Here is a 71802-nt window from a genome sequence, read left to right on the forward strand (position 1 = left end):
GTAGCATGGCTCTTGATTTCCGAGGAATAGAATCAGCACTTTGATACAATACATGACTCATAAAAGAACAGTTTTGGGTCCCAACTGTAGGACAACGGTGACAGCAAGAGCAGCAGCTGATGACTCTGCAGCACCCCTTCTAAATTGTTCTGGTGCAATTTCCATAAAACTATCAGATCAGCTTGTGGCTGAGGTGACACATTAGATCACGACAAGCTTTGCTCTGCTAATTATTTCATGGGACTCACATATGAACAAGCAGGAATGTCTCTTTAATGGTTAAACACAAGATGAGAAACATGTGGGATTCTAGGATGAGGTGCTAAGAAAGCAGTACTCAGCTGAGATCTTGATCCTCTGGAAAGAAATACCATGAATTTTATTCAAAGAGAATTTTTCAGACATTAAGACTCATGTTGACACAAAGAGTACACTGAAGGTCTCATGAGGACTCTAGATTGCCTGCTGTCTTTCAAGGGTAGTGCTACTGGTCCAAGTCTTCATCCAAACACTGCATATTGTACAGATAAGTCCATCTCTAAGAAACATGCTTTCCTGATTTTAGTTTTAAGCCTAGTTCAGTAACCACTTCCCATGTTAAGTCTCGTGTAATTGCCAAGGCTTTCTCTTAATATTACAAACACTGAATGGATCACCAAACCCCTTTTAGTCTCCAGCTCTCCTGAATGGTGCCCAACCCTAGCCTCACCTCAAGCTGTCCTGACTGGGACTTAAACATCCATTGGCCCTCCCTTTGAACCAGCTCTTATTCTTGCCCTGTAGGCAAGGCAGGACAGGACAATAAATCTTAGTCCCAGCCCAAATCCTGGCCTCAGCTCTGGTTGCAAGACACCAAGCAGTTCTGTTTAGGGTGCCGTTGCCTGTGCTGAACTTCAGCCCTATTACTGTACTCTCACTAAAAGATAGAGGTAAGAATAAAGTTTCTCAACACTAAGTTGTGTTCACAGACACATCCCAAAGGGTAGTCATCAGCAACGTCCTAGGAACTACCATTGCTTTGAGAGCATTGGTCCTTAGCAGACAACAGTTTAAACTAGCATTAGGAAGTAGTAATAAACAGCTTTTACTACAACAGCAGAAGCCTTGCAGACATGATGAGGCTGTTGTGGCAAAGCCCTGGTGACTCCTGCTGAGCTTGCAGGGAGGCCTATTTGAGTGCTAAGTGAACTCCAGTGTTCAGATTGGATTTATACTTCTTTTTCCAAAATATAAGCATCAAAGTGTTTCAGTCTGTCTCTTACATGTAGGTTTCCAAAAGTAAGCTGTGAATGCATGCCAGAAAGCTCCTCCAAGCCATGATTACTTTCAGGGACACAGTGCCTCAGCAATCTTTTATTAAAGTTAGGATTATGGATAGGAACTAACTAGGAGCTCCTTCTTTTGATGAATCCCAGAAATTTGCATAAGTGGACAAGAACAGTTGCAGCTATGGTTCCAGGGTTTGTGCTTAAATAAAAGCACAAAAATAGTGGCTGGGCCTGCAACATCAAACTTTCTTGAACACTGGAGGTATAGCTGGGGTTGGGCTTTGCTTTTGGAAAAGTGGTGAGGTCCATGACCAGTTCTTTTGATGCCCTCGAGGCTTGCACAAGTAGAACAAGAAAACAGCAGCATTCAAGGTACCAGCAGTTACGATGCAGCATCAAAGTTTGCAAGAAAAATGAAGAGAATATGAGCTGGTTTTACATATTAAAAGACTTCCGTGGATGTCAAGAGGATGGGATCAGACTCCTTTCAGTGGTGCCCAGTGCCAGGATGAGGGGCAATAGGCATAGACTGAAACATAGGAGGTTCCATGTGAATATGAGGAGAAACTACTTTAAGGGTGACAGAGCACTGGAACAGGCTGCCCAGAGAGGTTGTGGAGTCTCCTTTTCTGGAGACATTCAAGATCTGCGTGGACACATTCCTGTGCAATCTGCCCGAGGTGTACCTGCTTTAGCAGGTGGGTTTGACTAGATGATCTCCAGAGGTCACTTCCAACCCCAACCATTCTTTGACAGTTTGAAGAGGTACATTCAGTAGCATCCTATAGCTTGTAGTTATTTCATTGACATTGTGCTGTGACAAAGCCTGGGCCAAGGCAGGAATCAGACTGAACTTTTGTCTCCCCTGACCAGGTAACAAAGTACTGGCAGAAGGCTGACCACAGCTGCTGGTTATTCTGGGCACAGTCCTGAAGCACTGCAGGACCACAGGTGCTGAGATCACAGTCAAAGGTTATTTTAGGACCTTGTATCCAACTGGCACCAGAATGCTCTATTTTTACTGCCTGGACCTAATCCAAAGAATACCTTGACCTTCTCAAGCCATTTCACCCCAAACTACAACATTGTTTCTTTTTCCAGTGTTACAGTTCTTTAGAATTCAGCAGTAAAACCTGTTCTTCAATCTATCCCATTCCCAAAGCTAACCCTAAATTTAGCCACATGTTAATAAGAATTTCCAGTACTGGAATTTTTCCTAAACTAGAACCTTCTCTCATGGCTACTCATCCTTCATTCTGAACTCATTTCATTCCCATGAAAAAGAAGCTACTGAAGCCACAGAATTCCATCAACACCAGCCTCCATTCATTCCCAAGGACTGGGCAAACTCCATCATCAGTGTTACTTGCCTCAACCCTCACTGCACTTGTAACTAGCTCCACACAAACTCATAAAAAAAAAAAAAATATATATATATATATATATATATATAAGTTTATTAGACTTTGCTTTTTTCATTCATCACTGTACACTGTGCTCTGCAAAAACTTCCTGCCCAAATTCTGGATAACCCTAAACCTGACACAGCATGCCAGGCTGCTCTCCTCAGCACCTCAGCATGTCTCACAGCAACAGTGTTATCTGGTCAGGCTTAGGCTAAATGACACAAATACACTCCCCCTGCGCAGTGCCTAACAAGATTACTAAGACATTCTCTGCTTCTGTCACCAGTCAGTTCATTATAAACAGGTGAGCTTTACAGTTTTAACAAGCTTTTATTTGTCCTTGCATGGATCCTAGCCATAATCTTTTTTTTCCAGTGAGGCAGGTTTTGCTTTACTGATGAAATCTGACAACAGCAGCCGTAAGCACAACAAGACTTCCAGGATCCTGAAACGTGCCAAACTCTCAAACTGGCTGGTCCTGGGCTCTTATGCTTATGTGAAACACCTCTACATATTATAAACCAATTATGTTCCTCAACTGTAGTTCTCTCCCTGCAAACAACAGCTAGTTTCAATGCTAAATTCTAGCATGACCACACACAGAGAAGGACAGGCAGGCAGAGATTGCCACGTTAAGGAAAGAGCTGGGACTGCATTTACATGGCACCTAACTGCTGGCAGTGCTGCAAAGTTCTTACAAGGTCTTGATGGCACTAACAGGAGCACACGACAAAAGTTCTTTTAGTTGGTGGGCACAAAGGATTGAGTGGGAAGCAGTTATGCTATAGATGTCACCATTGAGACAGGAGCTAGCTGACTGCCCTTTTCTACCAAGCTGATCTCAGGGTAGAGACAAGAGACTGCTTCCTCCTCTACTTCTGCTTCACCCTTCTCTCTTTGCTATTGGAGCACAGGAGTCCTGAGCATGGCTTCTGATGAATTAGAGAGGAGAGAGATGATCTCATTACCATTTTGCTGCCTATTAAAGAGTGAGACAATCCAGCTGTGGTAAAAAATAAATAGCTGTAATGTAATTATGAGAATCGCCAGACATCTCATTTTATGTCAGGCAAGACTATTGCCTAATAGGAAGACAATGTAATCCTGCTGTTGCCTTGCTCAGATGAGATGGCCTTCAGCTAATTAGCTCCCACTATAGCCAGGCATGAAATCGTGAACTTACGATAGCCATCTGATCGGTGATGTGCCCTCTGCATCTTCTCATCACATCAAAGCTGGTGTAACCAGCTTCTTCACTACTCTGACAAAGCGCAAGCTCCTCACTAATGACCACTGGGATATTGAGGGAAATTTAAGAGAAAACGAGAGGGTTCCCAAATCCCAGACACACCTCTGCTCTAAAGCCTTGACTCCTGCTAGGATGTCTTTTCACTTTTGCTCACAGCTCACCAGCGTGAGGGGATACTTTGCAACCAAGAGCCTGCAACCCAGAGTATTTTGACGCCAAACTTTCCGTCAAGTTTTGGTACTTTACCAGCCAAAGCAGGAGCTGCTGGGGACTTCAGGAAAAGCCAGCAGGCATGAGAAAGAACATTCAACCCAGGGTGTTACAGGAGGCAGAAGATTGTTTTCATAACATCTGTGGTGAGATTGTATAAAGCAACAGACAGACTGCCAATACTTGGAAGTACTCAAAAGGCAACTCTGGCAACCTAGTAGATTGTTTTATAAACAATTGGTTTCAAACTGATCCTGAAACTAATGGGAAAGGCAGCACAGTCGCTTAAGGATAAAGGTGCTATGGTTTCTGGATTTGCTGCTGACTACTTGCAGCCATGCACTGAAGCACTACCTTGTCTACCCCTCTCACACTGCTGGTGAGAACTGTCACGACAAACCTCAACAGATGAAACACAGCTGCCTGCCATCCTGCCTGGGCACAGATTCCTTAGAGCAGCTCTTCAGAGAAGTCTGCCTCCTATGTCCCTTCCGGGGCTGACTGCAGCTCGTCCCGCTGCTCTTCATGGCCAGACCTCAGCTTGGCATTTCCTCAGCAAACCAACCTGCCTGGCCATGCCAGCTGGCTCCTGGGGCAGTATGTGACTCGTGGGCACTGCTGTGTGGGATCAATTCCTCAGGATCCTCCAATTACACCTCCCTCACAAGTGGGACCTGCCCCTGCACCCTGATCCCACCACATCTATGGCAACTTGCAGAACAGGGAAGTGAGGCCTTGGCATGGCCATGCTTGTCCTTCGCATGGCCATGCTTGTCCTTGGCAGCCTCCAAGGCTCCCGGACACACTGGCTTCTCCACCAGACAACTCCTGCTGAGCTGAGAGCAGGCCCTGAGACGGGGGTTTTGCCATTGCCATACACACTGCCCTGGGGCAAAAACTAGGTTTCCAGAAAGAACATGAATTACAGTTAAGTCCCTTTCTAAATAGTCATTCAGATTTGCTCGGGCAAATGGCTACAGCTAAACACCTGGAAACGGATCCCTACCACCTTCCCACCCAGCCTGCCCTCTGCTCTGGCTCCCTCTTGTCAGGGCAAAGCCAACGTGGCCTCCACCTGGTCTGACACTGCCATGGCTTCCAGGCCGTGTGCCAGGGGCTTCCCTTCCTTCCCAGCCCCTGTCCCTCACCTTCCAGAGACTTCCACGCTGCCCCAGCCCAGCTTCCTCACCACCTCGCTCCCACAGGCTCAGACAGACCTGCCACTGGTGCATTCCCACTTAAAACCAGAAAAAAAACAAACACCACCACAAACAAAAACACACAAAAAACCCAAACCCTGGGAATACTTTTGTCAGCATGTCGGACATACAAGTTGCTGGGATGTTGCCTTCCAAAGTCATTAAAGTACAGTTGTGCTGTTGGCTCACAATTACAGTTGTACCCTTTACTGATTTTACACACTGCTTGAACAAGTTACTTCTAAGGGCATAAATAAATGAATAAATAAATATTAATAAAACAGTAGCAACGGGATGCTGTGATTTTTCTCCATTTAAATTTGCACCATAATATTGACGTATCACCTCTTCTAGGTTTGATTTTATCTGGAGTTCCCTTTCCTCTCCCCTTCTGCAGCTGAGCAAACATCCAGTTAAACATTTGTGGTAGGAACAACGTGTGGCACACAGATAAACAGTGCTACAGGCAGTTGGCATTACCTCAGGTGGAATTTCATGTCCAGTCCAGATCTCACTTCAAGCTGGGATTTCCCAGCTATCTCCATGGCTTTAAAACTTGAACACTGCTTTCTTCCAAACTTCATGCACAGGCTAAATAGTGTACCATTTCAAAAATAACTTCCCCAACCAGCAGTTGCATCTGCCTGTTTATTTTATAGCCCTCAATGTTTTTTACCCATGATTTTGTCCAATTCCTCTTTGAACATACATGACATTAGTAGGGGCAGCAGTTTTTCATGGTGTCTCCACCAACCTCTCCACAGCCTCACAGGACACAAGAAGGCATGTTAGCTTTCCACCAGGCAGCAACTCGAAATTGGTGACACACCTGCTGCCATGCAGGCACTGAAGTTGAAGGTCCTGCAAAACCATACTCTTGTTCCCAGGTGACTACGTAGAGTTTTGAGGAAAGGACACCCACTGATTTCTCCAGGCAGCTTCTCTCATATGCCATGTGGAGCTCACCTCACCGCTGCTTTGCCCTGCTTAAGCCCAGCTGAGTTCTGCAGCTCTGAAGAATTGCCCACAGGGGTCTAGAGGAGCTGCACCAAAATACAAAGTTCTTAGGTGTCAGTTCTCTTTTCCTAAGTAACAAGCAATAGGACAAGAGGAAATGGCCTCAAGTTGCGTCAGGAGAGGCTGAGATTGGATATTAGAAAAAAAATATTCACCAAAAGGGTTGTCAAGCACTGGAACAGGCTACTTGGAGAAGCAACTGAGCCACCACACCTGGAAGTGTTTAGAAGTTGTGTACATGTGGCACTTAGGGACATGGTTTAGTGGGGAACTTGGCAGTGTTAGGCTTAGGGTTGAACCTGATGATCTTGAAGGTCTTTTCCAACCTAAATGATTCTAAAGAGTGAGTCAAAAGCAGGCCTGGTTTGCACATTTGTTACAGACTTCTTTGCTTGAAGGGGAAGTAGCAGGAGACCCCACTCTAATTCTACCCAGCCTAGGGACAACAGTGGTATCTTGGATAGTTTATTCTTTTTGGTTGGTTTAGTTTGCTTCACCCTCCCACTTCTTTTTTCTTCAACCCTCAGATCTTCAGAAATGCAAATTTAAAGGCAAAAAATTTACTTCTTCCTCTCAGATGCAGCCAATGCTTTTGACTATTCACAAGGGAAGAAAAAAAAGTACCCTTCTCTCCTATCTATCCCACCTCAGAAGACAAATACAACCTCTGTCGTGTGGTCACATTTAGATTATGGTTTTACAGTCCTATTTTGTCCAATTCCAGGTCTTTTACACAATGTTTACTATGAGGCAACCACTAATAAAGGAGAAGAGAGAAGAAATCCCTCCATCAGAAGTTATCCAACTATTTTCATTCCTGTTTAAGCAGAAAGAAAAAAACCCTATAAACAAAACACACTCTGTTTTATAGGAACCTACGTCCTCTAGGGAAAAACTGCTTTGCCAAAAGAATTCCCAACCAGTGCTAACCAGAGTTAATTACAACATGGCATTAAAAGGACAACTTCTTTTCAAATACTTAAGAGCATTATGAAACAACCTCTGCCAAAATCAAAGGTCTGCTCTCTGCTGGGTTATTGTTCCAGGCTGTCTACAGACATCACTGCAGGAGTTATACTATTCTGACATCATTTTGCAAGTTCAGCGCCCAAAGCACATGCCTGTACTATAACATGGTCTTGACAGGACCTCACATTTCCACCCTAGTAAATCCTAAATAGTTTCCAGAAGTGCTGTGTAGAAAATACCCAAGAAGCATGCTGGGTAAGCAATTCAGATGATCACATGCTCTGGGATTCTTGCTGTCTCTGAAGGACTTCCATATGTCCAGTCCCTAACTGTAAGCAGGGCAAAAGGAAGAAAAAGTCTGATGCACAATTCTCTGATCTCCAGCATTGTCACAATTGTTGTTTTGGAGTTAATTACTTGATGCCAGGGCACCTAGATCCAGAAATAACAGTAGAATGAGAACTTCCAGGGAAATTGCTTGGACAAGATGAGACAACACGGAGAAGGCTTGAGGTTCCAAACAGCAGATAATGCTGGCAAGAGTCACACAATGGCCAAGGCCTGCCACTACATTGATATATTGAGGATCTGGGACCCTGGGGGAGGTCTAGATCTAACAGAGGTCTGGAGCAGCAGCATGATGGCCTCACGCAGGTGTAAACCAATAGTTCCTAACCTGGTAAACACTCACACAAAAAAGAGCACTATCGAGATAACCCCTAAGCTGCTGCCATTGCTCAAAGCAACATTGTGAAGGAATGGGAGTTACTAACATCTGGAGCCTGTAGGAGAGAAGGGAAATGCTCTCTGGTTTCCTGGAGATGGGACCTGTTGTGGTTACAGAAATAGGTTTCTATATTTTCTGCTTAACTCTGCATTGTTGTGGACAGACATGTCACCTCATGATGCTGTTCCTTAGTGAGAGAGGTATAGGAAAGAAGACATCAGAGAGAAATTTAATACAAGTGTGTGCAGATACCATCCTTGCAGGCTAAAGCAGGATTTTCCCCACTGAGATCCCATGCCTCTTAGAGCATCCTTGGAGCCTTATCCTTCTTTTAAACCTCTGTTTTAAATGGGCGTAATATTTTGCCTGGAGAACTGAGAATACCTTTTCTCCAGATAAAGAGATTTCAAAATTTCCTTAATCCCTCTCCACAAAAGCCAAACAGCACACACACATCCACCAGCCAATTGTATTATTAGGAGTTTAGAAAGGAGAAATCAGAAAATTCATACCTATGAGAAGTAAGAATGCATGGCTAGGGTTACACAATCTACTTAGAAAGAAATTTCTCATGTTTGGCAGAAGAGATTCTTGCCACAAGGCAAGAAATTGCATGCACTCTACCAGCACATGCTTGCTAGAAACTGTTTATAATGGCTAAAGCACACTTCATAGCTTTATTAGCAACATTTTACTCATAGCTTTGGTTCACTAATGGCACAGCTTTTGTTAGGGGCCTTTTGCCAGCTTGCTATTATTTGAAGACTTTCATGTTAGTAGATTTTACACTGACACAATTTTAGTGTTAACCTGGCTTTAGATGTCATTCAGAAATCCTGCCTGCTAACTGAGGTTTATTCTTTGTAATAAAAGGCCAAGGCTAGAGCCAAGAGTCTCAGAGGCTAATGGGTTAGAGCCAGACCATGAATAATTGAGGGTATGTTCTCCATTTATTGCACGGAGTGGCAGCAACTGGCTGTGAATACACATTTGTGGGACTCCCAGGGTTCTCAGGCTTTTCAGCAGTGAGCCCCTGTGGCGGCTGTTCCTCACCTTCCTCAACCAAGTCACAGAGTCTGATACTATCACTTGCAGTCTATCCTTCAGCAGCCACAAATCAGACTTTTTCTGAAGTCTACCCAATTCAGCCTCAATTCCTGAGCAAAGCTGGCAGGGACCAGCCACACCACCACATGTGGGAAAGTTACAGAGAAAAGAACAGCTGCCACATGTTACATTTGAGTATGTGCCATGCAGAAACCATCACAAGAAACAAGACGTATTGTGACCTATAGGCTTACCCATACCCACTCTAACTAATGCAATTCCTGTTCCCTTTCCAGGAGAAAAAAACACCTCATGGGAAGAATTACAGCAGCTTCTGAGTTGCTCATGACCACACAGAATGAGGAATGTCACCAGTTCATTACTAGGGGCTTTGCCTGAAGCCACAGGGGGGTCACAATTATACTCTTGCAATATTAATTATTGGCCTGGGACAGCTATATAGCAGCTTATTGGTTATGTAAAAAAATGCTTCCATGTGCTGAGCTACTGCAGGGGCTGGTGCTGTGGGTTTTGTTAAAGAAACACTGCAGCTCCCAAGCAGTCCAAGTGCTGTTCTGATTTCTGGCTCCAGCAGCGAACTTTTACCTCTGGAGATGAGCTGGGAGCCTTGCCCAAAGAGCAGCAGCAGGTGTCTTGCTCACGAAACATCTGAGGACTTTCTTCCTGGAATCCTTTTTTAGATTAGCTTAATAAGCATCAAATGGCCCCTCATTCCTCCCATACTGACAACACGAAGGAACTGAGGATGGAGAGAAACAGGAAAAAGATGGGCACAGCAAAAGAAGCAGAAGGAGAAGCTCCTTGTGCTATCTTCAACTTCCAGAACTACTTAGGGCAGAAACCTGGGAAGCAAGCATAACCCACATACAGTAGTGGAAGACATGCAACAACATATCCAACTGTGTGCTGTTCAAAGAAATGGAAGGGAAAATTATCTCTAAAAATGCCAAGCATGCAGCACAAATCATTTACGAGGAGCATACATTTGTAATTACAAGTTATTTTAGCTATCCTGCTGCCAGGGGCAACTAGGAGCAGAAGGAAGCGATCAGTGTCATCATCTCATCCCCCAGGGACCAGCCGAGGCTGCTGATCCTGTAGTATTCGGGGCTGAGTTTCCTTGGTGGAACACCTCCCTCCAGTGGCCAAAGGCAAGTGGTTTCTATAGAGCTCGGGGAGCTCTGGGCAGTGGGAACCCAAGCTGGGGACAAGCAGCAGTCCTTACCTTCCCTCTTTTCTATTTCCACTTCCATATCAGGCTGAAGGAGAACCAGCAGTGCTCTTCCCTACCGAGCAGCCATCTGGTCAGGTTTAGCAGCTTTGCCATGAAGTGTAGCCCTCTAAATTGTGAGGCTCTGTGAAAGCACTGCCACCTGATTAAAGCAGGGTGCTCTGGGAAACCAACCAGAAAGAGGGGAGATCCCACATGGCCAAGAACCAAGACCTCCTCAAGCACAGCCTAAAGGAACAAGGTGTAGTCACGGATCAGACAGATCATAGCACCTTACTGTGGGTCCAGGATGCACTTTAAGCACCTCTTGCTCCACACTTTGCTGGTCAGGGTGACTGAAGTCTTGATTTCGGACCAGCTGCCCCCAGTGTTTGCAGGTAGTACTCCAGCTCCTTCTTCTCTACAAACTTCACTCTGTTTCTCAAATGTGTATGAGGACTTAGGTCATGCTTACCACTTCCTAAAGCAACAGCTCCAGACTCCATTAGCACACTAAAGTAGGTCCTCCTAAGGACAGTCATTTTAAATGGTCAGAAGCACTAACATGGAGCAGGACCTGTAGGACTTTTGGGATCCAGCTCATTTCTACTTCTCAACTGTTTAGCTGTGAGAGGCAAGAAGATTCATACCATTGCTCTATGTAGCTTAAGAGCTTTTCAAACAGTCAAGCCCCGTTTTGTGGTGGCATAACCTACAAAGAATGGCTACCTCAGCTTTCTTCTTCCTCACAGTGGCAGGACAGGGGCTGAGAAATCTTCTTTTAAAACAGCAGCCTGGGAGGCAACAGCCTACTGAAGGTGAGTAGGAACACGAAAAAAAATGACAAAGCTAAGCTAGCAAGAGCTGTATGCACTGTGGGCATAGCAGCAAGCTTACGCTTTCTTAGAGTTAGTCCCCGAAGCTTATGACTTCATACAGTACAGACTGTACAGATTTGAAGCAACATCTTCAAATACAGAGATCACTTAGCTTAGGAGATAGCAGGTAAATCAAAGGAAGTACCACTCAGCTCACCCTAGGACAGACATACATCATATAACAAGGCAAAGTTTACTCTAGAATATAGCCTAGGAAAATTGTCACCTCCTACAGGGCAGTATCTTCACAGTCCACATTGATCTCACATGTAGGCCTGAGAGCAGCTTTTGACAGGCCCTTTGCTACCCCGAACAAACAAGGTGTCAGTGATTCGCATGTAAGCAGAAGGGGGTGGAGAGGAAGGAAGTGCAAACCACTGCAATGCACAAGTCATAGGCAGAGATTTTTTTTTTAGCAAAGTCTTTATTACAGAAATATTCACCCTCTAGACTTTTATATCTGTACATGCATTTCTTCCAGTAGGAAGATGTTGCTAAAAACAGACAAAAAACAAAAAGGAAACCCAGAATGGGTTCTTTTTTACTTGCTGCTCAGCATTGGCATGTGTAACTGAACAAGAATCTTACAAATAAGAACACATTAGAGAACAGACTTTGTGCTAAAAAAGCTAGCAAGCTTTACTGCTAAGAAGGGTGCCTTCTGCTATAGCAAAGGTCAGCTTCAAGGATCTGTGCAGGAGGGGGCAAGTGTCTCAAAAAAGCAAAGTCTTGTCAGATCTCCACGAAACACAGTTGCCCAGTTGCATCTACTCTCCCAAATCACTGCTGTGTCTAGAGATAAGGACAGAGCAGGGACCCACTGCTGGAGCCCTGATCCCATGCACGAGCCTTTCTTCCCAGAAGGAAAACTAAGTAGGTAGCAAAGCCACCCTTTGAACTGCTACTAGGGTTATTCCTACCAGACCACCCCAACAAGAGACAGTCCTGGGACCACCGCTGTAAGGCAAAGGCTCTCTCACCAAGTACCTTGTATGGGGTCTTGGCCAAGGACCATCCACTTCTCTCTCATACAGTTTCCTGCTCTCATGGTGATTACAGGCATGTGCAACTGTAGGAAACCTGTTGTGCCCAAGCCACCTCTAAAACCAAGGATTTGCATCCAGCTCCCTTTTCTAAGAAGCTGAGGCAGTTTTTCATATATTTCCTACTTCTGCTCTACATCACTCCTTGCTGCTGGTCATTGGCTGAATAGAGCAAACAGCCTGGCCATTAAATACAGAAACCATCCAGCCTGCACGACTGCAGAACCAGCTACTTATCTGCTGCAGTGCTTACACTCAAGACAGCTCAGGATGCAGCCATGGTTCCTAGCCACAGTGGAGTCAGAAGATTGGACAACTGAAATAAAAGCAACTTATCCTCGCATCCAAACTACAGAACCTAAACTGGGCACTGGTAGGAGTGATATCTTCAATACACAGCATCAGCAATCCAGTGAGATCCCTCCATGTTCATAGTTAAAAAACACAGCTAAAAAAATTTATGTTCATAAAGGGGGCAGGGGAAGAATCAAGTTAATCATAACCTCTATAAAAGTTGGCAACCCACAAATACAACCAGTGAAGCCAGCCTGTTTCTGAAGTGCCTCCAAGCTGACAGGAGCCAGCAAAGCAGTGCTGGGAGGGAGAAGAAGAAGTAAAGAGGCAAGTGGAAGAAACATGTAAGTGTCAAGTCCAGGACCCAAGGGATACATTCCAGAAGCAGCTGAGCACCACCACCACAATCTGTCAGGCCACACTTGGAACAGGCAGGCTTGGCTCCCTACTGGTGGCTTCTCATCACACTTGAAGAGCTCTGCTGAAGGCAAGGCATAGCTGATTCCAGAAGCAGAAGCAAATATGACAGTAGCGCTCAATGCTTCATACAAGAGCCTAGGCTGGAAGATGCACAGTAGGAGCTGAATCAGGCTAACTGCAAGGGAGGAGAAGGCCTATAAAGCACGACTAGTTACCACAAGTCACTGAAGTAGGTGAAGCTACTAAAGCACTGGAATCTGAACAGCAATCCTGGCTTGTGGGACAAAGAGATAGGACTTCTGGAGGAAGGGGAAAAGATATGTGGGAGGATAATGAGGGGGTAGAGGAGTATGTTAGGCCCAGTGGGTTTTAGAATGGAGATATGAATAGTATTGTTTAACATGAAGCAGGCAGTAAAAGCATTGTCCCCTCAGGTTAATCGGTGTCTCATGTGATATGAGACAGTTAAGTTCAGCTTCTTGAAGTAGAAGTAATCCAGAGGCAGGATGCAGGTGGCCTAAGGGCCCTATTGCCAGAAGATCAGGCTGTATTGCAGCTCTAACAGTTCTTAGCAGAGTGGTATCAGAAATGAGATGTCACAGGAATAATGGTCAATGGTTGGATAGTCTGGGTATGAGGCAGGAATGTTCTGTTTGCTCCTTTCTCTGTGGTGCTGTAGCTCTGGATTCTGTCAACTCAAGACTTGGGCACTTTGGTGTAGTCTTCGCTGTGTATGTTCTTGCAGAGTGAAATGGACAGTATCATCCCCAGCAGCTGGAATAAATAAGGAAGAATGGGAACAAAATCAGCAACCAGACAGATAATAATGTGAGAAGAAAGGGTGGTGCAGGCGAGCATAATACACTGGTCTCCTTTTAATCGCACCATACAAGTGAGCAGAGGTGATCCCCAATGCAAGGAAAATGCAATAATCAGGATGACAAAAAATTTTGCTGCAAAAAGATGTGCCTTCATCTGCAATCTATGTTATGGCCTTTTTAAGGCACAAAAGGCACCTCACTAGTGTGATGTTGCTTTTCTCATTCTTCCTGGTTACAGATACAGTGAATAGCCAAGTGTGAGACACAGTGGCAGGAAACACAAGTAGACAGGGCTTCAACCAATTTTGAATCCAGCCAATCAAAGCAGCAGTTCAGAGCTCCAGGTAGACACAACCAAGAGCTAGATCTGAACTGCCATTAAACCAGGTGCCTATTACTTGTACAAATAGTTTTACCTTTAAAAGAGTCTGCATGTGAAGAAAGTACCAGTTCACATCAGAGAGTGACTTACCTCTATAACAGCAACACCGGTGCAGACCCCAAGAATGACACCAAGGTTGTCCTTCAACCACTCCTCTACGCCATCCATACATCCCTATTGAGGAAACAAGGTCACAAGGGAAAGAAGGAAAATTCTAAATGTCTCAACACTGAAAATCCAGAACACATTTCCTTGTGCATACAGAGATTATCCCAATTACTTGCTATACCAAGTTTCACAGTAGCTTTAGCAGAAAAGGGCAGGATCCCTGTCCCTCCTTTCCCCTTTTCCACCAGTACTTCAAGCAATGCTGACAAGAAAACAGTGCTTGAAATAATTCCCAGAGGAACGAAGACAAGGCAGCTTCAGTAGATGCTTCACAGGGCCCAGACATACCCACTCACCTGCTCATGAACAGGCCAGTCAGCATATGTTGCAGTGCCGTTGACAGGGACATCCAGATTACAGAAACCACTGTCTACCTGAAAGTCCTTGGAACTATTGGAGCAGGAGCAGGGATAGGCAGTCATGCTTTGATTGATAAGAACCTTATTGTTTTCCCAGTCCTTTGCTCCACTCCAGCCACAGCAGGCGATCTAAGAGAGAGATCATCATGGTCTTACACTTTGCACTAGTAACATACTGCACATGAAAACAAACAGGCAGTGGAGGTAGCAGTACACAGGAGCTCTCCACATAACAACAGTCAGACCATACAGTTGTAATGAATTAGTTATATTAGAACATCACCCTGGTTACCAGATGATAACCTAGGCATAGGACTGTCCAGAAGACAGGGGCGCTATTTTCCTACTAAAGAATCACTCTGCTAGCAAGACAAGTGTTAAAGTGCCAATTCCAGCAGACTTTGAGCATAGTAGACTATAATGTGCACAGGCCATCCACAAAGTTCTATCGCACCAGTCGTGCTAGAATATGAATCTTTCACACACCTTACCGTGTGAGGCCTAGATTACTCAGATTTCAGTGGGCCATGCAGCTTGGCATCAATTCTACAGAGTGTAACTGTGATCAGTTTTTTGCTAACTAAATACTAGCAAACCTCATTTTATCTCCAGGTGACAATGCTAAACAGAAGTAAAAGTACAAAACACATGTTGCTGGTGGGTCAGCTGTAGGAGGACAATTGTCCTATGTGACACACTTGAGAGATTTTTTTCAGTCCCTTCAGCTCATTGCCAATGGATTGATTTGGTGAGGGAGAAGCAAGGCAGGCAAGAGATTAATGTGTTGACAAGACATCCCCTGTATTCAAAGACATCTCAAAAGGATTAGCACCTAGTCTTCAACTAGGAATGCCATTTCCATAGGTTTAAATGCTAAAACTATTTTTTTTTTTTTGAGTAGCACCATTTTCTGAGAATGCACAAAGCAGGAACTTTTCATTTTCCAGTTCCCAACTGCAAGGTACCACTGATCTGAGCTGTGGCCCCCAAAGGACACCAGCAGCCACCGCACGATGGCGTTGTCATGCTGCCGAGCCCCAGCAAGCCACCATGAGTTTGCGCCCACCTGGCTGCAGTTGTGACTGGCTGGAAGATGGGATGAGGAAAGTTTTCCATTCAAAGAAACATTTACATTCCTGTACAGCCACATGATAAAACTGCATTTGCTGGAGGGGAAAGCACATCACGAAGTCCAGACAAGGCTAAGATTTTATCTTACGCATGGATCCCAGCACTTGCACTGTGGTACAGAGCAGAAATGCTATCAAACTTGATGTGGAAGTTTAGGGAAAATCCCCCTCTGCTCAGAAAGGAAACAATATTTCAGTCTGACATAAGAGACATGAGAGCAGAGCTACAAACAGCTGAACAGCCACATCAGGACAAGCATTTAATTTCTAAACAAGTTCTGAAGATCCAGCCTCCAGAAGGAACTACCTCCCTGAGGTTTGGGATTTAACTGCAGGACCGATCTACAGAACACCCATGCCCTTTCAAATGCTAACTCTAGTGTATGAGAGGAATCAGACTCCTAACACTTGGACTTCTCCACCTCTAGAAAGCCACCTTCTTTTATTTCAACATAAAAGAAGGGCTCAAGCAGGATCCCCTCTCCACAGTAGACTCAGCCTTCTCTTGAGTCCACTAGCAAGGAGATGCAACTACAGTGATAAAACAAAACGAAATAATTCTCCTTCCAAGGATGAGAAATACAGCAAGTCAGTGTTTTGTAGACCAAAGAACAGAGAGAAGAAAAATCCTGTTACTTGTACTTACTACACACCAGTCCCATGCTGGGCATGTATTTAACCACAACAGCCAGTCAGCTCTCAAGCTTGTGGTTTGGCAGTGAACAGCTATCATAGCTCCAGTGTGCCTGAACACTGAACTAGTTGCTCAAGCACTGACCCTGATGTTCAAACAGAAACCATGGGTGGTTGGATGGCTGCCAAGAACGCGGACACTTGCAGTAGAGCCATCACAATAAGCAACACGCACCAAGTAGCAAGGCAGGCAGCGCTGCTGACTTGTGTGGCAATAAGAATAGGGACTTGACTTGCTACAAAGATAGCATGAACTGTGGCTTTTACACGTTAGTATTCTGAAGGCCCTTCAGACAAAGAGAAGTGTTGGGGTGCCATTTGATAGGCCAAATACATTAGGTTACACAGCCAATACTAGCTAGTTCTAATAGCCAGCATGCAGGGTCTTACCTAGGAATAGCAAGCGAGACAGTTTTCTAGTATGCACGCACCAAACCTCACAGGCAACTTTGTAGATCAGCTACATCAATGTGCTACAGCCCTGTCCCTTGCAATTCCTGCTTCCCTGTCCTCAGCCTAGTCTAAAAGGCTATTTACTGCACTGACAAATAGCAACATCTGCCTCTTGCTGCCCTCTATGACTCACCTGTGTTTGCACATAGTCCCACGCATCTTGTAAATTCCTCTCATCATCATTCAAAGGGTCGTAATTTTCAATCAGAGTTCCGACTATGTGTGACAACTCGTCTTTCAGCTGGCAAGGAAAAAAGGCAGGAGAATTAAATTAGTTGATTCCTTGTAGTCTCTTCTTTGAATCTTAGGGTACATAACACCCCTCCCTACCACCTGTGTTATTCCTGCTGTGGGTCAACCTTCCCCATAGTGCAGAAAAACAGGGGCTCATCATTGTGGTGTGTGAAAACATTTTGCTTTGCTCTAGCTTCAGTAAATGGGTTTAGAGCAGAGGCAAACTGCAGATAGAGACTACAAGCCCTGAAAAGAAAAAAAAAAAAAAAAAGAACCACACAAAAAAAAAAAAAACAAAACAAAAAAAAAACAAACAAAACAAACAAACAAACAAACAAACAAAACAAAACAAACAAAAAAAAAACGGAATGGACAGTAGCTTTTGCCGAAACCTTCTCACACTCCCACAATACAGCTATTTTTAAGTTACAGCAAAAAGATGGCTAGAACCATGACTAAAATATTTGGAAAATTAGCATTTAATTGGCACACAAAGCAATGCTTAAAGGAAAAAAAAGCAACCAGGCACTTACAAATCCCCTAGACTGACCTGTAAATAACTTACTCTGCAGTCTTGTCTATGCTTTTGAGGAAAGGCAATAAATACAACCAAAAGGATGAAATACAGAATTGGTGTACCAAGATAAAGTCCCACTATGATGATCAGGTGGCATTTCTTGCTAAGAAAGTCTTTTTCCAGGCAGAGGTCAACCCAAGAAATTCACCCTAGTCTTCAATGTTGCATGGCCCGCTGCTGTGTAAGAGGTAAGTGATTCTAAGGAAAATGAGTTAATTCTAGGTCCCTATTTCCTCCACCAATCAGTTTCTTCTCAAGCTTATTAAGCAGATAGAAGACTGTTACTCAGGTTGCTCAGAAGTTGAGGGTTCGAATAAAGTCCTTTCTTTATTAAGTACAGCACTGTGCTTGTTACAGTGTTGATGGGAAGCACATTTGATACACAGAGAAGTTCAGAAGTATCAGACCGAGCAATCACGCATCCCCTTAAGGTCAGAATAGAAAGGAAAATAAAGTTAACTGACAAGAAACCAAAGTTGTTGAGTCCTGGTGCTATAATGTATGGAGGACAACTGGAGATCTACCACAGAAAAACTTTGGACACTTGATGGCCACAAAACAAACAAAAAATCCTATAGGCTCTGGTGGCCCCAAGTGGGAACAGAAGGAGTCTTAGTATGCACCAGGAGACAGAGGAAAATAGTAAAACAATTGTTCAAAGCACAAACTGTATCTCTTCAGAAATGTTATATGCAGCTTTGGTCACTTAAAAAAAGCTAAGTGTAAAAATTAACAAGTACAGATGAGGTGATATATACAGTCTCAGTCTTGAAGGGAAGGCAAAACAGCAGCTTTGCTATGCAATGCAACAGCCAAAGCACCAGCACTTCCCAGCAAGTCATTGCCCCGGCACAGAGAAGGGCAGCAAACCTGATGAGCCATAAGGAAACAAAACTGGGTATGGTTATCCTGGTAAGACACAGGTCTGAATGACTGCTGCCTGCCCCATATGAGACAGAGGTCAAAAATAAGTGCAAGCTGAAGGACAACACCACCTTAAACACTCGCAGGTAACATATTTCTAACCTTGTGCTATAAAAGAGACACTGGTCAAGAGTCTCAGTCACTGAAGCTCATTTCCACCACTCAGGGAAGGTCCGAGTCGCTCTGCTCCTCTATGCAGCTGGGTTTCTGACATACAGTTGGTGGAAACTGCCCTTTTTCACCAGGCATTGACCAACCTCTCCCCAGACTCCTACAACTGCTGCTTCTATAGTAAGACACGTGTACTACAGCTATCTAAATTGCTCATTAACAGGCTTACCACAAACCTCAGGTGAATAAAATTATCCCTTCACCGCCATTCTTTATCCAGAGATATTTACAACACCTTTCAGTTTGATGAGAGGTGCAAGCTACCATCCAGCAGACGCCTTCACCTCCTTCCTTCCACCTCCTTCTGAAGCTTTTCTGTCCTGGTTTTGGTTGGGATAGAGTTAATTTTCTTCCTAGAAGCTGGTGTAGTGCTGGGGTTTTTTTGATTGAGGACAAGAATGATGTTGATAATACACTGATGTTTCAGTTGTTGTTAAGTAGTAAAGGATTTTTCGGCTTCTCACACCATACCAGGTGCACAAAAAGCTGAGAGTGGGCACAGCCAGGACAGCCGACCCAAACTGGCCAAAGAGATATTCCATACCATATGATGTCACACTCAGTATACTATTCTGGGGGTAGCTGGCCAGGGGAACTGCTGCTTGGGGACAATTACTTGGTGGTGAACAATTGCATTGTGCATCACTTGTTTTGTATATTCTTTTATTATTATTATTTTTTCTCTTCCTCTGCTGTCCTATTAAACTGTGTTTATCTCAAACTAGGAGTTTTACTTTTTTTTTTTATTCTCCCATCCCACTCGGGAGGAGGGGAGCAATCTGCTGTATGGTACTTAGTTGCTGGCTGGGGCTAAACAGTGACATCTTCTCAGCCAGCTTGTACATGACAATAGCTGTAATTGCTAAGGACAGATCCAGATCACGAGATGTTGGAGAGAAGTGTCATTAGACTGCTTGAGCGATGGGATCAGCCTGAGCACTGGGATGCTGCCATTCTACGTACTACCTATTTGTCTGTGGTGCTACAGCATATTTCAGATCAGTGGAAATGGGTTTTCCCTTTCCTTTTACTGTTAAACATTGCAAATGACCATGGCAAACCCACGGACACCCAGCAAGAGGAAGCAGTGCCTACTGCTACAGAGAAGCTTCTCTACATCAGCAACTCTTCATCCTGGGAAAACAGCAGCTCAGCTCACTGGGATCAGCTACGTCAGCCCAGACAGATGGGAGCTGCATGATCTTTCTTCTCATGATGTCTAGATCTTCCCCTTTTAATTACTTTGCTTCCCCTTTTCCTTCCCTTCAAATCAAGGCAACCTGACCTGGTTCTCACTAATGAGATTGGCCTTGGCTGCTGCCATAAGCCTTATCAGTTACTGAACCTCTGCGTTCCCACCCTTGCCCCCCTGCACACTGCTGCTCCACATACAAGGAGAACTAGTTTGTTGTCCTGCCCATCTGGCCCCTTAGCTATTAGGCCAGCGAAGCCTAGCGTCACTTCTTCAAGAATCCCAGTCCCAGGCAGTGCCTCTGTTCTCTATCCCAGGACTCCACCACAAGCAGAGACAGGGCCTGAACTAGATGTCCCCAGTCACAGGTGCATAGGGAAGCTGCATCTCTGTTCCACCTCTACCCTTACATGAGAACAGGCAAGAAATCTTACAAACAGCCCTGGTTCCCAAAAGTGAGGCATTTCAGTTAAAGAAAGACTCAGGCATTCTTAGGTGTTTCAGACAGTAACTGGAGAAAGGAGACATATTACACAAACAATAGTTCAGCTCTGGAGAGTACACACAGGCAGCTTGTCCATAGGTTTCCCTGACAGAGCAGCCCAAAGGGGAAACACAGGCACATGGAGCTGATCACCCTTCTGCACTTAGCAGAGGAAAACTGAAAGAGCAACAAGCTAGAAAGGCATATTGAACACTTAGGCAGGCTTTCAACATCTTCATCTATTCAAGGCCTGTCAGCTGGGGAAAGCTGAACACCAGAAGCAACAGCATACATCTTTGATTCCAGTCTCTGAATGAATCATGCAGGCTTCTTCCACTGTCGGACACCACTGGTCATTTCTCCTGTCCCTCTGTCCAAGACTCAAGCTAGATCATTCCCCCAGCATTTCATAGAATAGAATACCAGGTTGGGATGGACCACAAGGATCATCTGGTCCAGCCTTTCTTGGTAAAAGCACAGTTTAGACAAGATGGCCCACCACCCTGTCCAGCTGAACCTTAAAGATGTCTGATGGGGGGGAATTGACCACTTCCCTAGGGAGATTATTCTAATGGCTGATTGTTCTCATAGTGAAAAATTCTCCTCTTGAATCCAATCAGAATCTCCCCAGGAACAATTTGTACTCATTCCCCTCTTCCTTTCCATGTGACTCCTGAAAAGGGAATCTCCCTGTTCTTTGTAGCTGCCCTTTAAATACTGGAACATGGTGATGAGGTCTCCCCTGAGCCTTCTTTTCTCAAGGCTGAACAAGCCCAGTTCTCTCAGCCTTTCCTCATACGGCAGCTTCCCAGCCCTTTGATCATCTTTGCGGCCTTTCTCTGGACCCTCTCCAATCTGTCCACATCTTTTTTGTATAGTGGAGACCAAAACTGAAAACAGTATTCCAGGTGTGGCCTGACAAGCGCTGAGTTTTATTAGCAGCTAGTCTGCGCACAAAAAAAGGCTCAAAAAACAGGAGGGCGTTTTCACCCCCCTAGTCACTTCTGATTCTGAAACTAATGCATAGTCCGTAGCCCCAGGCAAGTCACTGCACACAATCACTCGGGCCTGTTTGCAGCAAACAATAACCAGCAAGTAGGGCAATTCCCAGAGGACCACTGCTCTCCTTGGCTCAAGGCAGAGAACTGCAGAGAACTGTGTGAACCAGGCCAAGAGAGACCTTGCCCAGGCTCTCACATGTTCGTGACTCACTAGATGTAGGTGAGCAGCAACATTCAGCTCACAAAGCAGAATACCATTTGCAACATCTGTGACATTACTATTTTCTTGTCCCTAAAAAACCCCACCTCACCACATAGTTTCAGTAATCAACAGATGTAGGGAAATGGACGTTGCTTAATGCCCTCCCAGCAGTACTGGGAGTACTGAAGGGGCATTCCTCTAGCAATACCCATGGGAGAGGCAAAGCAGCAGCCTTCCTGTCACACACTCAGCCTTTTACAGTTACACTAACCCTATTTCAGCATATTTTCATGTGTCAGGGGTGAGGAAGGATTTCGACAAGGAAAAGAAAGCTATTTCTCCCCCTGCCCCCCCTCCCCCCCCCCCCAAAAAAAATCAAAATAAAATAATAATAATTAAAAAAAAATTAATCTGTTCAGTAGCTACTAATCACAAAAAGGGCAGGTGGAGAGGAGTACAAGAATCCTGTCTACTCTCCTGCAGTGCAGAAATAAATACTTCAGTTACAAGAAGTGCAGGAGAGAGTATCACTTTGCTACATTATGGATCCAAGATCATTTTCTCCTCCACTCTTGCTATTCCTTGTTTTGTAACTAACCAGTTTCATGAAGTCAGAAAGAAATAAACAAACACAAAGAACACAATAGACATCTAGGGACTGGATCTTGAGCAGTTTTCAGTTTGCTTCACTGTGCTCGGAGCTGCCCTGGCATGACGCACATCAAGTGAAGCAGAGCGATATGCATCACTGAAGCACAGCCACAAACCAGTGTGTGGGAGGTTTCAGCTGAGACCTTCCTGAAACAGTTTTTCTTAGTGCTCTAGGCAGGTACTTCAGATGATCCCTGAAGTAGAAGGGCTCTAGAAGAGGTTTTCAATAAGTCTTGCTCACTGAGGATGGAACAGAAGCATTTGTTCAAAGCCTAGCTTCCCCTACCATTCTGCTGGATCTGTACGTGATGATCTCAGCCACACTAGCTCCAAGTGCTGTTCAGAATAACCCCCAGTACTTTTATTCTCTCCCTGGTCTGACTGAGGTTCAAATTAAGAACTACAGCTTGAAAGCTGGAGTTTTCTAGAGTAGAGTGACAGCTGGAAGAGAAATACCAACAGAGGTATGGAATTTCATGGTCTGAAAAGTCACATTTGCCTATTGCAGTGGAATGCCCAACCCCACTCCTCCTCCTCTGCATTAGTCAGAGATCTTTGTTGAGAATCAGCAGCTTGTTTAAAGCTGTAATGTTACACACCAAGCTAGCCAACATTTCAGTTTCTGCTTCAGCTCCAGCCTGGCAAACAAGCTGCACTCACACCAGATTTGCCAAGGAACGCAGCCAACAGCTGCTCACAGTCACCACAGCCACTTGCACAAAGCTCATATCAGCAATGCTGGGGGCAGGCACCTTCCCCCTGCCCCCAGACGTCACCACCAGGCCCTATCCACAACTTCGTCAATCACCTGCTTTCTGTGATCACCTAGCAGGAAGGTGGGCTCAGGAGAAGCAAGCACAGTTGTACAGTGGTACAGATATACAGTTCTGTGACAGGGTTACCCACAACAGGTACCAGAAATACACATATCAGGACAAAATCCAGCAGGGACCTCACAGTTACAACTTGTTCCCACTGCGTGAATGTGGCTCCAGTTCAGCTGTCAAACAGCTGGAGGCCTGACTGCCTCCTGACTGCCCTGGCCAGGGAACCTATAGCCAGCATCGGCTGTTGCAATGCACTTAAGTAGCTCAAAAGTTATTCCCTTTACACTATTGGAGCTCTAGAAGCACACAGTGCGAAACTGCATTTCTGACAAAGAGATCCACTTCAAGATGTTGAACCACTTGGCTTCAAGCTCAAACTGTAGTACAGGAACTGTGACATACTTGGGTTTGCTCTTCGGGAAAGAGGACAGCTCTTCCAAGGAGAGTTTTACATACAAATGCTGAAGGACTGAAAGGACAGAGCAGCATGACATGAGGGAGGCCAGTCCCAACAGCAGTCACTCAGGCTGGTAAACCCCCAGTGATGGCAACACGGTAGTAACCCCTACTACTACAAGCCCAAATAATAGTCTGCAGCAGGATCAGGAGGAACTGTGCTCAAAAGCCTTCCAAGATTTGCTTCTTTCTGTTCCCACTACCCAAAAATGAAGTCTACATAGGGTCTCTTCGAACTGAAATTATTCTATGATTCTATGAAACGGATTCATAATACTTGAGAAAGTAGCACTACTGAGGCTGGCAGGTACAGAAGAAACAAACTGTACAGCAAAGCTGCTGAGCTGGGGTAGAGGAAAGGAGAATCCAGTTATGCTTGCTAATGGTATAGTCCAATTTGTAAGAATAAACTGTCAGGTGTCTCCTGTTCCTCCAAACCAAGACCAAGGAAAACATGCAAAGTAAGAAACACTTACTGTTTCCTTCTGGAAGTAGATGACCAGTCCAGCAGCAACCTGAGTTATGAGAATTACCATCAGGCAGGTGAAGTACTGGAAACAAAAGAGAATAGATAGTCGCTATCAGCCTTTAGAAAGGTCTGTACATAACAGTACAAGTTTTAGTAAGATTTCATATTCAGAACAAGTCACGACATTGAGCCACCACCTTTGCCTGCAGAAACACTCTGCTGTCAACAATGCTGTCCCCAGTAAAAGGCTTAAGTATGAGCACCAATATCAGACCAGTGCACTTTTTCCATCAGATCAACAGGAAGACTTCAGGAGGGAGAGAGTTTACAAGCAGTTACTACCATTACATTAGATGTTCCTAATGCCAGGACACATAGTGTGGCCATACTTGGTTTCCTATACACGTGTGCTCTGAATAAGCAGGAGTCAAGTGGCAGCTAACGTTTATCAAGCTGTTGCCATCTCATCCATCACAGCCACAAAATTTCCTACAGATGAACCATTTGAACAGAGGTCCTGACATACAGGACATTCCTAGTCAAGTCTCTCTCAACTCTTGCACTTTCCACAGAAGTTGAAATTTGCAGCACAGCAGGACACTGTCACTATTCCCCTTCTCTCTCACTGCCTCTGATACTTGCTCCTTGCACCACTGAGAGCACAAGGCCAACTGGGAAGTCGAGGTGGTAGGACAAGGTACAGGGTCACCTGAGACATCTCCCCTTAGTTGGCAGTCCTCAACCCACTGTTTGTAGAAAGTGGCGGTGGCATTCTCTTTCATTTCACAGAGTTATTAGCTCATAATCAGTAATGCCTGAGGAACCACTGCTGCAGCCTATTTAATGCTGAAGAATTTAATGTGTGCAAATTAAAAACTGGATCTAAGTTAACCTTGCAGAAGTACTAGGAGAACCGAGCCCCAGCTACAATCCAACAGATATTTTGCAGAAGAGGTATTAAAGGGTGGATCTAAAACATAGCATGAATTCTCTCACCAGACCCAAGAGACATCGGATTTCATTGACAGCTCCAAGACAGCCCAGGAACCCCATCAGCATGGTCAGAGCCCCAACACCAATGAGGATGTATGCACCAGTCTTCAGGGAGGGAGATGACATCTCTGTAGGGGCCAGGAGAAGAACAAAGTTAGCTAGTGGCAAAAACTACATCAACCATCACCATTCAGAAAACTTCCCTCATATCTACTTATAATAGTGCATTGTCTTCTACAAAGGGACTGCACAGAGGCTTGCTGAACATGGGGACAGAAGGCTGATTCTGAGTTTTTTCTGATAAGCGAAGACTTTCAAGACCAACCTGCAGGTCTCCATTATATGAGAGTCTGGAAGACTCAAGGTCACTCCAAACAAATGAACCTTGTTTGGAGAAAGTTAGCTGCTTACTGGATTTTTAAATCCCTCATGAATGCACTCTGAGTGAGAGTAAGATAAAGTATGTTCTACTCCACAACTGTTGCCTGTTTGCTTCAATTCCCTTTGCTATCTTCAGGAAAGCTTTTTTTCAAGTCCTAAAACCCCTTTTTGGTTTGGCCTTTCGCTCTAATGCACTATTCCTTGTTCCAGCCATTCTGTTTTCACTTTTACACTTACAATCAACAGTGGGACACACAAACTCTGTGGAGTGAAACATGATGCAAGAGCTACAGGTAGTGTTGAGCACAGATGATGGGACAGGTAACTCAACAAGTTGGTGTCGAATGGCTTGTGGCCAGGCACTCACTGCAGGTTGTTGCAGCATCTGTGTATGACCTCCTGCATATAGATACTATTCCAAGATCAAAACAGATAACATGCCCAAATTAGCTACTTTTAGGTATCCTCCTAGCTATCTCTTGCTATCATGTCTGGAATGACTGTACTCTTGAACACTCAACAGTTTTTTCAACCAAATTTAGGGAGTATTACTTCAGACATGCTGGTGCTGTCAGTCCTCTCCTCTCAACATTTAGTACTGCAAGCAACAGAAGAAACAAGCTCTTACATCTGGGTTGGTAACAAGACTATTTCTTGCAGAACAGGATTGGAGGAAGCAAGCATTACGGCATTAATGTTGATGAGATACTCTGTCTAGAAATAGTAACCAGAAACCTCATTTATAATTCAGAGACATTCTTAAACCTGCAAGCTGCACAGCGTAGAGGAATTCTAGATGTCCAGTGATTAATGAAAATAATGTTCCTAGAGCTCAGCGTTTAGTTTCCTGGACAGAAGTCCCAGGAGGCAAGCTTCCTCTGAGCTCCTCCTAAAATAGGTTAGGTGTTGACACTGCAAAGCATTTACTGAAGTAGCAGTCTTACAGGAGTGGCCTTCACAAGACTACACTATTCACTCCCCCAGAATCTGTTCGGTCATCACACGAGCATTCAAGTGCCTCAGCTGTAGAATCTCCACAGTGCCAGAAAGCAGTTGCTTAGTCAACCTCTCATTGGAAGAAAGAAAAAGGTATTTCCAACTCAAAAGCCATTCAGAGGAGTGTGGCAAAGGGACAGGAGCCATACTTGCACTTCTCATCCACAATACATCTTGTCTTCTGCGATACATCTTGTCTTGCAAGAGAAGGCTCTGCTGGCAAGACGACTCCTGCTCTGTTTGCTGTCACTCCGTGTTTTCCCCTGCACTGGGCAGGAGGCCAAGCAAATACAACAGGCTCCTTGGCAGCGTCTGGAGTGCCCTGCTGTGCTGGGCTGGGCTCCCTCCCTGACGCCTGGGTTACTAAAGCAGAGGGAAAGAGGGGCAAGGCATGGGAAAGGAAATGAGGGGACAGGCAGAAGGAACTGATGCTGGAAATCTCCAGGAAGGAAGCTAAATCCTTAAATGCTCTGTTAGCAGAGATTCTGGGTAAAATGGGAAGAAGCAAAGCCAAGCTCAGGGACTTTGTACATCTACAAGTACATCTGCAGTAAAGCCCGTCAGCCTGGGAGAACAGCTGCTGGCCCACTGGTACCACACACTGACTGTGAAAGGGTGCTGCAAATAGCCAGGCCCCACTAAGCTCCTTTTTGGCTGCCTGTATTAAAAGTGCATTTCTTCTCACGCTCCCACTTTATTAACCAACACCCCTTGTGCTTCTTGCCCTTCTAGTACTGCAGTAGCAAGCCAGATGCCACAGCACAACAAACAGAGCAAGCAGTAGTATCTGTGTGCGTGGCATTAGTGGGGGTGTTGTCTCCCCTTATCTCCCAGTGCCTTCCAAAGCCAGGCCAGCTTGTTCAACAGGACTTGGGATATAAAGCGCTTTGCAGGATCAGTGTAGTTGGGAACAGTGCTGTAAATGCTATTACTTTTCAGTCCTTGAAGCTGCAAGTAGTGTGCAGGCAGCCCTCCTGCAGCGTCTGACACTACTGCTGGAGCCAGCAATATTGGAGATCTTGGCAGTGGGTAACCAGACCCACCAAGCAGAAAAGTTGTTTGAAACCCTCTCTAGGAAAAAGCACAAAGGAAGCAAAGCTTGTGAAAGATGGGGCTGAGCTACCCATTTGTTGAGAGTCCACTTACTGTCCTGCAAAGCCCAAGCTCTGCTAAGCCAGCTCAGTTTTTTGTTTGTTGCAGAAAGCAAACCCTCTGTTAAAGACTCGAGTTGATGCTCTTGGCTGACTTAGAGGGGAAGGAAGCTTGGCCCTCGCACATGCAGTGACACGAAATTCCTCTGATGGCCAGGCTAAGTCTCATGATGTTTATAAATGAGTATGTTTCAGAAGTCAGAGCACTAAACACTTCAGACCCACACCTTCTGTCCCCCCTCAGATGTACATCCTCTACTGCTTAGGAACAAATATACTGGCTACTTCCAACATACATGAAGCTTCAATAAAACCAGATACTTTCTTTGGCATTTAAAACAATCAAACTGAAACAGATCATTACAGAAAGCAGTGGGCGCATAAGGAACTTGCAGAGCAAAACTACATTAAGGAACTGGGGGACTGGTAATAATGAAGCTGTGGTGGAAACACCAGAGTATACAGTGAAAATAGCATGAAATACTAGTACCTATGTTTAAGTATTTGGATTGCTGGGTGAAGGAGCAATGGTGTCACTCAGTCTGACTCTGGTGTTACAATCCACAAGACCAGGAGAAATGCTGTGTCTGCAGGGCTGCTCCCTTTCACCCTGTCCCTGATAAAGTCCCATCTTGCTATATGTTACTGCTCAAGTCACAGGCCGCACATAAAAGCATCACCATCCCTAGACTACACCACGGTCAAGTGCAGCCCTGGACTAGAGTCAATTTAGAAGGAGAAAGAAGACGAAGAAACACAGCCTTACGCAGAACTGCGATGAAACTAGTTTTGTCAGCCAGAATCCATATTCCAAAGCCAAGGATCACAGCACCCAGGATCTGAAAGAATAAGAACACCACATATACAAATGGTTTGTTAGTTTAGACAAGTAAGAAGATGCAGTCACCATTCTCCATACTTCCAGAGGAAAAACAACCATTCTTTTGCTGTTCCCACCCATCTTCCCCATGGTACGGCTCCCAAAGTAAACAGGATTAGCATGACTCCAGGAAGAGTGCCTTGGCCAACTGCACAGGAGCCCCAGGTTCTGGTTGGCAGTCCTTCACAGGGTATTTTAGTAGTACGTGATGTTGTATAGGAGGACAGTTCAAAACAGTCTGAGGAAGAGACGCCCTGCTGCTACAATCTTGTTGGCAGAAGCAAAGGGTAAGTGCACTGCTTCTGTGAAGAACTGAGGAAGGACAAACACATCTAGCATATGATTTTAAAGATTTTTTTGAATAGAGAAGTCCCTGACCCTATGGGACCAGGCTGGGAGCCAGCTGCCAAAGGATTAGATATCTGGCAGCTGGAACCTTCCCAGGAAGGAAATCTTCAGCTTGTCACGCTCTGTTATAATGCTATGGCTTCAACCCACAAATGCAAGAAAGCAGCAGCATTCACTTTGCATGCAGGTTCCCTTGAGTGAAGTGCTTTGCGCCTTCCAAAGCCAAACTCAGGCATCTTGTCCTGGCTGCCACTTTATGCCAGAACACCCCAGCCCATCAAGCCAATACATCTTACCACCAAGTCAAGAATTATGAAACATCAGTCACAGTCTCTGCCTCACTCACCACTTTCTTATCTAGGGCAAGGATTAATAGAGCAATACGTCCCCATGAGAACTCAGCTGAATCCAGACATTGAATTGAGAAGGAAAGAGACACTGTTTTCCCATCTCATATTGATGTGGGGGAGATAGCATGTTTTATTTTACCTTCCAGGTATCACCACATTTTATACTACACTGTGAGGTGTTTGCATTTAAATGATCATGGCTCCAAAATTAGGATGAGAGCACCATTATACCCATGTTAAAGTAACTACGCTGAGAAGGCTGTACACCTGCAGGTTTGATAAGAACCTGAAATGTGTGCTGTTCAGCCAACCAAAAGTGGCGAAGGTTAGAAACAACTTGCTGTGCAAAGACCTAAAACAGACTTTGAAGAAACAAGGAGTGCAAATGAGATGCTTCCTGAGGACATGAACTGCAAGCAGCAGTTCTTACACCAGCAGGATTTCAAGACAGGATGAAGTGAAATGCTAAATAAGCCAATAGGGCTGCAGAAAGATTGCAATTCTGTGCTTCATTACAGAATGCTCTGATGTTTGGGAGAAAAGGAAAACGTCAAACCACCAGGGGAAGCAAGCTGGCAGACAGGGTTGTACGGACAGGCATTGGCTCCACATTTTGAAAGTTTACACTATGCTTCAGCTACTCATACAAAGAAGCTTTTCCAAGCAAAGATAAAGCAATGGTCTGAAATAAGCTGCCTGCAAGCTTTCCTGGCTTGGCAGAGGGCACAAGATGTAGTTGGCTCTGGGGACAGCATTAGAAAGCCACCAAGCAAGTTCCCATTATGAAGATGGATGAAGAAGACTGACTCAGCTGCTGAAAGCATGTAGCTGTTTTATCTCAGAAAACAACAACAAAACACAAGATAGCAGTAACAAGAATTCCCCCTTGTCTTATGTTCCAACATGCTGCACTACAGCGCTCAATCTGCTGATCAAACATTTCTGTTGAACGTGCAACAGCTGTGGCGCCTAAAGAATTCCTCTCAAACTTTGTATTGTCAGGAACTGCTGAATTTACAGTCTGAGGGAGTGTCACATTTAAACCATAGTATTAATAAAATATCTGTCTTAACAAAGAGGCAAACTGGCCTATATGTGACATCTCTCTTGGCTCACTGACCCTGAAATGTCACCTAAGTTTTGCTGTTGCTGACAAAACACAGAAGGGCTGCTGAGTTCCTGGGAAGTTATTTGTTATGAGGTGCTCAGACTATCCAAGGCCTGTTTTCACTCTGATCTTTGCTCTAGTCCACAACTCGTGAGTTTGCCAGGAGCTGCTGTGGAAAGCACTGAAAGAGGAAGGCAGGGAGAAAATAAACCATGGGGAGAAAACACTGTCCTATTAACAACAGCATATTTACCTCCTAGCAGTATAGTATCTCAGCATCTTCAGGAGTTTGCATAGCATAGCAAAGCTGCTTCTGCCACTAGCTTGGCTTCAGACCCTCTATAGAAGAAATCACATCTGCCTTCCATTGAGTTTAATTCCTCTGCTCCACTGCTTTAAACTCCTGAAGTGGAGGACAGATGTGTCCCCTCCACCCTGGTGGTGCAGATTTCACCCCTGACTTCAGCAAGAGCCCCTTCCACAGCCAAGCCAGAAGGATGCAGCTGCCCAAGGCAGGGCCAGCAGCTTCCCACAGCAGAGCCCAGTGAAGAGGGGCATGGAAGAACTAAGCTGTGATGGAGCTGACTCACCTTTCTGGAAGGAGCAGCTGGGGGCCCTCAGCTGCCCTCTCCCAGCACTGCTTTCCATCACACTCAGACTGTGCGAGGTAACATTGAGCCTGACACAGGGGCCAAAAGAACAGCTCTTAAACTCCAGGATTTTAGGTTGTAGCCTTCTGCTCCACTTACAGAAGGGTTAGAAAAAGGACAGACAGTCCTATATTCTAAACAAATAGTTTCCAGAGACTGTTGAATATGTCTCACAGAATTGTTTTCCCTTTAAGGAGAAGCATCTGCTGTGGCCTGCGTCTGCTACCCAAGAAGGCAGAGACGTGTTAAGTTTTGATTAGAGAAAATAAGCTTATACTCCAAGCTTATGTTTTTGGTATCTTTTGTAGCAAGTAGGCAAGCAGTGCACATAACTTTCTTCCCTTTAATCAAAGCAGGTCAAACCCTTCCCTGAACGTAACGCTGCAAGACTGCAAAATACCACCAAGTCCCTGAACTACTTCAGCTACAGCAAGGGACCTTCTCACAGACCTCGAGCTGTAGAGGAGTGTTATTTCAATGACTGACTTCTAAAAGAGTCACTAGCATGTCTCTAAAGGCTTAATTCATCAGCTCCGAGCAAGGCTGGAGAACACACTTCAGACAGTGTGGGCTGCCCTGCACAGGGTGCAAGCAGAGGCTTGGCTCAAGGTCCGGAGCAGACACTGAGCTCCATCGCCAGCATTACTGTTCACATTCCTGTAAGCACTCTCCTCAACAGAACTCAGCAGCTCCAGGAAACCAAGTATGAGCCATGCAAAACCTCTCTGTGCTGGAGGCTCACAGCAACTCAGAAGCAGTTTCTCGGCCAGATTATTATTGATCTACCACTTTGTATAGGCTCAAGAATCGACCCCATTCAATCTCCAAACACCCGTAATCGAAACAGCTCCTCATGTCAACCACTTCCTGTGACAGCAAGAGTAATGGGTACCACTTTCCTCAACATCTGGCATGTGCAAAATGACTGGCACCTACCAAGACAGAAGCACACTCAATATCCTCACTCTAGAGAAGCATCAAGCTCCCCAGCAGAACACAGCAGTTTCAGAGACCTCCCTTCCACAGAGCAGCTTGAGGGGAAGACAGTGCCCATGTTCGGCTTAGCGAAGAGGTCATTAAAGTGGCTTCTCCCTTCAGTCAGCACAGACCTCCTCACATCTCACCTTAAAACTCTTACTCTCCAGGCCCAGGTCAGTGCATCTGACCAGCCTTCCTCAAGAGGGAGGGAGGCTGCCTGCTACAACAGAGGAGATAGTTTGGAGCAGAGTGTGCACAGGACAAAGAGCAGCTGCTTCCAATCACTTGCAACCCAGACAGAAGTGCTCAAGGCTACCCAAGAGCCACAGAGAGATTCAGTGCTTGTCATCCTCCCAGTCTTCAAAATATAGGAAAATGCTTTTCAGAGCAGACACGGGTCAGCCTGACAGAGCAGCTCAACTCTTCCTCCTGACAGCACAGTTCTCTCCGCAGGCTGCCCATAACCATGCCTGGCTCAGCACAGAGGGGAGAGAAGGGTAACATGGGAAAGGGATACCACAATGATCATTGACAGCATCCAGCAAAAACAGCAACAGTGTTGTAACACACCATAATATTTCAGGCTGTTGTCTTCCCCCTTCTCCCCCATGCTAGGCTGGATTTCTTGAAGAGAACTTTCTCTATACAGAGGTTAGCTAAAGAACCTGGACCAGGGATAAATGAAGACTACACAGTGCCCAGGTCCTGGGCTTCAGCAAGGCTAAAGCACTACTTTAACAAATGCAGCTCTGCTTCCCAGGGTAGACTGGCTAAGTTACACACTGCTTAAAGAGCATCATCTCAAGAGATAGCCCAGATGCTAATATGTCTTCAGGAGTCCTGCACTAGTGAGAGGACAGGCTTGCACTCAGCTTGTTTTCTTTCCTATTCTTAAAGTAAACCAGATCATACTCTGACAGATTTAGCAGCACTTGAAAAACCTTTCCTCTCCCCTTCCCCCCAAGAGTCTACCCCATGGATGCTTTGAGCACCCCTGACTTTCAGCCCTTAGACCAAAGCTAACTACTTTTTGGATGGAAACAAAGCACAGAGAGGAAAGAGCCAGCAGAATAAGCCAACGGAAGCCAGATCCAGATGTGACTCAAGTTCAAGCCCATGTGCCAGCAGCACAGCACACCCCTGCAGGAAGCAAGAGTGAATCCATGTGCAGGAACAGAGACCAGAAAGCAGTGCTCACCTTATCGTGTTCCATTTCCCTCCCTACTCTCCCAGCCTGGCCCTTCCTTCCACTTATATGCTGCACAAATGGTAACAATATCAGGCTATTTTCTTGTTGATATGTAGAAAGATGAAAACTTAATGCTTCCCCACTACACCATCCCACAGCAGGAGAGCAGTACCAACAGCACCGTCACCATCAACATGTCACAAGATATCTAAGCTTCACGAAAGGATGCATGTGAGAAAGTGTGTGGCCCTCTCAGACCCACTCTGATCCAAAAGGAGCTCATCTTTTGCTGAGCCTCACTTGAAACTTACAGCATCCAGTGGGCTGCCTCTTTTCCCCATGTGAGCCTGCCTCAGTCTCCCTTACCTCCCAACTCCATTTCAAATAGGGGACTTGGACTAAATCATCTGGTTGAAAATCAAAACCAGCCATTGGGACTCAAAGAAAATTAGAGTTGTTCTTTGAAGCTTGTCTGGCTTATTTAGGAGAGCACTGCCATTACTTGGGAGGTTTTGTAGCTTTGATACTCAAGGGTAGCTCAGCTGCTGCTTCACATGTGGCAGACCAAGAAGCTACAACTACTCACTCTCCTTCCAGAAAGAACTCTTAACTCTTGTTTTCCATTCCTACTGCAGGAAGGGAGCTGTGTGCATTGGGGACACCAGGTGTGTACTGAGAGTGGAGCAGCTTGACATACCTGGGAGCTGCACAGAAGCTTGATGCCCCTTAGCTTCAGGAACCCTCTCCCTTCTTCCAAAACTCTGGCCATTTTAATGAACGCACTGGGCCAACACTCAGAAAAAACACCTTTCCAGCTATTTTTAGTCCAGGCCTTCCCTTCTACTCTGCAGATGCCCCCAATACTTACAAGGAACAGGAGATTGAAGAGGAAGAGGAAGTACTTGGTGACTTTTAGGCAGCCAGATCCCATCTTCTTTCTCTCACAGGACCTAAGAGGAAAGCAGACAGATAACCAGTTACATTAGCAACAGGTCCTTCAGACAGCTTTTCAGAGTGACACTCTTACTCTGTGCTGAGCTCTGGATCACCTGGTGGGTCTCAAAGCAGATACACAGAAAGCACGTGCTTCATATACTACTTGAGTTGCCTTCCCAGGGTAGCAAAACAGGACACCACTGCCACTACAAATACAAACTGCCACTGCTGCAAGATCTCCCAGAGAGTGACAGAGGGCTATCAGCAGTTACAGAAAGGATTTATATCACAAATACGACTTTGCATTAATAGCATCAGCCAAAACATCAACTCTAGCTACCGCTCCCGGCAGAGAAAAGGGATGCATATATCCAAAGAAAGAGCTCACAAGGCCAGCTCCCTCCCCCAGAAAATCTCATCTCCTCGTGACCCCTAAGCAGCTGATGGAACACTGAAGAGCAAGGCCAAGGGGTCAGTTTAAAATGCAGCAAAAAATCAAGTGTCTTGTGTGCAACTTAGCACCAGGTGCTTTGCAAGTCTGCTCCATGGTTACACACTACCAGTTCTGCTGCAAGATCAAGACAGGCAAAACTTCAACAAGTCCCAGTTTCCAAAGCCAACCTCAGAAGTTCTGAAGCAGTGTGAGAGCACTGACAGGACAAGATACTGGTTTTAGTTCGTTGGTACCAGCTACAGAAACTACACACATCCATGGGGTGGCAAGCAAGCAATACAGAGAGAGCAAGAGAAACTTCAGTGCAGGCTTTCACCACAGAGAAGGTACTTTACTGTATCTGAAGTTAACCCTGCTCAATTAACATGGCCGAAGCCCATGTAAACCCACATGAGATAACAAGGTTGCTCTTAACTGTATAATAGGCAGCTCATCAACAGCGGATCCTCATCAGGTCTTTGTGCTACAGAACCTGGGGAGTAAATAGATCTGTATTACTGCAAGCTGCTCCAACTCTCAATTGTCTGACAGCAGAGAGCCCAAAAGTCAGAAAAAAGTCCCACAAACCATCCATGCTACTGAAGTAAGACTCCTCTTGGGGAAGCAACACAGCATGAGGAGTGGTGGAAGAACATATTAGGTCAGCTTTCCTGATTCTCCTTCCTCCCCCATGCTCAGTTATGTTTCCTGCATAGGCATGAGAGGACTTTTAAGTTCCTTAAAATTCACTCTGACAAGCTCCTTGCTCAAAACAGACCATGCTGCTTTAAGAAGCAACAGCCAGTGGAAGAGCAATACCAGGCTGGGGTCACCAGTCTGCTCTGGGAAGAGCCAGCCTCAACAGAGAGCAAGGTCAACAGGGCTCCCTGCTGCCAGCATGGGTGTAATAAGCGTCACTGGAGCCCAGTGTGTTCTGCTGTTTCAATCAAAGGCTTTTGCTTAATCCTATTAAATATTTAGGTTAACTCTGGAGCTAAACTGGTATGTGGGCCTTGTTATAACTGGCTAGTCTTCCCACCAAGCAATGGTCACCCTCTAACTATCAGGTGAGAGTATTAGTCTGAACTCTGTGGTTGAAGACAACACTACTGCTCTCACTTCAAGGGATGCCAAAGCCAGAGGCTATGCTAAGCCCATTGCTGCACAGCACATAGCAAGATGCTATTGAGATGGGAAAGCAGAACAGAAATACAGTTCAACCAGCTGTGCTACAGGTTGATCTTAAAAATCCCACCTATATAGCAGTGATTGCACATAAGGAGCTCTTACTGCACAGCCAGGTTAGCATCATCTCAGTCACTTCTTACTCAGTTAACTCCCCAGGTCAGAGTCCATAAAGCCAGCACCACCCAAGGGCAGGTCCTTCAAAGTAGCCAGGAAAAGCTCTTGTTTCTGGTCCATACTTACACTAAATAGCAAACATATAGCATTCTGATTTCCAGTCCCTCCAGGTGCAGCCATCGGCTAGGAGCTGGTTCTGCTCCAGCACAGATACCCTATACAACAGCTGCATCACTACCAACATACTAAAAGTGAGAAAAGGCTCTTTGCTAGCAGATTTTTACAGCTGGTTAATGCCAGCAAGTTTATTCAACAAGCTCATGCTAGAGCAGCTCTCCTACCACAAGTCATATGTCAGCCTGCTGTCACAAAACAGCTGTAATCCAAAGACTACCGTGCCCTTTAACAGTATCTCACAAAAGGGGTGAGCATCTGAGCAGGGAGAGCACAAATGTCGCTTCCCTCAAACTGCGTGCTTCCCTCCTTTCCTCTGCTGGAGACACATTCTCTTGGGCTGCCAATCCTGGCAGGCTCCAACACTTAAGACTGCACTTGGAAAGGATAACTAAGACATAAGTTTTCCCATCCAGCTGGCTTGCTTACTGGCTTCACCATGAACACATCTCCTCTTAATAGCATCACAAACTGGAGCCTGGCAGTCTAACCAGAGCACTGAGGCAGCCAGGTCCCTAGGCAATGATGAATGTCTGTTGTGGGCGATACAAGTGTTTTTCTACTTTTCAACCTAGCCAAGAACTAAGCTAGATAATAGCCTCCTGCACAGGCATTGGATTTCTTACCTTGAGAGGTCTGGTCCCAGGTACAATCCTCCTTATTTTCAAGCTGGAAGGACAACTCCCAGTACTTGCTGATTTGTTTCTCAGCACTAAGAGCTGTGTGCTGCCTACTTCCAACTCAGTCCACACCGCTTTAGTTAGTCAGGAACAGAGAGATTTGCAGAGCTGTTCGGATCTTTACAATAGTTATGTAAGATAATTAAGTCGTCAAACAAGTTGAGAAGAGCTGGAGTGGAAGAAGACATGCCTGAGGTGACAAGAGTAAAAGATTGCTTTCAGGGTTCTTCTACCCCTGGCTATTTGCTAAAGGCACACCAACTTCAATGATTATTTAAAAAAACCACACCAACACAACACACCAAACAAACACCAAACCCAATTGTGTATTACAGCATTATGCACTGTTCTCTTGCCATGGGGAGATATACCTCTTGTGTAGCTCCTAGCCATAAAGTAATATAATGTACATCTTTCAAGCCAAAAGAGAACAAGGGTTTCAAGGTTTTGCTTTGAGCTTTTAAGATAGTTTAAAGCTCCACATTCTGAAACATAGTTTTTTTTCAATTCTCTGCAATAATGAGGAAATTAAACCTACTTTTTTTCACTACATGAATGAAACTCCTCAAAATCCTATCTTCTGAAATTGCACAGTCACAAAACTAGCAACACTGACATACAGCAGAAGCAGCAGCTCAACAAAATTTGAGATTGATCAGGTCTGGAAGCAAATGTGCTTGGACTTATCACAACTGGACATATCCACAGGCCACTTGGTGGTAAAGGGCTGGCTAACGTACCAAGTCTTGTCAGGCAGTGCTGCCTGTGGACCACAGCAGCCAGAGCTGACCGCTCGCCTTTTGAAGATGGTCAAATTTTAAGCCTTAACATTCTGCAGCAGCAAGTGCAAAGGTTTAATACATGAAGTTTGCAACTTTTAAGTTCCAGTGATCATCCACAATTGTTTGTTTCCTCCTTTTCCTCTCCACCCTAACTGCTTTGACCATTTGAATTTTCCTCTCTAAGCAGGCACACCCAGTCTTTTTAACAATCCTGCCCATATGTCTCCAAATTTTCCCTGCCATTCTCCAGACTGATGCCAGCTGTACAAAAGAGTTTGTAAGAGACCATGCTATCAACTCAGAGTGGCATTTCTCCCAGCCCCTCATTTCCCACCCTCTAAAGATATGCAGGATTACTTACGCACATCTGTCAGTTTGCTGCTTTGAGGCACTAATGCTTTAGCCGTGCTGCCCTGGTCAGCTTCTGTGCAGTTGATCCTGGATCTTTCTCAGCATCCGCCCCAGGACCCAAAGGGAGAACTAACTCCAGGAAGGCATCAGTTGGATGCTGGGGTTCCTCATGTGGGAGAACAGGATGAGTCCATGCAGGCTAAAGTGGCATCACAGGATGGCTTCCCACCCTCTCCATCACCTCCAACCCACAGCCCTGTCATTCCCCCAGCAATGACAGCAAGACGGGTACATGGAGCACAAAATCCAGGACATGTGCCTGAGGAAAGTCAGACAGAGGCCTGCTTTGTTAACAACAGCAGAGGAATCCCATCACAGCTTGGAGATTAGCTTATTTTTGTCACAGGCGTTGCGACATTCCCAGTCCTCTCCTGCAAGAGGTGACCACGGCAAAGGACAGGAGATACGGTGAGAGCCAAACACGTCTGCATACTGGCCTGGCCACCAACTGACGAGGCAGGAGGCGGAACACTCATACACGGATGTTATAACCACATCACTCAAGGGGCAGAGAGGCTAAGTTAATTTTTAATTGCAATTCTGTTCTCTCTAATTAGATCCTGCACTGCCTCCACCTAGCAAACGCTGAATGTTTTGTGCTCACTGAAGTTTATGACATTTGGCTCAGGCTGGCACTGTACGTGCCTGTGCCACACAGCTCTGCCAGTAAGAGCTCAGCCCTCCCTCTTGCCGCACAGGTTTCTTCCTGATGAGCTTTGGCAGCTGAAGCACCTCAGCTGCCAAGTTACTGTACAGCACAAAAAAGGGGCTCATTTATGAGCATGGTGAAAGAGGAGGGGACAAGCAGGAACAGCCTCAACACAAACCAGAGTAGATGATCAGTTGTGGAAATCACCATCTCTGTACATTTACGGCGCAAAGTCCCAGCAGAGCACACGTGCTCCCAAGAGCAACAAGGTCTGAAGGTCAGCCCCCATACTCCAAATAGAAGAGGATTTATATTTGAATGCATCTACATAACCTGGAAGATAATGTTCCCTCTCCAGACTCTCTTCCTTAAGAAAATAAAATTATGAGTTACAAAGAAACTACAGAATGTTTCTGTGTACTTTGGCCAGTTGCTCCCCACTACCACCCTAACCCCAGAGAGCACAAAACAAAGGCAGACCCTATAGGATATGCTGCTACTAGCTTTTACCAGGTTAGGATGGGGTCATACCAGCAGGAGAATTGGGTTTCCACTTGCTATCCCCCTTGCTCCCCACAAACACCTTGAATGCCCTGTATGACTGGCATGCTGGCTCATTTCTGCTGTCCCTCCTGCCTTCCAAAGGAGGAGCTTCCAGCTGCACTTCCAGATGCAGAGATACAGCAGCCAGCACTGTGCACTAAGGACCTGCAGCATACCCTGAGGCTCCTGATCCTTCACATCTTGCATCTGATGTGGCAGGTGGGACCTCTGAATGGAAGTTCAGCTAGTCCACTGAAGCAACCTCCAAAGCAGTCTCAGCTGATCACAAGCACTGCAACTGTTTCCTACCACAGCAAGCAAGCACCACCTTCCCCATGCCTACACAAGCCTTATACATTGCAAATGGCTTGTTTCCCTCAACATACCATTAGCAGGCTGGACTTTGAAAAAAATCTCTAAAGCTCTCCCTGATCTGGTCTCACCTCCCTGCTTTCTTTTCACATCACAACAGTGACCAAGGTTAGCTGGGCTCATTTGCAGACAGATTGACCAAGAAGCCCTGGAGAAGGAGTAGCTCCTACTGATGTATTCAGGTCACAGAACTGTCTCCCTCTGACAAAAGCAGCTAGCACCTTGTCCTTAGCAGGGGATCAGAAAGCCACTGGTTCCATAAAGATGTTTATCAGCACACTCATTTGCATGAGGTTAAGGCCATTTCAAAGGCTATGATGATTACTTTTTGCAATATTATTCCCATCCAGAAACCAGAACATTATCAGCCATATACCATGCTAGAGACTCACAGCTGCCAGCTGGGGTTCACTATACGGTCACTTCACCTTCCAGCTCCAGGCCAGACACCCACACACAGGAGAAGCTTGGTAAGGGGCAACCCAGAAAGCCACAATTTTTAATGGCAGAGGAGCAAACAGCCCATCTTTTGCAGGATTTTGAGTCCCTGCACCACAAAATCCAGCTGCCAGGCATGCTTCTCTATCCATGCACATGACGAACAGGCACTTGGCAATAAAAAGGCCCCCTGATCATAAGTGATGAGACAGGACAGGTTCACATAACAATACCAGTTAATGAACAATGACAGTTACTAAGTCTCCTGTTAACCAGGTACAGCACTGCCCTCAAGGCAGAGACTCAAGCTACAGCCACCTTAAGACAAAAAGAATAGCCAAAGCCATTCATCTTGTTAATATTCAAAGGCCTTGGACTTTCAGTACACCTGGGAAGTACATCCTGTCTCTGGCAAGCAAATAACTGCAGAGCAAATGAAAGACCCAGGTCTGAATTCACTGAACTTAACTTTAAGCTCCACTGAGATAATACCACCCATCTAATGACCTTGAAAACGTAAACAAGTTCATGTTTGTTGTGGACATTTTCCAAACAGCATCTCTTCTATAGTTACAATGGAGAGATCTGAGGGAGAGTCTGGATCCTAAAAACTTGAGTCTGCTAATTAGGGTTGCCCTCTCAAACAGGCCACACTCCTGGATGCAGGGATTATTTTTTATGTGTGTCACTGATTCATAGAGTTTCCTTCTGAAGGACAGTGTCTGGACAAGGTAGAAAACTGCATTTCTGCATAATACAAACTTTGGAAACAGAAAGGAAGTAAAGAAGGTATGTGGAACAGATTGTCTCTTATTCCATCTACTCAAGAGACAGTTGCTTATGATAAGAAGCAGCAACTGCGTTCAAGCTTGAGGAGATGGCTTGAGGGCTAAGCACAGAGATTGTAGCACAGCTACATCAGCTTGCAAACAGCAGCACAATACTTAATTGTCAACAAATGTTGATCTCACCACTGTAGGAGTACAGACATGTACAGTGACACCCTGACATGAGCATCTGCAAGACGTTTGCAAGCCAGAGGCTTAAGTGTGCATGCAGACCCTGCACATTTGCTATCCCTGGAGTAATGGGAGCAGACTATAAGGGAACATTTGGCTGCAAGTACTGCAGAAACACCCCTGAAAAGACTAGATTTCTGAGAAAATTCATCAACTCACACTACAGAAGTAGGTTTGTTCCTGGGGCACCCATTAAGACATTAAGCTTTCCCGTTTGACTTCTGTAGTTAGTATACTGTTGTGTGAATGATCTGACGAGCAACTGTGTCAACCAGTGAGACCTTAGATTAGGAAGCACTCGTAGTCCTGTCTAGGATGGCAGAGGTTTTTCAGCATGTTTTACCACAGCGAGCACATACCATGCGTTTTGTAAAAAGGAAACGCATACTTTAGAAAGGTACTTCTGATGCCTGAAGGGAAGTGATTTGATATTTATAAACCACTATCACACTGTTAAAAAGAAACCAGGTCTCAGTGTGGTATCAAAGAGCAGCGCAGGTTCTAAAAGTACCCGCTATCACATCTCTCTGTATTTGCAAGGGGTGCAATCAGATTTTAAAAACATTTGGACTTCACACTTCAGTTTGGGAGCCAACATTTAAGTAGGTCTTCAGTCCCTACAACTGGGAAATTAAGAAATTCTTTGCTATTTTCAGTCTATACACTCATGCTTGTATGGCATGACAGTATTTGCAGGACAGTATTTCTCCAATTTAAGCAAATATTTCCATGCAGCAAGACCAGAGATACAAGTCTGCCAAAAAAATGGAAAAAAACCCACAAAAAAACTAAAAAAAAACCCCCACAACTTGTCCCAGAAGTCGTTTGGTTCTCCTCTCCCCCTAAAAAAACCTTACCAGAAATAGCAGACAGAAAAAAAAAACAAACGCAAATGCACAGTTTAGTGGACTTTTTCTCTTTTCGATTACCACATACTAGAATGTTATTTGTGTGACATGCTGCATAGGGTCCAGAAAGAGGTCTCCACGCTGACTAAAACCAGCACAAGGTGCAGTAAAAATGCATAGTTTACACAAAACTGGTTGGGCAACTCTGTCACTTGACTACATTTGCTCTTTAATGGCTCCAAAACTGACAGCAGCTCAGCTTTGTTTTCTGTGCTTGGAGCTGTTACGCTGTAAACGTTAAGTTTACATTTACGCTGTTAACATTAAGTTTACATTTACGATGCCACCCCCAGCTCCCGCCTGCGAGCGATGCCCGTGCATTGATGGCAATCCCCACCCTGGCTTGCCTCACGCCACCCCACGGAGGAGCAAAGCCCCCAGGCAGGACCGGCACCCCAAACTGCAGCAGGGTGGCTGGCAGAGAGAAGCAGCACTCTGCTCATGCTCAGGTAAGCTTCTCCCCAGCACAGCTCTGCAGGAGGCAGAGGATGCTGCAAAGCATTTGTTGTTGCCATCAGACTCATCAGCCTGGAAATCCCCCGTGCAAGTACATGCACAGGACGAGCTTCTGAGCCTCCTTTCTCATGCAAGCAATGCCTTGGAGGTCAACAAATCCCCTCCAAGGAGTTGCACAATATCCCTCCCAACACCACTTGGCTTGGAGATACCTTCCCAAGACCCAGCAGCCTTCCCTCCCTGCCAAAGCACCTAAAGGCTACCACAGCCAAGGCAGGAAAAAAGTCTACATGCAAGCTTTTTTCCCATCTTATGAGACAGCACCAGAGATTGCCAGATTGAGGTAGAAGCCATGTAGTGTAACTGATTTTTATCTTTCCCATCTCCTCCTCCCATAAGATGCAAGAGGTCAAGGTCGAGGACTTTCTACTGTAAAGTTCCCTTTCAAAACAAACTGGTTTTCAGCTACTTCCATTTTCTCAGATGCTGGGGCAGATAACTAGTGGGTGTTTAGATTCAGCACACCCATGCCAAACATGTTTCTGAGAAGTTACAACATCCGCCTGAACTGGGAAATGAGGTTTCCTATTCTTTTTGATTCTTTCCAGGAATTAACAAGGATGTAGTGAAGGTGCAAAGGGAGTAGTTTCACTTGAAGGGTGCGAAGTTTTCCCCATCTTAGCAACCTGAACAGCAATTAAACAAACACCCTTCCCCTCCACCTCCCCTCCACCTGTTGAGCCTTGGTGGACAGGGCTGAGCAGAGTCCAGACACTGACATCCAGCATGGGAGGGAAGCTGTGCCCAACTAGGCTTATCCAGCACCATTCCCAGCAATACCAGGCTCTCCAGTAGTTCTCTCCATAGCTGAAGCCAGACTTTGCTGGAAGCCAAGCACTAGAGATTGCCTACTCAGAGGAGTGTAGGAGGACAAGCACTCCCTCCTGCTTCTCAGGCTAAGCCTCTGGAGGAGCCCGGTCACCCTGCCAAGCTAGCTGAGTGCTCACCAGAGCACTGAAGTCCTACACTGCTGAGGGACCAGCCCCCTGGAGAATGGAAGTGTCTTCTGGCACCAGGATACTCCCCAAGACCTCTTTCCTGAGGGTCCATCTACACGATCTTAAGTGGCAGAAAAGAACAACAACAACAAAATGTACCACAAAGCAAACAGAGAAGAGATCTCTGGCTTGTTATTCTGAAAGGTTGTGAAGCCTTAGGATTAAGTCAGCTTTCTTGAACAAGAGAAGAGACAGGCTACTAGTCTACTTTAATCATACCACATGCTTTTTATCAGATCTGTTGCTGACAGCAAGGCACTGATCTCAAAAAGCAAAGGCTTTAACCCTTAGCCCCACAGATCGAGGAGAGATGGAAGACTGCTGCAGACCAAGCATGACAGGAAAGTCACACAAGTCCTACCCGCACAGAAGAGTGCCTCAGCTGACAAAGGGATGCATCTTTTGGCCTGTTCACAGAAACAATCCCTTCACTATTTGTGATCTCAAGCATCTTGTTTTTGCCAAATACACCATTTGCTAATTGCAGCATCCTCCCCATTTACCAGCTGTCTGTATGCCTGTGACTACTGAACCACTCCTGCTCCCCTGCTAGCATGTTGGCACTGTTACATGTGATTCTAGAGCAGAAGATCACAGATCAGCAGCTGCAATAATCATCCCTCTCCAACAAGGTCTGCCCTACCATAACCACGGCCCTTCCACTCTACATTGCAGGGCTGCCAATACCCAGAGTCAAAAGAAGACGACTCCTGTGAGATACTCACACAAAGTATCTCACGGCCTCTCCCTGACACACATATCATGGAAGACAAGGACAGCAACTCAAACCCATCTGCTACAAGTAGACAGGGACAGCTAAGCCAGGGATCTCCAGACTCAATGGTACAGAGCCATTTGCACAACAGCAGAGCTGCAGCCACAAAAGGTTACAGACCCGGCTCCTCCACCCACTGCCCTCGAGAAAGCTTTACTTTACTTCCCATCAGACCAACCCAGGGTCACAGGTGACCTCAAGCCCCACCAGAGATGTCTGCCTGAGGGCAAACATTTCACAACATCCTGAGTTTCATGCCACAGATACTACTTGACACTGTCAGTGGGCATGAATGGAAAGAGAAAGCCAGAACTATAACAAGCTTTAGAGGAAGGAACTCTGTCTCAAGCAGCCACTCTTCCCAAAACGATGATTTATAGAGAGCAGAGGGGCAAGAAATGCCCTAGAGTACAAGAGTTTAGAGCACAAATGTTTTAAGTCGTTCCCATCTACTTAAAAATACCCACCTGCAACCACATTTCCTCCCTCCAATATCAATGTGAATAATACAAAGTTTCACATTTGTAAGTGGCAGCTCCTGGCCACAACAGCCAAACCCCTCACTGGTCCGACCACCCTGAGGATGCAGCTCAGATGCAATTTCGTGCTTTACTCTGGAAGAGGGACTGCTATACAGTCTCTGAGCTGTAAGGCAGCATCGTCTATCACTTTTTCCTTCCACCTTCACAGAGCAGCCTCCTCACTCCAAGACCTTCCCCTAGGAGGAAAGAAGTGAAAGAGAAAGCTGCATCTTACAGCAGCGAAGGGCAGCACTGCGAGGAGCAAGAGTAACACAGCACAAGCTGTTACAGAATCCACAGTGAAGCCGCTACATTCCCAGCCTAAGCATTTTAGGAAGTGAAATGCCACAATGAGAAATCTCAGTAGACAAAGCGGAGAAACAAAAGAGGCCTCTAGAAAACACTTAGCCAGCTGGAAGAGATGCTCAAAAGCTTTAGGTTTCCCTCCTATGAAGATGGTCCTGGAGGCAGAGACAGACTGTGATATACGCAGGTGTTTTGCTACCCTGCTGACTGCTGCATTACCAGGCAGGCAATCCCAGCAGACTTAATTGGAGCGACTTAATTGGAGCAATGTGAGAACATTACTCAATTATAGAACTGCCACCTGCAGTTAAGATCACATCTCCACTAAACACCATCCAAAAAAAGGAAAATAATCAATCCAGCGCTCCACATGCATAGGTTATGGACAGGGCTGCTTCAAGCCAAGAGGAACAGACATATGGGATAAGTTTCCCAGGAATCTGGCAGTTAAAGTAGACAGCAAGACTTCAAAAAGTTGGGTCTGTTTTGGGAAAAGGAGGGGCCTCCTTGGAGTCTGCAGGTCTACGTCCAGAGGTCTGGAAAATGGGTTCAGCTGAACCCGAACCAAGGGAGGCTGGGTGGCCTCTTCTACTTTCTTGAAAGGGTCTCCTTTTCTAAATTTAGAGCACAAATATTTCAGGAGACTACTTGATGGAGCAATGCTAGAAGAATGAGATGGGGAAAAAAAGCGTAGTTCATAGGTATTTATTTTAAAAAGAAAGAAACCCTATCCAGAATAACTAACTGATGTACAAATATCAGATAAGCCTCAATGCAGAGATAAATGCTTGTGTTTCAGACAGGAAAGCAAAAAAAAAAAAAAAAAAAAAAAGAAAGAAAGAAAAAAGGAGGGCTGTTTCATCTTTAATTAGTAAATCACAACTGAAGCAAAGATTACTTTTTAATAGGGCTGCAGACGTGTTTTTTTTTCTTACTTGTCTCTGTCCCACCACATAGTGCTCCTTTCCCCCACAGCCCACTCCCTAGAGACCATTTCTACTTCACATCAGTTCTACAATTTTTAATGAAGCCAAATGTACTAGTGACATCAAATTACAGCGAGAGGTCTCATGCATGCTACCTAGGCAGGTAAGGGCTGAGACACAAGGTTCTGTCTGCTCCCAGGACACATGCCCATGCCTCACTAGCGCAGCAGCCTGAAACCCAGCAAATCCCCATCTCCTGCTCCCCAGGAATCTGCACCGAGACCCTGGGCACAGCTGTAACCAGACAGCCCCTCAGTGACAGGGCCGCTGACCCGGCTCAGCTCACACACCGGTGCACAGGCTGCTCCCTCTGCCAGCAAACACCCCGTAGCGAGGCTGCCTCTCTTCCGGGCAAACAAGGAGCAACTGTTTATGTTCCCATGGGACAGCACCGGGTGCACAGCCATCTACTTGTATACACACTGGTAGGCCTTGCTTGTCGCTGACAGCTGAGCTAGAAAGAGGTTTCCCATCTGCCCAAAGATACATAAAGCAGGAACTTACTGTTTTTCTACAGCATCAAGTCTAAATCACTGCCACAACAGCATCTGAAGCTGCAACACGATGGACTGGGAGTGAATGCAGAAACAGCCAGGCTCTGAGGCCATCAGCAGGATGGCGGCACCAAATCAAAGGAGCCTCTGAGGTCTTGGACTTGGGCACTAAAGCAGCTTGCTGTTCCTTGAAATAGCCCTCCCTTGAAATAGCCTCTTCTGACGAGGTGGCAGCCACTCGGATGCTGCTTTTGACATTAAGAAATTCCCACGCAGTTTCAGCAACAGCATTTTGGTCACCTCGGTTTCATTGCAGGAAGCTGTGAATCACACCACCTCCCCTGGGGAGTGGGGGCGAGAGGAAACTCTGACCTGCCACAGCCCCTCATGTCAGGTAAGAGAGGTGACAACAGCTGTGGCCATCACCTCCCACCACTCGGGAGCAGGCACAACCACCCCCATTTTAGCTGTGCCCAGACCATGTGTTATGACCCTTGGAGGATCCAATGGGTCCCCTGCTGAGGCCCATGCAGGGGGAGCAGCCACCTCCTGCAGAAAGTGCCACAGAGGGGCTGGGGCCCACTTGCAAGGCTGACCTGCCCCACAGGGCCCCACTCCCCCTCCCCACCAGGCTCCAGAGACCTCTGTTGTAACCTCAGCCTCCGTCCTCTCTGGTGCACTGTACCCAGGGAGGTGCAGCAGAGCCCCTGGGAGCAGAAAGAGAAAGGCTGCACCTTCACCTTGTTTCACATGGCTCACCAGGGCTTCTCTGCACAGCTGTGGTCTAGCACTGTCCTGCACAGCAGCTGCTGAGCAGAAGTCTTCTCTAATTACAAAGAGCTTCCTTTGGGAATAGGTAGATTTACTGCACAACTCAGAGGGCTCCTTAGTTATTCTATGTGCAGTGTCTCTGCAAACCTGCATTAGAAAGGGACATGAATGCAAAGAAGAGCCCAGCAGCTTCTTAGACTGTTGGGAAAGTACATCCAGGCAGCTGGGTTTTGTCTGGCTGGGTTTCGTCTGGCTGGGCTTTTTTTATTTTTTTCCCCAGAGGAGGCTTCAGAGATGAGCATAATCAGAACTGCTGTCTTTTAAGCCCTAGTTTCTTCAAGCACCCAGCATAGGTGCTGCAAGATAGACCCCATCTCTTTTTGGTCAGTGCAAAATTCAAGGCAACAGCAGAGCGAAATAGCCTTGCTAATCTGCAGGTCAGCAGTCTTCTCAGTCCAAGTCCAGCACAGTATACTGGATCCATGCCTCTGTATGAACAGGGAGCCCAGCTCCGTGATCACAAGACACAGAAGATGGGGAGTGAGGGGACAGGAGACAGAGTTTACTCAGTAAAGCACACTGGAAAGTTGAGGAAGTTCCAGCAAAGCCTCTCAAGACTGACTCATCACCAGCAGCTTCAGTCCACGCTAACACACACAGCAGACACGTGACTGGCTCCACAGTGGGCAAGAGGACATTTTAATTGCAGCACACCACCAGCATGAAACAAGCCCCACAACCAATGCACAATTATAATTGCAGTACTAGAGATGGTACCCGAGCACCACACCAGCCAGAACAGCAAATTATTATGCAAAGAGTACTCTATAAATTGTTTGATTACAAGCAGAAAGGAAAGGACCAGAGCAGTCTCCATGGTGCCTTTCAAAAGCAGGGATGTTAGCTCTAGGAAATGAATTCCAAAAATAACACTCAATACTGACAGAAGCTCACTTCAATTTCTGTCCACACGTATTCCAAGTAATGTTAAGTTAGCCATTTGCAAAACCGAGAGAAACCAGAAAAAAAGAAATCAGGTAAGAAGAGAATAAGACACTCCCAACAAAGACTTTTGTCTCTAAGACTAAGCACTCAGAAACTGAAATGCCATAAAGGTACAGAAACTTCCCTGGAAAGGTCTAACTACAGCACTGAGCCATGTTGTGCAATAGTAGAGCTCCTTTAGTCAATTTAGACTTCACAAATGCTTCCCAACCAAACTGCTAATCCTCTATCACAGGAAAAATGCTGGCTCCAGGCATTTAGCATTTGCATATTCTTATATTACAGGACAATAGCAGCAGCCCTTGCAGTCCTAACCAAGTGCCGAGATGTCACTTCCACACCTGCCAGGCATGCCACTCCTGAAGCCCCACACCAACACAGCCACAGGTTGTGATCCCACAGCCCCCGTGCAGAAAACACCCAGAGGTAACTCACTCAAACCTGTGCCAGTCCAGTATGCCAGCCCAAGCAAAATCAGGGTCCTGGAGTGGGTTGCTTTTAAAACCAGGCAGATGATTTGCTACATGAAGCCTCTGCTGTAAAGGCAGGAGCTGAGGCTATTGAGCTCCCATGTGGGAGCTCAACCCCATAAACCTCGTGGATCACAGAGGCAGCAGCCAAAGCAAGGTGTTGGTGGAGGAGACAGTCACATCCAGTGACTGTATCTCCTTCTCCAGGGCAGCTCTGGGAAACAACCTCCTTCATTCCCAACAGGCAGAACTACTTTACAGCAAGTTCAGCCCTGCTATGCAAATCCCTGTAGGCTAGTTCCTCTCCCTCCCCTTTCCCAAACTGCCTCCATGGCACCGGATGGGGAGCAGCGGCAGAAGGGAGAAGCAGCGGTCCCCAACTCCAGCAGTGGGAAGGTCAGCTTGGCTCAGGGCGCATAGCTGCAGCTCTGACGGCTCATCCTTTACTTTGCTTGTGTACGAGAAACCTCCCTCTGACTGAAGCAGAATTATTTTTGCCTACAAGGGGACCTCTCCGTTATATAACTTCAAATCTCCAGGCTGCTGGATATCCTAATGTATATAGCTCACCCCAGGTCAGCATTTCTGCAGTACACATGGCCATGGGATTATCATCATGCTGGAAGAGATTGGCAATCTGCTTACAATTTTGCAGTAAAGGGTTAAGTGTTCTCATGATGCACCTGTTTGCTCTGCAGAGAAACTGAAACAGCAGCCCAGCAGCATCCTTAACAAATGCCATCAGTCCTTTGCCCATCTGCAAGGCTCCTGGTGGCACAGGAGAGCTGGCCCTTCCCAGCTCCTGAACTCCTTGAATACAGACAGGTCACTTATCTCAGCAGCAAGTTTCAGAAATTAAGTACATGGACCACACTTTGATTTGACTTGCTTTTAAACAGTGTTGTCCCAGTTCTGAGGCTCCATCAAGGAGATAAAAGAACTAGAGCAGTCAGCCAGACAGACCATGCATGTGCCTCTTCCCACAGGAGAAAGCCTACCTTTGGATTTGTCTCCTTCTCTTTCTCCCCTGTATTTATGAGCCTCAAGCCACCCAGCTTCCCTGGTGTTGCTGCATCTGAGAGGACACACGCTTGGGTACTGAGCTGGCAGTCTCCGATCCCCATCCCAATAGACTAATGTTTTATTCCCTTTTTCTGCTGTCACCTACCAGGCAGTCCCTTTCACAAAGCTACTCATAGTAACGCCTCATCTTTCTTCCAGAAAATTAGCTTGCTCTGCATCTGTCAGCACAGGCAAGCAATGATTTAAACAATCGCCAGCACACGGTTCCTTGTGCTTCACTTATCACCCTGTCTAGGTTCAAGCCAGCCATTAACTGCTTCGGTGTTTTCAAGCCCTGACAGCCCAGAATGCTTTCTGCAAACAGGCTGTGCCACAGTTGAACAACCGTCAAGGAAATGCTGGCACTGGCTGTGCCTCCTGTATTATTCCTTTTACCGTGCCAAGAGAGAGCCTGTAATTTTTAGCCTTTCTTCCATTTCATTCCTGCTTTAAGAATATAGATGAGCCAGAGAGAGACAGTTAGGTGACGACTGCAGCTCCTAAAGGGAAGGTGGCTCACACAGTCACCCCTTTGCACACGTATCATTAACCGTTTGCCCATGGAAAGCTGTGATCCCACGTTCCTCCAACAGAAGTGTCAGCTCAAGACCACAGTTTATTTCTTAGCCTATCAAAGCTGACAACTGCAGGGTGGGTGACAAGGCTACTGGGCCCAGCTCAGCCTTTGCTGTATATAAAGGCTTCAGATCCCAGGATGGCATGGTTCATGTTCAGAGGCAAATAAAGGCAGGGAAGGAGAAGAAGGGGAGGCAGATGTGGTGCTCCTGTTTTAGAGAGGTGAAGTTAAGGCACTCCAGGGTGAGGGTCAGAATTCCCAGCAGTAAGAAGATCATTTTGATGCACACAAGTTTTTCCAAAGAGGAAACTGAGGAAGAAGTGCAAGAACCAAGGCTGCAATCAACCCTTGTTGCACAGGCCTGTTGGAAGCATCGCTGCCTTCTCCAGCCTTCCAAGCCACTGAACTGCAGCCTGAGCCCTGCCAGACCCAGGCTGGCACCTTCCACTCACCCATGAGCAGAAACAGAAAGGAGAGCAGGAAGAAAGTGGCTGCCACACCACACACACCGTAAGTGGAACAATAATGACCACTTAGGATAGTGTGGGGCATGGTCCGTCTCCCAGCATCACCCTGGCTTTCCTGTAATGGACCCTGTGCTGTCAGTGCCCAAGGTCCTTGTGGAAGTACTTTTTGCCTCTGCTGCGTCCTTCCCACTGTGCTAGTGGGCACTGAAAAGCCATGGTTTGAGTTGGAAAGCATCTCGGGACCTGTGGTTCCTGGAGGTCTGCAAAATTCCTACCTACACCTCTGATTTAAATGTTTACTGGATGAACACCTGCAGTCCTAGATGTTCTCCTGCTGCCTTACAGCTGTTACACAGGGGCCCAGAGATATAGGAGAGGGATAAAACCTTTTCTCAGCTACAGTCAGATCAGAAATTTCAGAAGACACACACCCCCTCACTTAATGGAGCTTGAAGTGGAGAGTGGTCTGGGTAGCAGGGGCAGGAAACCTCCATGGAACTGCGGGAAGGTCTTGTTAGAGCATCTCCTGCACCAGCTTACAGTTGTAGGTCACACTACACCTGCCTGTCCCCTGAGAACTAAAATAGAGACAATAACAGTAATGAAGAGAGTCCAGATGAGCCGCATCACTAAAGCCGCTAAATCCTCTTAAGGGAGGAGCTTCCATGCAGCAGGACGGAGATTTCCACAGGGAGAGCTTTCTCCAGGTGCTGCGCTTCCGTCTTGCTCTGTTCCTTTCGCACACAGGTAAGAAGCTGGGCAAATGTTGCAAGACCACCCAGATACCCCTGCCCTGCAGCAAAGGGACAAGGATGTCGTCCTAGCAGTCCCCAGAACCATTGGCAAGGACAGAGAAGGCCAAGCCCAAAGAGGCTCCACTGAGTGAGGGGACTTTGGAAGCAAGATCCTTCTATGAAAGAGGTATTAAGTGAGAGGGCATTAGGAGTGAGGAGAGGCTACCCACTTCTCTGAGTCACTCCAAATCCACACAGTGGCTTGCAGAGCAGTTGGCAAAGGTCCTTTTCGCCCATGTGAAAAATGCCCATGTTTTGGGTTTTTTTTGTTGTTTAAAGAAGCACAACTGTAGGTGTGGGAGTCCTTGCTCTAGCCAAAGGACCAGAAAAAAGTATGAATGTTAAAAATCACCCCACTGTAGAAACCACAAACAGGTCCTGCCATGGGACAATGGCAGGACTGCCACTGACCATGCTGTGACACTGCAGAACCAGTCAGTCACCACACCACCAGTGCCCTCCTCCCCCAATAACACTTTCTGCCCACTGAGAGCTCTTGAAGTGTTTAAAAAGTTGTGAGTAATTTGTCATTTTTACAGCTTGTCATATGCTTATCTCAACATCAGCATATAGCAGCACACTACTGAGACTGCTCTTCTCACTAGACACCTCCCTCTAGATTTTCAGAGCAGTGTTTCTACACTTGGACCTTGTAGTACACCAAAAGGATCCTAGCCACACACTTCTGCTCGATGGCTCTCATGCAGCCAGTAAGCCTCACAGCAGCAGGCTCAAGCCTCAAGCTTTGAAGAGGATTTTTCTCAGGCCCAAGGTGCCTGAGAAAGTTAAAAAAAAGAAAGTCTTGTGTGGAGAGGAAGTATCACTGACAGCAAATCTGCACTCTCCAGCTGTATACCCTCACTTGCACAAAAGCACATGGGCATTTTCAGAAGCTACACGGAGAAGCCTCGCTAGTGCTGGGATAGGTAACATTCCTGTGAACCTCTACCACCAGCAGCAGCACCAACCTCTCCAAAAGCTGGTCTTCCTCCAAGCCACCACCTCTGCAAGCACTGCAGTAATATACTGTTCCTCCCTCACACAGCTAGTTAAGTTTCAAGCTCTCATCTCATGCACAAGATGGAAATGTAGATCTGGTCCAAGACACAGGAACACTTCATCCTGAACTAGCTTTATAGTTTACTGAAGCCAACATTTAGATTCCAGGATGTTGGGGTTTTTTTTTTCCCTCTCTGTTTTTTGTACCAAGTGCTCCATTTTATGTTAAAGCACACGCAGCAGAGTTTCTGTGCTCTAGGGCAGATATGGCATGCCCGGCTTGTAACAAGCCCTTATCCCTCTGTATCAACAGATTTGTTAACAGTTGCACTGCAGGACAATTCACAGCCAACATGTATCCAGCTGCTGAACTGCAAGCATTGCTCTGAACTCTTCTCTTAAAAAGAAGGGGAGAAAAAAAGGAAAACAGGAGGCTGCACCAGGACCAGATTTCTGATAGGGGTAAGACTGCTACAGAGGCATCTAATCTACATCTTAGAGATCAGTCAAGACAGAGTCTCGCTGAAGACAGCAGCATAGCCCAGTCTCACCCGAACGCAGCTGAGGCACATTCAGCCTGCCAAAATCGTTCTACAGCAATACACCAGGCCTGTAGGGCTCATTCCTGCATGACATCAGGTCCACTGCACCTTATGATGATTTTTTTTCTTAGGCCGTGCACCAGCAACTCAAAGAAGATCAAAATTCAGCCACCACTTTAAGCTTGGACGGGCACACACAGAGCCCGCGTGTGAGCTCTGAGCAAGGGGACTCTCCCGCCGAGGGGCTCCCCGCGGCGCCCGCACTAACCGCGGCGCGGGGGAAGGCGCGGGACCCCCGGTGCGCAGGAGAGCTGGCTGGCCGCCCGGCCGCCCGCGGCTGCCCCGGAAAGTGGCTGCGCTAAGCGCGCTAACCGAGCCGGGGACTCGCTCCCCGCCGGGCCCCAGGGAGGCGCTCCCGCTCCCGGCCGCCAGCGCCCCGCGGAAAGCCCCCGGGAAGTCCCCGCCGCTGAGATCCCCGCGGGACGGGCCTCCGGCTCCGCCAAGCTGAGACCCCCAGGCCGAAGGAGCGGGGCCGCCAGGTCTGGCACTGGGAGTCCCGGCCCTCATTCTCTCCTCCCGCCGCACAGAGCGGGCGGCCGCAGCGCGCCTACCTGCCCGGCACAGCTCGGCGGTGCGCTCCACTCCCTCCCTGCGCCGATGTGGCCCTGGCTCTGCCCCTGGCCCGGCGGGGCGGAGCCGGCGGCTGCGCTGAGCCGCCCCCGGGGCGGACTGCCACCCCCAGCCCGGCCCGGCACGGCCCCCGCGGGGAGGCTGCGGAGCGGCGGCGCCTCTGCCGGCGGCCGTGCGGGGCCCGGGGCTGCCTGCATCCTCCGGGTGCTTCCCCCGAGCTCCACACCGTACCGCTCAGCGGCTGCTGCCCCGCTTTGCGGCCGGCCTATCGCTCGGCCGCTGCATCCCGTTGATACTCACTCCTCAAACCAAGTACCGCGTTTTACACTCCACATGGAGCTGAGCTCCTGTCGGCCCCGCTCCCGTGTTAGCCCTTGGCAGCCACCACTCCAGCTGTGGTCAGTTAATCTTGCTCCACTCGCACAGGTAGCCCAGTTACTGCTCTGGGGTCGTTTGCCCTGTATTTGGTGTGTCACCCACCTCACCTAAGGTTCTCCCTTTGCGGCTTATCAAGTACGTACATACGCACCTTCATATTTAAAGCCACTCACAGCTTGCCTGCTCATGGGAGATGCACACTGTGGCTCTCTGCCAAGTGAAAACAAGCCTGATGACCCACTCAGACATATTTCCAGTGGGCAGTTTTGCTGACCTAGCAAACCCCGTAAACATCAGCATGGCTGCTGCATTGTTCCCTGTCCAAATCCCGCTAAGCTCAGTGATCACAGCAATGTGATGATGGTGAGGTGCTAGCGTCATGTGGCTACTGTTTGCTGACCGACCGGTGTCATTGCATTGTTTCCCTGGGCTTCCCCGTTCTGTGTAGCGTATCCGCTTTGCACAGCAGCCAGCAAGCTCACAGCACTTTGTTCTTGGCGTGTGGCATAACTAGCCCAATAGGATCCTGCCTTTTCTCTTCTGGCAGAACAGAAGTAAAAATAATTGAGATAAGGCAATCCAATAGTAACAAAACTGTGAACTTCTTTAGATACTTATTGCAAATATACCAAAACCAAATCAGGCAAGCCTTGAAAACGAGGGAAGACCAGGAGGTCCCTCACCTTTCTGAGAAGCAGCATTCCTCATTTTCCTGGTTTCCGCTGTCCTGGCAGGAGGAGGAACAGCAAACTCATGCAGCTCAAGGCCCCCGTCCTCATTCCTGGAGACAGAAAAAAACAGCTTGGCCTTTGTACTGAGACAGGTGTACCATGGCCACCTTACTTTATCCTCTGATATCCAAGATGCCTCTCAATCATCTTTCCTGTGCCTGCAAGGTGATTCCTCACCATGCTGCCAGACTTGGAAGAAAAGATTTTTAAAGCTCCTTTTCTGTGCTGTGCTTTATTTGTTGCATGCACTTGGTTTCAATTCTTGCAGTTAGTGCCCCATCCAGTTCAAACCTTTCCATGCAGCTCTCATTCTCTTCCTCTGGTATCAGGATTAAACATGTCCTTCTGCATTTTTGCAGCAGCGGTGCACAGTAGCCTTCCCGCTAGCCTGTATATTATCCTGCAGACATCTTACACTGTTAGCAGGATAAGCATGTGGTCGTGCAATGGGCAAACACAGATCACATCCTCTTTCATGCGCCTTGGATAGGGTGAGCCAGGAGGGGCCACGGGAGGTGACTGCACCTGGAGAGCAGGTGCCACTCACTGAGTGCCACAGACATTGCAGGGAGCAGCCCGGTCTGTGTGCTCTTCTCTGAGACGCTGCAGGTAACTGCAGGCTCACCAGCTGCGGTTGGCATGCAGCCTCAGCCAGGGAGAAGGGGTCGAAATGAAGGTGCAGAAGCAGAACGGGGTTGATAAGGTGGAAGTGAGATGACTCACCCTGCACAGGGGCTTTTAAAGGTGTGGTCTTGTTACCTCTTTCTGCAACTATCCACAGCAATACCAGGCTATCCATGGCCTGCAAAGTGTCTAATAAACCTAACTTTGCTCAGGCTCCTCACTCTTACCAAAAGAGCCGAAACGTCAGTATCTAAGATGAGGACAAATTTCGCATCAGAATTATTTGGACAAGTGTCTGAAAATACATTTGCAACCAGTCTTGGGGACTATGTGTGCTATGGCAGCACACCATTATCTCTTTTCAAGCAGAATTAGCCTTCATAAAAACACTCCTATTCTCAAAGAGAATGTCAAATAGGCTTTGTAACAAGCTTTGTCTTTAATTTAAACATCTGGTCAGGCTTATGTCCATACTCTCTAAGCCAAAATGCTTACCTATAAAGACAAAAGGCTCTGTGGGGCAGATGAAATAGTGTCTACCTGTTCTTATATTCCGTCTACCTCACCTGTGCACTGACAGAGAATCCAAGTACTGAACACGTATCTTGTCTCTGATTCTTACTGAAAGTGTCCTACTTTGAGGAAGGAAGCCTGGGCTGAAAATATTCCCATGAGGATTAGTGCAAAGGCTGTTTCTTAAAGAAAATGGGTTTAAAAAAAAAATATTTCAAAGTGCAGCAAAAATGGGTTGTGTATGTGCCAGCAGCTCCAGTGCCTGAATGAATTTGTGTCATAGGCTTTGAGAATGGCATACGTGTTAGCAAGGGCAGCATGGAGGTGTATATGCACCAGTGGTTGCATGTATAACTGGTTATGCTTCAGTGCCTCTCAGATATGAATCAGTGAGTATGTAGAAAAGCATTAAGTCTATACCACTGCATTTGCTGAGAACAGGGGATAGGTTTTGAAAGCAAGCTTGCAAAGAGCCTGAGTTTTATTAGAAAGTCTAAAGTAAATCATGTCCTTCTGAGAGCTTGCAACAGGGACTTGGCAACAGAGGATAAACAGATCCGCAGAGATGTTGCAGCTGAGCTGTGCACAGATGGTAAACTAAAAGCCCAAGTATAAACAGCATCTTGTTCAACGAACACAGTAGGCTGGATTCTCAGCTAGTGATTGTAAGGAAAAAAAGTGCTTGTAAGAAAACATACAGGCTGGAGAAACCCACCATTATGTGGCGTGTAAGGCCAAAGACCAAATACCACTTCAAAGGCAGCCAGAGACCAGCCAACAGGTCATTCAGCCAAACAATCTGGTTTTCCTTAGGCCATCTTCATTTCAAACACAACAACCATTCCCTGTCAAACTGATACTTTCTTTTCAGAAATAATTAATCTCTTTACCCAACCAAGTCATGACCTATCCTGTGGATAAACAGGGGAAGTCTGCACAGGGGTCCAAGTCCCTGGGATACAGCCTCGTACAGGTCCTGATTCCTTTGTACACAAAGTCTGTCTCCTTCAGGCACAGGGAATACTAATGCGCTGCACAGAGCTGGCTGTGCTGCATTTTCATGGCTGTTTGCAGCTGTGCTCTGGGCTACAAGAAGCTGCACAGTCCCCAGAGCCCTGCTGCATTGCAACGAAAAACACAGCTACCGCATGGCTGTCTACTAATTGTGGATGGCTGCTAATGATGGAGGGAGCCGCAGCCCCTTATTCTCTCTTGGTAAAACCGTGCTGGGCTAGGTAGGAGCAATTCTGGAACAGTGGGATGCAAGCAAGCAAGTTCCCACTGTTTTATCTACAGGCAGCACTTCACATGTCCCTGTAGAGCAGGGATGGAAGGTCTCAAGGTAGTTCTGCAGCAAGCTGCAGAGTGGGAGAGACTAATCTCAGAGGATCTCTGAGAAAAAGGGGTCTGAGGTTCAGCTGGCACAGGTTGCCATCCAGTGTTACATATATCATAAGCAGGAAATCAGTCCTTGGCATTAGGGAGAACAGAGAAAGAGGATGACACATGCAGATTCATACAGTTTGCATATTTCTTTCCCTTGAAATATCTTTGAACTGGCCATACGCTGCTGTGACTCTAAGATTTCTGTGCTGACAGGGCCAAAACATTGAGAGGCTCAGGTGGCATGGTGATGAATGCTGTAACTATCGATACAAACTGCCTAAGTTTGAGAAAAATGTTCTTCCATGATTGCTTTGAGACAGAGGAAAGACTTCAAAAATAGAGCAAAGAATTGCTGTATTTTTTCTGTTTAAATTCCAAGTTGAAAAAATAAAAACAAAAATATGATAAAACAACTTAGAGTTCACAGTTCGTGCCTGTTTAATAACACAGTATAAAATAGATGGAATGCAAAGCACAATTTAAAATTATAGAATTTGTGAAGTCTAATTTGACTGAAGTTCTTGCATGGCACTGTAAGTGGAACTCTCTTTTATTTGCCAAAAGCTGTGATTTCCTAGCAGCTTAATCATATATAAAGAATAATGGTTAGCGCGAACATAAATGAAATTGCAGTGGTTGCTGGGGCTTATGGGGCAACGGGAGACTAATTTAACTTTAGGGAAAAAATATGTTTATCAAAAGGTATGTTTTAAAAGTAGACTTTTTAAAAATTAATTATTTTTACTAATTCTGAGTTTTATGATTTCGAGGTGAACGTCAGATTTAGTAAACTGAATTAATTTTGCTGATGACGAGTTGCCCTCCCTTGGTTGAAGTGAGAAGTGCAGGCAATTGACATTTTCCAGCTGAAGTTCGACTTGGACAAGCGAAAGGGAAACTGCTTTGCCAGAACCACCACGTAACTGGGAAGCAGATTCCTCTGTAGCTTGGTTATTTTGGTTATTTTGGACCCTGGTAGGGGTCCCTTACAGCTGAGTATTACAGAGGTGACTGCATTCCCAAAGTCAGTATTTCACAAGAAAGATATTTCCCTTCCCTCGATGGGCACGGGAGAATGCAGCACACAAAGATGTGTCTTCCTAGGCACTGACTTTGGGACTTCTGAACTTCAAGAGTTTGTGATCCATTGGGCATTAGCAAGTGTGGGAACATGTGCCCCCGTGAGCTGGACATCTGTCTGACTTTTGGGAAATTTGCTGGAACAACTCAGATTTACCATCCTGTGCTTTCCAGAATTTATCCCTTTTTAAAAATCCTCATAGGAAAAAAAAAAATAATAATCTCAGAAGGCCTTCCACAGAGTGTGAGAAGGTCACAGACATCTCTGGGTTGAGAAGAGACCATGACCATTGCCATGGTCTTGCTCGTTAGAGGCAGATAAGACAGAAAATGCCAGAGAAGTTTAAAAAAAGCATGCAGGTCACCAAGGAGTTCTTGCTTGTGCTGCTGAGTGCTGTTCAGTACCTGGGCATACCTGGACTAACAACATTCATAGTGTGACTTTGTGGAACTTGATAGAGCTAGAACTTAATACAATTTTACAATCCTTTTTGTGCCTTTGCAGTCATTTTTGGCAACCGGAAATTAATTCCAAAGAGGTAGCATTCGGGCTCAGTCCATTTAAACGTGTAGATACGGATGGACACCTGAAGAACTTGACTTTACTCCTGAGGCTTCCACACTAGATAGCAAAATCTTTCTTCTTCCTCTTACACAGGGACATTCTCATTCTTCCAGCATGCTTTCTCTCCTTGGAGATACAAGGTGTCTTGTTTGTGCCTTTTGCAGGAGAGACCTTACGTTGAATCACAACCTCCTCTTCAGAGAGTACCAAGAATTTCCACTGTTCCTTCAGGAGCAAAGTAGCATCTTGTTTCTAAAGGCAGCCTGTGGAAGCACAATAGGTTCCACTTAAAACCTTGTTTTGACCTAGTAGTTACAAATTGATGTGATATTCTGGGTTTTATGTCCAGCTTTGTACTGGAAGGTTGTGAAATGCCAAAGCACCATGAGATTGCTCCTACAAGATTTTAGCTATTTTGCAAAGTATCTTTCCAAAACAGTGTTTCTGAGGGTAGGCTGCCTGGATGACTATATGCATTTTTCTGCATAGTAGGAAGAAGGAGCCAGAGTGCTGATAATGAGATTACTTTCCTCCTAGGATCATAACTTGAACGTAAAGTTGCATGGATCTGCCCTTTTTCAGAAAGGAAGAACAAAATTGGCACCAGAGAAACACAGGCACATCTGGGCAAATCTTACATGTGATTCATTCCTGGCATTCATGTTGACCTGTACCACCTCTGTCTGTGACACAAGGCTGAATAAATGTGTTTAAACACTCATCTGTTTCTTGAGAGTTATTTTAACTCTCTGTTACCTTGGACTGAGAGGAATGAGTGTGTCATGACAGATGCTGTTGCTTAGGCAGTGTTCATTCCACATGCCTTGGCCCCAGACACTGGTTAGAAGTCATCCGCTTCAGTCCAGTTAGCATAAACACTCCAGAAAGTCCAAGGAAGGAGAACCCTTTTCAAGGTCTGCCAAAGTAAATGAAAGCACTCAGGAACTGGCACTGCCAGGCTGGATATTTTCTCAGGGAAATGCATGCAACAGTGGCATGCTTTACCTGCAGGAGCAAGGCAAGTGGAACAAACAATCCTATGACACTAGTACTTCTTGTGTGAGCTCAGATCCACAAAAGTGTTAGGGACTGAATACCCTTCAATTTCATTTATGAAGGCATACAAGCAACTCCTTGCTATGCAGAGACGATTTTAAATCTTGTGTTGAAAGAAGTCTCTTTCCACCTCCCTGCTCTTTTGCACTCAGGTGCATGTTCCAATGCCCACATGGGCAGTGAAGTGTCCAAATGCGCCTCTGCATCACCTGTTTATGCACATAAAGCTGCAGTGAACCCCGTGTAGGAGTCAAATCCTTGAGGTCCACTGATGACTTGCAATTGGTCATGTGCCTTTCTTCCACTTGGTGTCTCTCTTTAGCCTCAAATCCGGGGCTGGATCTCCAGCGGCGCTCTCCTGGGGAGGATTATTTGTTATTTGCATCATAGAAGTACCCCAAAGTTTCGGCAGAGCACCGTGACTCCATAGAGGTTAGCAACAAAGAGAACTCACAAAATGTGAGACTCCCTTTTCCTCCCCTCCCAGCTGTATAGTTTTGCTGTATGCTCCCTGTCAACTTTAAACGTGTTTAGGAAATTCAAATATTTATTTTTAGTTGCTGTTTTGTTTCATGAAAGTAACATATTTGTTGTCCAACTTGATCTAATTCATGTTACAGAGAGCTAGGGCTGGTACCCTCTAAGAAGTACTAGAGAAGTTTATAGGCATGCAAGTGAGACATAAAGGGTTAATTTCAAAATAACATCAAATAAAAGCACAGTCTTTGCCTTTGCCCTTATGCACAAATTGAGAAAACAATGGAGAATTTTAAAAAACCCTGTACAATACTTCTAATCATTCATGTTGTAGTGGAAAAATTGGCAGTGGGTCGGAGGGTTATTTCAGTCTTTTTGCACCAGAACCCAAATTCTTTATGGTACATAAGACTGGTTTGATAGGTAAGTCCATGAGCTTGGTTTTCTTTTAGATTTCTGTGTAGTGCGAGCCAGTTTTTCAATGACAAAAGCTACACTGGAACTCTCTGCTTTGAAAGACTTTAGAATTTGCTGCTACACGTGGAAAACACCGTGACTGACAGCATAAATGCCTTAATGTGCTTGATTCGCTCCTGCCTTTTCTGTTTTGTCGGTTCCTCTGAGATTAAGTTTCTGAGAAAAAGTGATCCAAATCTAAAGTGGTTGACAGTCCCCTCAAATAAAACCTCCTTTCTCCAAAGACCTCTTGGTGTCCTGCTTAATTCTGATCTGGAGACCTAGAGACTAGACTCTCAGCTAGTATAAATGAGGGAAGTATACCACATAACAGCAGCTGAGGATCTGGAAAATAGTATCTACCAATAACTTCTTACTTCATGTGGGTTCTACCCAAATAATTCACTAGCCCTCCTGTGGGAGAACAAAGCACTGTGTATTTCCTTTTACGAGCTGTTTTGCACATAAATGCTCTTTGCAGTCCCAGTACATCTCCACTGAAACCAGTGAGAGCAAGTTTGCAAAGTCTGTGCACAGCTTATTTTTAAATCCTTTCAAAATCACAGAGGAATGTTCATCAGATTGCAGATCCCCAGTGCAAAATAGCTGCAAAGTGTGCCAGCATTTTCTTAGAGCAGATGCTGAGATAACATTTCATCCTTTTGCTGTGCCTGTGTGGAATGAGCAGGGACACCCTGACCTTTCATGGCTATAGGATACTGAGTCTGGACAAGGATGGACGTGCCATCTAGCGGCTGCTCATCCTGATTGCTTGGACAATCCCAAAATCTTAATGAGATCCTCCTCACATCTCTCTGGAAAGTAGAAAATAAGGCATTGCAGACTCTTTCTGGTAGCAGGAATTGCCACTACCAGTGTTTCTACTGGAAAATCGATTGAGGGTTTCTCCAGTGTCGCTTGCACTGACCCAAGAAAACAGGCTTCTGCTACTTGCCATGGGTGAAGGTTTCCCTTTCCAGAAGCTTTTCTCCCTCTTCCACTTGCAAGATGTTCCCTGCCATTTCCCATTTCACTCTTACCCTTCTGTCCCTGGTGCAGGGGGGCCGCAGAGGAGGCAGCACTGCAGAGAAGGCTCAGAGCAGCTATAAACAACCCTTTAACTCTCCTCCTCCTTATGCCAAAAAATTACTAAGGCTGCTATGAAAGGGATGTTAGATGTGGGAAAGCAATTTGCAACCCTCAGGATCCTGCTTGCCACCAGCAGAGTTTCCCCAGCAAGAAGAAGGCAGAGAAACATACTCCACACTGTCTCTAGACACCCTCCACCGAGCCAGCACTGAGCAATCCCATACATCAGGCTAATATCAAATGCAACCGCAGAGGAGGCTTCCCCTTATCTTTCAGGACAATTACCAAGCTATACATCACTTGAGCAGTCTGGGAACTATGGAAGACTGTGGTTTCTGGTAAAATGGGAAAATCTTTTCATGGTTAGCACTGGCAATGAAATTTGTATCCCACCTCCATCTGGGCTGAACCACGGGTGATCGTTCTCTGAGAGATGAGCTTCTCTCAATGTCAAGGGGTGAATAAATAAATATGTGTGAATGTGCATTTCAAGGAAAAATCATGCTTTTTTCCCTTCTCCCTTCCTGCCTCTCCTTTTGCCTTGGAGAAATTACGGGTTTCCTCAGGTCCTCAGAGAGGCTGAAAACTGTCCAAAATGTGCTTCAGGAAAGTGATCGCTCAAAGTGAATCAGTTTCCAGGGTCTGCTCACCATCTGTGCGCCTCTAGGAGATTGTCACACTTTCGGTTGGCTTCATCCATCTCTCTTATTCCTTGGTTACAGTCAAAACAGTTTTAAAAGGGTTTGGTTCCCACAGTGGGAAAGTAACTGGGATGCTGCCTGCTAGCATCACTTCACCCAAGAGCAGCTGACGCCTCATGGAAAACTTTGAAAAGCAAATTTCTCTTCTGAGTCAGTTCTGCTGATGCAGCTTCCGCTCAGATAATTTCTCTGCTACCTTCTGCTCTGTATTCGTAAGGCCATTTGTATGAGAGGGGATCTTGCTTTCCTGGAAGGATGCACTACTTCTAGTGAAGTCACAAGCATCTGTGCCATTGATTCACCCACCCTGAATGATCTGGACTGGTTGATTTTCAGGCAGAAAGAGTCTGATACGATGAGCCATGGTTTTCTGGTCTGGTGTGTTTTGAATTATTATTCTGCCTCTGTTACATTTTTCACAGAAGTGCCCCAAGCCACTGACAGACTCTGTTTAGCAATAAAGAAATAATCGTCTCCGCAGCAGCTAATGGGATGCCAACAAAGATGCTATGTGGTTGAGTCATCTTTGTGTTGCAATAGCGCTGCCCAGCTAGCCACCCTACGAGATTTAACAGGCCCAGGCTTTTCAGCTGGGATAATTCATCTCTTGCAGTCTCTCTCAATAAGCTTCACTAACTAGAAGGGTGAAAAAAGAGCCCCTTTCATTGCAGAAGACAACTGATGGTCTCACCACCTAAGGTGCTGACTGTACCAACATGTATCTTCATTAAATGTGGCAGTCAGTGAGGAGGCTTGGGAAAGAAAACAGTCTTTTCATTGTCTGAGAGCTTGGAGAATGATCCCATAGCACCCAGTCATCTGCCGCCGACAGCTCAGACTGTTGGCCAATAGCTGGGTTTCCAGTGCTAGCCAAAAGAGCCCTGGTAACTCCAGGTCAGCTGCCGCTCTTCCACAAAGTTGATCATGTAGTTTGGTCTGTGTTGGAGACGGGATGGATGACGCTTGAAGCTTGTTTTTGAACACTTGTGTCACGTTGCTGGAAATCTCTGCATTTTGGGGGGTGTCAGCATGCTGGTCTTGGGCACTGAGGCAGTTTTGGCACTCTAGCCAGACAACCATAAGGTATGGATTCACCCATCCCACAATCCTGACCCAGATATTGTGTGGGATTAGAGATACAGAGAGAGAGAGTACTCTGTTGTGAATAAATGTCTTCTGATTTTCTGAGGTGCTCTAGATAATTTAGGAGGGCAAAAGGCTGCTGGTTTCCCTGGTCCTCCTTGAAGAAATAAAAATGCTCTACTGCCTTGTTTGTTTTCAGACTGATGATGGATCTGCCATTTCCATTTGCAGAAAGGTTCATTGCTGCTTCTGAGAAAAAAGTTTACCCATCCCAGTATTTAGAGGTATCTATTCTTTGAATGCACAGCAGCACAGGTACCCACTGAATGCTCTGAGAGAGATGGACTAAATTCTGTTCTCATTTCCACCATCAGAAAAAATGAGTTAATTGACAAAAATCAGTTACTGCTAGGATTCCAGGTTCTGTAAATGATCTATGCATCTGCCTCTGATCTAGGCATCTGTCTCCTGTTTAGGAACATTTCATTAGCATTAATGGGAAGTATGTGTCTAAAGAGGAGTGAGATATCTGAATAAACCTGGAGGATCTGGGCCCGGATTAGAAAGAGACAGGCAACAGGAGACTAAAGGTTGGTTTACTATGAATTGACAATCACACTGTATTACTTGCCTGCTCTCCAGAGGGATACTTGCATCCAACCTGCTGGTAAGTGACACCAGCATTCTGTTACTTCCATGTTGTGAGCAGAAACAGGTGTCTCCACAGCTTTTCTTGCCCCTTCTTATCTTTCTACCTCTCACTGCAACATGAAAAGTGTTTGACTTTGCTCTGTTGGACCATCTGTCTATGCTAGATCCATCCTAGTGGGCAGAGCTGCTGTTGTCTCATGTTAAGTTCAGTGAGGCTCTCTGCATCCTGCTCAGGAGGGAATGGTACAGGTTAACTGGGGCTCTCCTCACCCACCTCTCATTTATAGACTGTTTTTTTAGGGGTTGCTTTCCCGTGGCCTAAGGGTACAGCCTGCTTCATCTTGGCAGTGTAGAGGTCCAAGTGGACATTTATAGCACAGTTCCCCACAAGGGATTTATGGCTTGGCTCTGTGCTGCAGCAAGTTGCTAAATACTCAGAGTGTGGTACAAATTGGTTGGAGGAGAGGCACAAAGCCAGAGCTCCATGACAAACATGCAGGAGGTCTTGCTGACTTATGATGTGTGTGGCAAAATGATGGCTGAGAAGGCTGCTACCATAAATGTGGGTATCACGTGTTGCTCTAGTAGAAGCAGCATCATGTAAACATTAACACTAGGGATCTTAAAATGATATTCTGTAAAAATAGGGTTGTTTCCTCTGCAAAAGAGGCCACCTCTCTTCTCCATTACCAGAAGAAAGGAGTACATCCCTTCATTCTTATTTCACTTTGCCCTGCTGTACTCTAAAACAAAACAAAAAGAGGTTGAGGAGGGAGGTAGTAAAGAAAAAAAATGTGCGTTTGTACTTCCGGCTTTCAAACATTTTGGACAATGCAGCCTCACTTGGATACTGAAGCACACTGTGGACCATAGCTGAAGGCCAGCCACTTTTTATATGTTTGCAAATGGCTACCGCTTTGTTGGGCTGAGGAGGGAATGTCTATGCATGGAATTAGCCACCTCTATGACTTCCTAAATTCGCTCTGCTGGCCTGAGGATTGGTGTGCCACGGCAACATGAACCCAAAGCCTAGCAGGGCTTCAGTGTGATTCTAGGTTTGCCAGCACCTCATTTCGATGTGTGCTGAAGGGCTCTGTTGACAGAGGGGAATGATCTGGTTAAGATCCCATTGAGAGCTGAGTGTTACTGGAGGTCATCACTGCTGATGGCTCCTGCCCATGTGAGAGGAGCGGCTTGGTTTTCATCCAAGCCTTAGACTCAACAGCAGTGAATCCATCACCACATCTGCTTGTACAGCCACACAGGCCCTTGCTGGCCAGCTCGGTGCAGAGAATGGTGCTGAAATATGGTGCAAAGCCTGATGACACCGTGTCTTTCCTGGAGATAAAGGGAGTCTGATTCCTTTCATCACTGCTTAAGCAATTGTTTCAGATGTCTTTGCCTTGCGTTTGATCTGGCTGGTGTGGAAGCTGGGGACTCTGGCAGCTGCAGAACAACCTTTCCAGAAGGTACAGCTGCCTGTGGGGACACGAGCAGTTCCCACTCCCTCTTCATTGGAGGGCAACCCCACACCAGGGTATCTCCATCTGCCTTGGCCATATTCAAAAAGTCTGGTGAACGGGGACATCCCCACTACTGTCCGTTGGGGTGTCTTTTGAAAAGAAGGACTCTTCAGAAAGGTTTCTGCTTCTGGCTTATGAGCAAATTGCAACATAAACCCTCGACACTCACTCCCATCTGACCCCCACTGTGGTCTTTCTCCCAAGCGGAGGCCCAGCCCTGCTGTTTCCCTGCATGCAGTATGGCAGCCAGGAGCGTGGCTGCAGAACATCGAAGTTAATTAACATCCAAAAGAAAATAAATCAGTCAATAGGTTCCCAGCCCCCTTAGAAAATCTCTTTATTGGGAACCGACCCAGGCAGGGACTCCCAGGAAGAACTACAGAGAAAGAGATTCTCCAAAGCTGTAATTTTTAAGGTTGTACCACTTGGAGAGTAATTATAACCAGCAAAACAGTGTTCACATCTCACATTAATATAAAGTAATGACTGCATGCCTGTAGCCAGCTAACCACAGAACTGAGAAGAGACTGTCAACTCTTCTGTCCTGCCATAATACAAAGCATCTTGGAAATGCTAACAGCCACCGCATGCCAGCCTCTTGTCATCCCTCCTTCTTAAAGACACAGACCAAGGGCTGCTTCAGCCTCCAAATGCTGCTTGTACAGGAGATGTCATCACTGATGAGTTTCTTTTCTGTCTAAACTAAAAATGAAAACTAATATGTTTATAATTTTCAGTGAAGCAGAATTTTAAGATCGTTTCAGACATTTAAAAAGGCTTTTGTTTCATGAAAATACTGCTTCCAGTTTAGGAAATGTGTCAGATTTCTAAATACCATTTTGATTCCCTTTCTACATTATATTTGCTATCCTTTTTGTGCTAGTTCCAAGTGTGTCTCTAGGATGTTCTTACGGTGATGTGCAATGAAATAGTGGAAACAAGGACAACATACAAATAAATGAAATTAAATGAAGTAAAATAAAACAAAACAAATCAAGATAGTATTTTTTGAAACTCCAACACAGTTTCTATAGCTGGAAAAAATCCCAATATGGATTAAATTTCTGTGGGAATTCTCACCAAAGTCAATGCAATTTCAGCACTCTCCTCTTAGGTTATTTGAAAGTCTCTCAAACATCCAAACGAAAATCTTCTGAGATGAGACTCAACAGAAGAGTCTTCATGAAAATTCAGATCAAGATTGGACCTTAACTTGAAAGGCATTTGGGTCTACTGCAGCCATACCATAAGGTCCACAAGATAGGGACTGTGTTTTTAATCCTGTATCCATGCTTAGCCCAAAGCCATGAAAGAAACGATGAGGCAAGCAACAACGATTGGTAGATTCACTGCAACTCGCTGCAGCACAGAGCCAAGCCATAAATCCCTTGTGGGGAACTGTGCTCCACTATTGTGGAGTCTCCTTCTCTGGAGACATTCAAAACCCACCTGGGCATGTTCCTGTGTGACCTCATCTAGGCGTTTCTGCTCTGGCAGGGGGATTGGACTAGATGATCTTCTGAGGTCCCTTCCAATCCCAAACATACTGTGATACTGTGATACTGTGATACTGTGATACTGTGATACTGTGAGATGAGGATCCAGAGAGGACATATTTATTGCTGGCAACATGTATGAAAGGGATTGTTACAAGATGATCTACCACCAGAAGGAGACTTCTGCAAGGCAGTTTGAGCACGAAAATGGATATGATTTAGAGGCACTCCCTGCTCTTGGTGGTGGAAAAGATTCAAGTCACTATCTTTACCTGTCAGATGATTTGACTTTAGTCAAAGTGGTAAGGAGGTCACACTATTTTGTAGCAAATTCTTTGGACACCAGCCCTGATGTGGCTTCTTTTGACCCTCTGGAAATCTTAATGGGTGGTGTGGCCTGCTTATGCTTCAGCACCTAGGTTCCCATGCAGGGTTTTGGAAGCTTCCCTTTTGTTCTCCCTCTTGTCTCTTGTGCTTTTAAGGCTATCAGGAGCATTACTAAGGCAGTTGCTTAGTGGCTGCTGATGGTTGTTGATGCTTAAACTAACTAAATAGCAAAATAAAGGAAAAGTCAAAGGGATGTTGAGGGCAGAGATCACAGCAAGATCCATGAAGTCAGCATAGCCTGCAAGGATAGGTGAAAGATTAGAGCACCTTCACCGTGGTTTTAATGAACTGGAGTAAATCTAGTGGCAAAATTATACCAACAGCAGGGGTACAAGGTTTTGCAAATGGTTTTCTGTGAAACAACCAAATTAGTAATGATGGGCACAGCAGAAAATTAATTCATTCCCAGCCAAGAATGTGTCATGGGAGTCAGATGAAGAGGAGGGAAGAGCAGCCTCTTCTAAGTTTACTTGGAAACCCGAACGTCCTTCTTTCATTCCCAGGAGATTAAACACTGACTGGACACCTGCTTTACCTCCTGGTAAGGAGGAGCTGGGAGCTCCTTGTGTGCCTCTTGCCTTCCAGGGACCTGAGCCCTGGCCTGAAGGGAGGCCAGCCAGCATTGGCATTGTGAACTGCGTGGATGGGAGTGTCCCACTTGGCAGCCACTGAGGACATTCTTTGGCTGATCTGCAGAGCTTAACACCAGAGACATTCATGCTGTCTGTACTGGGGGGAGAGACTGCAGGACGGAGCAATGTCTCCATCTCACTTCAGTCCCTCCACACCCTCCAAAGACCCCAAACTTGTTGCATGTTCCCAGTGCAAAGCTGTCACCACCAGGCACAGGGAGACAACAGCCCACTCCTGTGCTGCTCTGCTGGCACCCCCTGAGAGACCAAGGGGAGGGACTCAAAAGGGAAAATGCGGCCTGAGAAATTGCACTCTCTGTCACTGGGAGGCCAACCCCAGAGATCTGTCAGCAGATTATGTGTTTAGGATAATCTCTATGCTTCTGCAATCCAGTCCAGGGTTGAAAGTAAAATACAGAAGGTGCCACTAGCTCCCAACCAGAACCACACCTTCCTCACTGCAGACAATTGCAGTGAAGTGGGGACTCTGGCCCAAATTCACAAGATGAAGCCTGTTGCTTTGCAGAATACAGCAGCATTTCTGTGTGTCCTGTGCCTTCACAGTTCTAGGGAATAGGCAGTAAACCTCATTTATCTTCCAAGAATCTCAGAAAGCCTGGCAACTGCTCCAACACCATCTCGCTCCAACTGAGAACTAAGCAATTTTGCTGCAAGACCCATCAGAAACCCGCTTGAGTGTTCCAAGCCCACTGCCCCCTTGGGGCAGTGGAGGCAGGGAGAAAGGCTTGTGTTGATTAATATTAGAAGAATCTCCCCTGAAAGAATGATAGATCATGGCTTGGTGATTCCAGAATATTTTCTTGTTTCTTTCTTTGATGGGGAGAGGGGGAACTGGAAACAAAAGGCCTAGGAAGGGGGGAATGGACGAGGGGTGTGTTTTGAAATCTGCTTCCTTTTGGCCACGCTTGAACTTCCAAGAGCCCTGCTTTGACTGACATCCCTAGGAAATGGAAGAGAAAACTCCATGCTGAGCCGGCTCTCTGCTCAGCAGAGGAAGGAGGAGGCATCTGGCTCCAAGGAGCTGAAATAGGCGCCCTTTATGTGTCTGTCATCCAGCATCACAGAGGTGCACTTGGGTTTTTCTGCTGGAGTGCTCAGTTCCTGCAGCCTTCCAGTGCCTCTTTATCCCCCTCCAGGGTCCAATTACCTGGGCACCCCATCTGCATTCACATGGATGGCTCCAGGTGGAGCAGCAGAAGGGACCCACCACATGTCTTCCTGGATAGCAAGAAGGGAATGGAGCCGCCATTGCAAAACCTGCAAAACCCCATGCCTGCGATCCTCTCTGCTGGTGCAGGAGGGGTGGCAGAGAACTGGGACTGTCACCCAGAGCACACCAGTTTCGGGACCAGGGAGGAAGCATGATAAAAAGGGCATTGCCCATGCCACGCAGCTGCCCCCTGCCTGCAACCCCAGGGGGCTGAACTCTGTCACATGTGTAGGGCATATGACTGAACAGAGCATCACAGAAAAAAATGGGAAAACAGCCCTGAGATGGGAGATCTGCTGCTTGTGCTGCATGGAGCTGGGATGGGAAGGTGTGAAGGGAGTCAGGGAGAGATTGGGGGACAAGTCTAAGTGTCAGCTTTATCTAGAGCTTGCAGACTGCTGGGGACACTGCAGAGGCATTTGCAGGGTGGTTGTTACAGGGTGGAAGCCCAGAACAATGTCTGGGAGCATTGTAATTCTGCCTGTCTACAGAGAAGCTGAGATGATGCCTGCTGGGTGGGGATTCATAGAAAACCCACCAGATATTTGCAAGTGGATCCACAGCTTTAAAAACACCTTTTTACCTTCTAATGTGCCTCACATCCATCAGCCTGTACACATGACTGACAGTGTTTGCCCTTGTGGCCAAGCTAAGTGCTTATTGCTGTTCTGTGTTAGATCTCTTGTGCTGGATATGAGCTAAGAACATGAGATCTCTCCCAATAACCAGGAGCTTCTAAAAGGCTCTTGCTTCTGGTCTTCAGTTTTCCGTGTCTGAGCAAATGAATTTCTCAGCAGAGGACTTTCGAGGTTCCTCCCAGCAGAACTTAAAGCCTACTGCCTTTTACTGTGGGTTGAAACGTTTAGATGTTTGCATCGGCTTTTGCTAACTAGGTATTTTTTTTTCTGAAAGGAGGAAGGGACAAGTTCCCATGTTTCTTTTACCACAGAGTTCTCATTCCATTATTTTATACTGATCAGTAGGATATAGGACATTGGGCAATGGATCTGTCTACTCACAAGTTTGATGATGTGCTGATTTCTGCTGATAGGTACTTTGCTAATGCTCACCCTAAGTAGTAAGCTCTAGAAGGTGGGGAAAGTCAAGAAGACAAGAAGACCAGATTATCTACATGGCCTGTATAAACGCTACTGTGATTGCAGTTGTCCTCTTGGAAGCCTCCTGTCAATGTAGTTTTGCTGAACTTGTATTTTATTATGGCAGTGGCATGACACATTGTCATGATCATGAGTGACATCAGAGTGGCTTAAGGAAGACTGTGGTCTCTGTCACAGTCTTTCTTTAGGTTAGGGAACTATAGGTGACAAGTGAAAGGGATGGGGGCGGCTGATGGTACAAGATGTTGCTACTGACAGTCTTCCTTTGTGTAGATGGCCTGCTGAGTCCATAATGTGTTGGACAAAATCCTCTGTTATATGTTACACTTCCAATCAGTCAACTGGCATTTGTGCAACTGTTTTGGACCAGTGTTGGTGTCCTTGGACTGATAATTTCCCTTTTCTCCATGGGCTTGTCTTCTAACATTGCATCTTCCCCAGCACTGCTAAGGCCAGGCAGTGCCATCAAGGAAGACTTCACCTTGCAGAGGAGACAGAGTGCAAAGCTCAGCCGGCCTCTGGCCAAGAGCCGCAGAGAGCAGGGCCAGCCCTGCCGTGCTCTCCCATCTTGGGGAGCGATGTCCAGGCTGGCTGCAGAGCCTCCCTATCTGCAGGCAAGAGCCTTCAGCAAGAGCCGACCGTGCTCCATCCCATGGCCTGTCTCCAGTTTCGCACACTGCCTGTGATGAATAGCAAGTTGGGGGAAACCCATGAGGCTTCAGCTCCCCATGTTTTAGCTCTCCCAGCACACTGAAATCCTGCCCTCACTGTTGAGAGACAGTAAGCTTGCACGCGTCCAGACGAGGACTCTACAATGATAGATAATACCAATAAACCTCTGAGCTGTTCTGGGGAGGGGAGGGTGATTTATCCCCAGCCAGACGGCTGG

General features: G+C 46.1%; 1 protein-coding gene across 7 annotated transcripts; it reads right to left on the reverse strand.

Annotated features, from left to right (window-relative positions):
* Positions 1-11605: 11605 nt before the first annotated feature.
* CD82 (CD82 molecule) lies at positions 11606-53852 on the reverse strand. 7 transcript variants are annotated; one of them, XM_065064757.1, is made up of 11 exons: positions 37849-38000; positions 36648-36891; positions 34982-35038; positions 34045-34126; positions 28440-28512; positions 25149-25273; positions 24160-24234; positions 17098-17205; positions 14626-14817; positions 14252-14335; positions 11606-13732 (listed from the first exon to the last, which is right to left on the reverse strand). In XM_065064757.1, the coding sequence occupies exons 4-11, from the start codon at positions 34105-34107 to the stop codon at positions 13655-13657; spliced, it is 798 nt and encodes a 265-aa protein (XP_064920829.1). In that variant the 5' UTR covers positions 34108-34126; positions 34982-35038; positions 36648-36891; positions 37849-38000; the 3' UTR covers positions 11606-13654. The 7 variants fall into 7 exon arrangements, with proteins under 7 accessions (XP_064920829.1, XP_064920828.1, XP_064920830.1 ...); XM_065064756.1 differs by having other exon boundaries at positions 37845-38000; XM_065064758.1 differs by lacking the exons at positions 36648-36891; positions 37849-38000 and adding an exon at positions 53718-53778.
* Between the last annotated feature and the right edge of the window lie 17950 nt (positions 53853-71802).

Source organism: Columba livia, chromosome 5 (assembly GCF_036013475.1).
Source record: "Columba livia isolate bColLiv1 breed racing homer chromosome 5, bColLiv1.pat.W.v2, whole genome shotgun sequence".
Lineage (NCBI taxonomy): Eukaryota > Metazoa > Chordata > Aves > Columbiformes > Columbidae > Columba > Columba livia.

Bases quoted from the DNA above. Each gene is read 5' to 3' on its own strand.
- CD82 (XM_065064760.1), bottom strand. The intron at 25,274-28,439 runs GTAAGGCTGTGT...TGGCCCCTACAG, and splicing joins TAGTTTCATCGCAGTTCTGC to AGATGTCATCTCCCTCCCTG. The intron at 24,235-25,148 runs GTGAGAGAATTC...TTTTGTTTCCAG, and splicing joins TCCGATGTCTCTTGGGTCTG to TACTTCACCTGCCTGATGGT.